Here is a 60,948-nt window from a genome sequence, read left to right as displayed (position 1 = left end):
ACCTGCTTTACTTATTCATATTTTGATTATACTAATATGTTAATTAATAAAAAATTTATACATAAAATTTGATATATATTTTGATCATTTCTAGTATTACTTTTATGATTACTCTTATATGTTTTTTTTTTTTGGGATAATTTTTGATAATGAAGATTGGATATTCAAATTCAGAATTATTGTTTAAAAGAAATAGTAAATTTACCATTAGAATGTCGGCTGGCAAGTCATATACTTTTTGTCAATTGAAATTCTCCCTTATTATTCGAACTAATCAATTAGATTGATGTCTGAAAATGTGTAAACATATATTCAAAAATTAACGAAAAATAAATTAAAGAAAAAAGACAAAACAAAGTAGCTAAGTAAAATATTTTAATTAACAATTTTACTTGTTGGAATATGGGAAATAATATACATTCACACATATGAAAGATGATTCTGTTCATATATATAGATTAAAACCCAATTATTAGCAGCCTGATCTCAAATCAGGTGAGACACATATATAGAGAGGAGATACTATATGCATACTCAGCAGCAGCCGCCGAACAATCAATTTGTTTGAAATCTAAAGAGCAGAGCTCTACTTGAGGGTCCCAAAGGGTAACAGACTTGGATTTGGTGAAGCAAATTCAAGAAGCTGAGGATCACGTTCAAACTATGCCATATCTTCCTCACTCAAACACAACCAAAACTCTACTCCACCATCACCATCCCTTGTGTCCATCATTGTCACTAAGTTCTTATGTGAAGGATTAGGAACTGTAACCCACATAGGTTTTCCCCACCCAAAATCTGTCTCATATAATCCAAAGTTACACAGACTGGTAAATATTAAGCTGTTTGTATCATCTCGTCCCCTTGTCTCTCCTGCCTCTTTGATTAACCCAAACATCACTTCCAATATTCCAAGTCTTTTTGCTTCGTTTTCACTGAATTTCTTCTTTACTTTCCTCAATTCAACAACTAAACCTTTCATGTCTCTTTGACTCTGCAACTTTTCATCTGTTCGTGCCGACCAGAATGCAATCAGGTTTCCCATTGAATTCTCAGGTAACGGCGGCTCCGCCAATTTCCGAATGTTCACATTGTGTGTTAACACAGATTTTTTTGCTATCCCTTTGTTTGATGATCTCCATGCAGCCATTGCTGATCTCCAAATTAGAGCCGACACGGCTTCAACCCGAGTAGGCTTCGGCACGCTTGCGCTGGAAACTTTAGCCTTAAGAGCTGCAATCTTCCATGCATCCAACACGAATCTCTTTGTTACGTTCCTTGTTCTTTCAAACACCACAGAACTATGCGGGATCGAGAATTCTCTTGCAGGGAATTGGGACGCCGAATCCAAGCATGGTATATCAGCATGGTCATGGTGGCCAAGAGCTATGGCAGACCAGTATTTTAGGATTAAGCGCGTTGTGGTTCCGTCACCTAACTTGTGCCACAAGCAAGTACCAATTGCCAATCCACCACAGTCGAAGAAACTTGCTTGAACAAGGAAAAGAGGCCCCATGCCGGCTTTTCTTGATTCCATCTCCATCGGAAGGAATCGATGTAGTAAATTGGAATCGGGTTTTTGGAGAAAGTTTGAGAGAAAACCGTGGACTTGAGCTTCGATGAAATGAACACCGTCGTCGTTGCATTCGACGGTAAAGTTATTGTTGGTTCTTCCAGCAAGAGGGTAGAAAAGAGTCAAGACTTGGGATAGTGATTTCTTGAGCTTCTTGTTGAGGTGAAATTTCATTGTTGGGATAGAAAAGAACAAGAGGGCCATAAATTGGATGACCAAACTGATCTAAAAGAGATAGGTTGTAGCTTTTAAGATGATGAGGAGTCGGAGTTGATGGTTTTATGGTTTCTCTTCTAATGATCTCAATCTCCATATCTCTAGCCATTTTAGTGCCTTATTTGGATGGCAGAGAATACTTACGATATGGTATTTGCAACTCTTTAGCCTAGCTTTTATATGTAATGTTATACACATACGCATCAGTTTTTATATTACTTAATTTCCAAACACGTGGGTATATTATTATTGACTAATAATTAATAAATATTAAAACAAATTCATATATGACAGGAAAAAAATAACTTTATTTATCTAATATTACAGCTCATCCATGGTCATCATCCATAATGGTGACAAGTAGTAATATTTAATTAAAAATATCTATTTAAATAATACCCACTTCTTTAATTGCTTCACCAATAACATCATCCTATCGCTTATTATATTTTGAATAAATTACACAAAAGCATCTAATCCAGCTTAAAAAGTTCTCTCGTAGCTTATTTTTCCTTTTACAATTTAAATTTGGTATTTCCATCAATTAAAATATATACTTTACCAGTCAACAAAAATTACATTATCTTTAGCAATAGAAATATCTTTTTATTTTCACCTTCAAATTTCATAAATTGTTATTGTCCTTTATATATCTTTGGGTACTTGACAGCATATAAAATTATTACTAGTTTCAAAAGAGCAAGCTACTATTTATGTCAGGACCTGTCTAAAATTTCTCTCCGGAACCCTAGACAAGTCCTGATCCTAGGGAAATACCACCAAACCTTCCAACGAAAAATCCGGTAGCACCTCCCCTAAAGGTAGGACTAACCAAAAATTTTCTGCACTGAAAACACACTTTTATAAACATCCCCTTATTCCTCCCACGTTACTACAATCTGATTCCACAATTTTACAGCACTCCAAATGAATAACAATAAATCAGTGCATAATTAACAACTAAATGTCCAATACAGTATACAGAGCATTATACAAATAAATGTGGAATTAATACAATATCAAATAAAGAAGCAATACAAGATGAAGAGGAAAAAGGGAAGAAATGCTTCTTGGACTTTCAGCAATGAACTGAGACGTCGGGCTCACCCCGGACGATCAACGTCTCCCAACCTAGACCTAGGGGAACAGAATTTAAGAATATGAGATGCTAACCATCTCAGTGAGTGACCCTAACTACTGTACAATTATAAAGTAACGATAATTATAGTACATTTGATTAATTAAGAATAAATAAATAAATAAATAATAATTATTTGAAAATGATATTTTCTCTCAAAACGCTCACCATTCATTCGGTTGGAAAAGTTCTCCTTTTAAAACATTTTCACAAAACCCGTTATTTCAATTGTTTGAAAACCAAGGAATCAATTAGTCAACTAAATATCCAATAAAATATAATAAATCAAGCATCTAAAATTTATAACGAATAAATTGAAATAAAATAGCTTATAACAGTTACTAAATAATTAATCCATGTCATAATAATTAATACCGAAATATTAATAAAACTCACATTAAAACAATTCATGAAATAATTGTTTAATTAAAATAAATCAATTTATTGAAGAATTAAGTGAAGGAAAAATTAAATAAAATTAAAACTTCCATTTGAAATAATTAATAAAAAACAACAACATTAAATATATATTCGTAATTTAAATACAATTTCAAAATATTTATTTTGAAATCCAATTTCTGAAAAATCACTTGATGCACCTACTATATATCAGTGGCGCCAACAGTACCCAACGTCCCGAGGTACCGCCAGACAGGAGGTTAAAGAGAGAAACCGGCATACGGTCGCGTGGCATTCCATCGCGCCGCTGCAAACAGGCGTCCCGGCCATGGAGGGGCGGCCTACCCTCATCCGATGGCAAACACAGGACAACCTCATAAATCACCTGCGCGCTACTCACACCTACCTGCGCGTTAATCACATCCATGTGCGCACTAATCACATCCATATACACAGAACACCAGTACGTGTATGGTGCATCTAAAAATCATAAAATTAATACATCTCAAAACCTCAAATTTTCCATAAACATTACCGGTTTATTCCATCCAATTAAATCCGTAAATTTTCCATAATTCCTTTATAATCATCGTCATAAATTCATCGCATAAATAGCATAATTTTCAAATCCACCAGCTCTCAATTCCACCAATTTAAATATTCAAATTTTCCAATGGCATAAATATCTTTGAAATATGATAAATTAAATCACATAATGTTCCATGGGCATAATTATAAAAATTGAAACCACCAACTTAAACAAATATTTTCCTTGAAATATTTAAAAATCAAATCATGCCCAAAAATAATATTAAAATCCAAATATAATTAATTAATTGAAACCACCTTGCTCATGCGTGATAAATACAATTAAATCACAATAATAATCAGAAATTCATTATTAATCCAAATTTTTATTTAGCAGCAATAAACATATGTATACATAAAAAATAATACTTTTCCCACAATTATATTTAAATTCCACTACATGAGCATAATTCTAGATATCAAATTAACACAAAATAAATATAAGTAATCACCCCAAAATAGTTTTAAAGATGGGTCACTCACCTGGAGTAGGTAATTAACCTAAGATCCTCCATGGGATCAGTTCCACGACACACACGTGCTCCTATAACAACAATTCACACACAGTCAAATAAAATAATATTTTATTCAGGTAAATAATACCCAGTATCCGGGGGGTTAAACACAAACATTAACCAGAATTGACGAGTAATGGAATGAGGATCACATTACCGGCCTCCATTGACCCCAATTCCGCCGGTGGTGGTCGGAATTTGCTCAGGAAGTACCGGTCGAATTTCATTTCCTCATAACTCTCGAACCACTTCGAATTTAAACAATTGGAGGCCATATTTGAACTCAGAGGACCCAAAATAGGGGGAAAGGGATGGAAGACCGGACTGGGTTGGCTGGAAATGGCGAGAATCTCCGAAAAAACTTAACCCGCCGTCGCCGACTTCACCGGCCTAATCTGGGCGCGTCCGGCGGCGTCTGGCAGGGAAATTTGGAGGTCGGCATCACCGGCGAACGGGCTTCTTCCCTAGCCAGCGCGTGTGACTGTCCGGTGGCCGGAATTAAAAAAAAGGACAAGAACCCGAGAGGGAGAAAGGAAGGGAAAGGAAGAAGGAGGAAGAAGAAGAAGAAAGAAGAAGGGGCTCGCGGCCCTTTTTTCCCACGTGGGGGAAAAGTGAAAAAAAGAAAAGAAAAAAAGAAAAGAAAAAGAAAGAAAAATAAAATAAAAAGAAAATAAAATAAAATAATTAAATAATATTATAATATTAAATAATATTATTATATAAAATAACAATAATAAAATAATATGGTATTAAGCATGGTGGACATGTGACATCTCACCATGGTGACACATGGCCACATTTATTAAGTCACACGTGGCACATTGTTACACGTTTAAAAATAATATTAAAATAATATAGTATTTGAAAAACTCTACAGGTCCATAACTTTCAAACCACATGTCCAAATCGGACGTGCCGCTAGTTTACGGATTCGTATCGACGAGTACTTCACAACCATGCATGAGTGAAAGCTCATTTCCCCATAAATAAAAAGTCAACTCGGACACCCTTGGAGAGTTTGGACCCCAATCTTGTTTTGCTCGTAACTTTCAAACCGTAGCTCCGTTTTCAACATGCTACTAGTCTACGAACTCGTGCCAATATGTACTTCGTAACAGTACTTCAGTCAACCTAGAATTCCATCCAAGTCAAAAAGTAAACTTTTGATCCCTTCAGTCAACAGTCAACGGTCAAATTCAACGGTTAACGGTCAACCTCGGTCAAAGTTAGAAAATTTCCGTTATATTTTGGGACGGAGTGTTACAATTTAAGCAAATTAATTTATTTATTATCTATTATCCAAACAAAATGGAGCTGCCACTAAAATCTATATATCAATTTAAGCAAATAGCCACACCCACATTGCACAAATATATATATATATATATATATAGTGACAATTTTTATCACATAAACATTGTTTGATTATAATAATAACAATTTTTGTCAACTAAAAGATTGCTTCTAAGCAGCCAACCCAATTGAATAATGAGGTAATGCATGCATATACACGAAACACGATGCTGCGCCGATACATCGGCTTTCATTTTCATCTCATATATCCATCCTCTCGTTGGTCGGTCAAGTCTGTCTTGTTTCTTTTTGGTTACCCACGTTTTTTATTTTTTTATTTTTTTTTATTTATTTTTATTTTTTATAACCGGTTTGCTCACTTGTTTAATTGACTTAATAAATAGTTGTCGAAGGGAAACTCACTTTTATTTTTTATTCTCTATACGAGGGATAACTCAATAATAATAGTAGTAATAACTTTTAAAAGGTTTTTTGATCCCTTTTAAAGCTTAAAATTTTAAAAATAATAAATGATCATAAATGAATTTTTTGATACCATCTATTGAAGCGATCCACGAGCGCGAAAAGAAAGCTTTGTTTGTAAAATTATCAAGCTGATCGAGCATCTCATTTTGTAAATATATATATATATATATATATATATATAACTATTAAAACCATTGGTTTTTTTTTTTATTTCTTAACTGAATCAAACCATGGAAGAAAGCAAACCAAATCAACGAAACCAACATTGGTTTGGTATATTTGGAGTTTTGGTTTTCATTGTTATTATTATTTTTTAATTTTTTAAAATATATTATTATTTTTTAATTTTTTGAAAATATATTATGATTTTTTAATAATTTGGATTAAGTATTACTAATATCTTAAACTATATATTTTAAAAACATAATAATACATTGAAAATATAATTAATTATAATTAACATATTAAATGATTATACATGTGTATAGTTGGTTTAGTTTAGTTTGATTTGGATTAAAAATTATCTAAATCAAACCAAACCTATTATGGACCAATAACCAAATCAAAACAAATCTAACAAGTTCCATTAAGTTGATATGGATTGGTTTATGTCCACACCTATGTCAAGAATACAATCCTCTTAATAATTGTCTTTAATAAATTAATATTTTTATTTTTTTGTTTTTAATTATATGATGAAAGCATAATTAATTATAATTAACAGATTAAAAGGTTATACATATGTATAGTTGATTCCGTTTAGTTTGTTCTAAATTAAAAATATCCTAATCGAATCAAACGGATTATAGAAAAAAAAAAGAAAAAAGAAAAAAAAACCCAAATCGAACTGAATATAACTAGTTTTGTTAATTTGATCTGAATCAGTTTATGTCCATCATTGTGTCAATGGAACATATCCACTTAAATAATTGTCTGTAATGGATTAATATAACTTTTTTATTTAATTATATTGAAAAAAAAACTTTTGCATTTAACTAGTTATTTAATAACATTATGAGGAAAAAAAAAGTCAATATATATAAACAATGTTACAAATAAATAATTAAATAATCAAAGTGGAATTTAACAAATTGCAAGTAGTTTTTGGAGACTAGAAAAATAATATGTTAAAGATTCGTATAAAAAGAAAATAACTTTATAGAGATATGTAGATTAAAGCCCAGAATCAAGTGAGATATAGTACGCACTATTAACAGCATTTAGCACCATAAAATTGTGTTTGGAAAAGAAAAATATCTATATATATTTGTACATATTATTAATGATATGATCCGTTGGAAACATCCTTCTAATTTATAATGAAAATATATTAATATGTCAAATATTAAAAGTGTCATCTTAATTTATAATTATATATTAAAATTTTAGTTTAGCAAGTAATAACTTTTAGTATTTGCCACATTATTAAATATTAATACAAAATGGAAACTATATTCTGCACGAATCATAATTGTATTTATATACATATATATACACACATATTATGCATGGATATATATATATGAGCGATTTGAAGAGAAAAGAAACCAGTAATAAAACTTATTAAAGCAAAAAAGAAAACAAATACTATATATCTACTAAACGAGGGGAAAAAAAAAATATATTTTAAGTTTTATTATGTTTATGTAATTTTGTAATGTGCCTATGAAACTAAAATATTTTAAGTTTTATTATGTTTATGTAATTTTGTAATGTGCCTATGAAACTAGTCTGAGTACAAATGCTATTTTAGTGCATGCATAATACAAATTAGATATTAGAGTCCAACTAATTACTACTTTAAGATTAGTATTTGTGCAGTTCCTCATCAAATTCGATGGCGGTATTGGCAATCTCATCTACACTTTTATTTCTATCAAAATCACCATATTGGTGTTCAAAAACCTTGGCATACTCATCCATATTAGATTTCCCACCATCAACTACTTCTCCTATAATCCCATGAATAAATTGTCTAACGTTTCTGCTCTAGATTCTCAAGAAGTGTCGAGAATGTGCATTTCAGTTTGACTTACGTTCAACTGATTAAGTAAATTACTTTTACCTAATTTCTCTTGTTTAGTCCTATTGAAGCACACAAAAAACAATGATCTGTATTGCTATCAACTAGCAAATCCCTTAATTTTGTCTACACTGAAAAACAGTTCTGTTTTTAGATTCCTAAATGAAAATTTATGTTGCTGTTTTGGACATGCATATTTTGGTTTTAACACGTTTGTATCTGGTGGCATCATATTCCAAAAACTGAAAATCTATATTCAAGTGTTTTTTTTTTTTTTGGGTATATCTCATGTAATTCCTTGACAATTTGGCATTGGCAAGCATATAATGTGATTATTATTTTTTTTTTTTGGAAGCAATTACCTAAATTACAAACTACATAAATTTCATGTCTTCTGTATAACTCGAATTTTTGTTCTCATAGATACAAATAGGAGTACTCAACCACTGAAACAAACCCACTTTGTCTGCGTATAACGTGACTTAAGTATCAATGATTTTGCATTGCTGATTATTATTTATTTATTTTTTAATGGGGATACAGTGAAAATGTGAGGTCCATCAAAAGAGAGAGTTCCGATACGAAAAGATAAATCCACAAAAAAGGGATTTTAGAGATAAAAGTGCCTTAGAGAGAAAAAATATGGATAACGGTTGACTAGAAATAACTTAGGATGAAAATCATCAAATTCCTCATAGTCATCATCCTCCACATAACATGAGTAGACGTAGGATCTTGTCCACGCGCAAAAATAAAAAATAAAAATAAAATATTACAGTTTTAAATGAATTTCTATACAGTTTCATTTTTTACGAGTAAAATATATAAAACTAAAAAATAAAAAATAAATAACCGTCGAGATGACCACCATGATGAAGTTGGTGACATCCTCCATGAAGGCAACATGACCATCTTCTTCCACGACACTGGCATCTATTTTGCGAGAACAAGTCCACAAATTGCTCTCACGTCTGCAAAATAAGCCAAGCCCGGAGGTACATCCCTTTAGTTCCAACAATATCCATAGTTTATTTTCTTATATTTTTCATTTATAATTAGTTTAGGTTCTATGGTTATGTTGACATGTTTGAGATGATATGCTTGTATCGTTTAAATAAGGGATTGATCAATTCGTTGATTGTCGGGAGCATATATTAATTTAAAGTGATTAAGTTGGTGCATATGTAGTAGTACTTTTGAACTTTCAACAAGTGATAAAAGGAGGGGAAAAAAAAAAGAAAAAAAAGAAACTGGTTATGTATTTTGGCAAGAAAATAAGAAGTACTATTTTATATATATATATAAAATAAAAAAAAATAAAAAAAAATAAAAAAAAGCACTCCAGGTGCTTCTCATGAGCGCTGAGGTTAATGCTTTTCCAAATAGATGCTGCAAAATGAAATAATAATAATAATAATAATAATATCCGACCCATTAATTAAAATTAAAATATCAAAATATCGTTGATAATTTAAAAATATTTTATTTATTATGCATAATCAAACATTTACCATTTTTTTTATAAAATATTTTTTAACCAAAATGCTATGAAATATAAGCATTACAAAAAAATAAGAGCTAATAAAAAACCAAATCCCGAACATGCTCTTAGTATTATGTAAATTTATGAAAATCAGAGCAAAATTGTACAAAAGTACTACCCAATTAAATATCATCATAGATGCTTATAAGTATATATACTAATAAACATATTTTGGGTTGTATACTTTGAATTATTGGATTGCAAAACCAAACATCTTTTAAAGAGAAAAATGCTATAATACCTAGGAATATAGTTATAGGATCCCTTTTAAAAATATGCAATTTTAGATTACTAAACATATAATTTATATATTTACAGGAATACTATAAGCACCAAAATGGTCATAAATTTTTTTTTTTTCAAATGATACGTATTAATATTATTATATTATTTATTAACATATTTATATAATTTAAATATAAATAAATAAAAATAATTAGTGAATATTATTATATTATTTGATAAATAAATTTAGTGAATACTTTAATATCTCTAATATTATTGTATAATTTATATAAAATTAATGGTATTCCTTATTTTGTTAAAGGAAAGGGGATTAAAAAAAGTAAATTTGAATAAGAAATAATAATATTAATTTTTTAGATATGAAAATATAATAAAAAGTTGTGAGCTATTTTCGGAAAATAAATAAATAAATAACATAGCGACTTGTTTTTTTTTATTTTTTATTTTTAAAATAAAACAGATTTAAAAAATTTTTTTTAAAAAAAAAAAAAAAGGGGAAACCAAGCACAATTACAATTTTCAACCTGTCCATCAAAGGTTGAAGCCACTTAGGCTCCTCTTTCATCCAAAATTCACTAAAATAAGCAGACCGATAAAATTATTCACTAAAATCAAAATTCACTAAAATCTAGCTAGCTTGTCAGCTGATTTTTAGATTCTCTACCAGAAAACAGTCCAACCCCAGATAATCTTCAGAAGAAAATAACAGATCCACAATTGCTTTAGAATCAAATCAATTATTCCACCATTAATAACAGCTTCAACAAATAATTCAAAACCAAATTTTGTTGCCATCAACTTCGTAGTAAAAGGAGATAGCCATGGATTCACTGGTTTAGCCATGGACACCATGACTTCACCTTTATCATTCCTGACAATGACGCCGACCTCAGCCGAGTAGGAAACCGTGGATATTGCACCATCAACATTGGCTTTATATTTTCCTTCTGCCAGCGGGTCCATCTCTCTAAGTTTTTGTTCATGTGTATTTTATATTTTTCCACGAAAGCAATTAAGCATTCCTTCCATTTTAAATTGCCCAACTAATATACACAAACCTTTCAAATTAATAACATCTAAAAACACATCAAACCGATCCTTCTTAGACCAAATAAGATTTTGCGTCAACACAATAGTACCACGAAGCATGAATCACATCTTCTTTACCTGACTTACACGTAGAGCACCTATAATCCATGAATAAATTCTTTGACTTCAACTGCTTGGCACATGGAATAGTACCTGCGCATGCCTTTCAAATAAAAAATTTAATTTTGTTTGGAATATTAAGCTTCCAAATGATCTTCCACCACTTCTTCAACTCTTATTTACTACAATCACCATACCACTTCTTCACAGTATAAAGACCATTTTAAACACTTCATTTAGTAGTCCGACCAAAACTTCTCTTACAAAATTTTAGTCCCGTATTAGAAAATTACTGCATCTAGCATTCAACAAATTTGAATTGTCATATCTCCATCTGGAAACACAATTTTGTTTGATATATTTGTTTTCCTCCATTATTATTAAAACACATATATGTATTATATATATAATTGTTAATTGATCTAGAAGAGGTTTTTCCCATAATATAATACCACTTCTACTAGCAGGTTTAGCGCCCTATTTTCATATAAAAATTTGGAGATATAGTACTTTATTCTAAAATACTAATAAATAGTAAGAACTACAAAATTATAATGAGTATGAAATGTGTAAACTGATAAGGTAACCTGTTTAGAAAAGGAAAGCAAGGATAGAGGCATGCGTGATCCAATTGATGAGGATGGAAATCCATCAAATAATATCTCTACCCCACATGTCATGGGTCAACACAAATTCAAAAGGAAATAGTAATCAAGAGAAATACAAACCAAAATTGGAGGAACTATTTTAAGAATAAAATTGGTATATATTCAACTCTCTTTATTATAGCTATATTGTAGTATTCAGCTATTTTGCAGGCTATATTGCAGGAGTGATATTATTTCTTTCTTTGTAAAGCAAACTCCTGCTATCTATTTATACACAGGCCATATAGCTTGTACGTACAGCTTGATTCATTTTAATAACCACATAGAAATATATAGAATATTATTTTTCCTTTATTATTATTTTTATTCTTTATGGTATCAAAGCCTCAACGGTCTGCAAGTTCTTTCACTCATCCAATGGCTTCTCAAATCGATGCTATTCCACCAACAAAATTTAATCAAGCCATCAAATCTGAGACCATGCTAACGATCCAATCATTTCATCAGTTGTCTAGTCTTGTTTCGATAAAATTAAGTCCTACTAATTTTCTTTTATGGAGATCACAGGTACTGCCACTTGTGCAAAGCCTTGGAATTGCTCACCATCTTACTAATGTAGATTCCGTCATTGCAACAGTAGAAGATGATGAAGAACAGATTCAAGCAAGAAACAAGATTTGGATCAACAATGATGGATTGCTCACTTCATGGCTCCTTAGTTTAATGACAGATGATGTACTCAGCTTGAATGTTGGCATAGACAATGCCCATCAACTCTGGAAATCAGTTGAAAATCAACTACTTCCCATGACTAAAGAGGAAGAACACATTCTTAAAGATAGATTGGCTGTAACAGCCCAGTCCACCCGCATGCAATATTGTGTTCTTTGGACCTGGACTGTTACACTTAAGATGAATTTCACCCCACTAGTGCAGATGATTTTGTGACATTCATCTTCTAGAATACAACGGATGATTAAGGATTATGGATACGACACCACCAAAATCTCTCTCTGTAAACTTTCAGTACCTAAGCTTTACCGCACTATGTTCACAACACCAAAACTCAAAGTTTCATTTTTATTCAGAAGAGAGCTCAAGAAGGGGAGACTTATTTCCTTTTTCTCTTGTTGTTTTTTATTCAAAATTCATCAAAAACCCATGTACCTCAAACAAAACAGTAGCAAAGCTCAAAAAACAAGCCATCAAATCCCATTAAAACCCCATAAAATTCATTTATGTCGAAACATTCAATTCTATTTATTAAAAATGTTACAATCCCCCCACATGAATGATTTGATGATTAGGGAAGATGCAGGACTCTAATGGTAAAGCTCTACAGTTCGAACTTACATAGGATAGATATATCTAACTCTTTCAACCTTTCCTTATGAAATTATATTTACTTTAATGACTAATGGTAGATACGATATCTTTGAACTATTTCATCGTTTGTGTAAATGATAATATAGTTCACACATAATCCTTCCTAATACACTTTAGTTCTCACTATTGTGTTCATTTTGGCCTTGAACACGTTCCTAGTTTTGTGACAATTTCTAAAGAATTGTGCCCTTAACAATTCTTTTTTGAAGCGGATACTCTTCTCTCTTAAAGGTGATTCTTATTTCCAATGTGACCAGTATAATTATGTATAGATTATCAAACACACATATACCAGAATCATTAAAAGCATACTCTTATGTTGAACCTTCATATATCGTTGTTTCATCATAGGAATGAGCAGAGAATTAACCCTCATAATAATCTATACCAGTTTTTACAATTGCATTCTCCTATTGAACCTAGATCTTGTAATCTCAAGTCAACTAGGTTGGGTTTCCATCCTATCAACTTTCCTTACGGGCTTCAATCAAATTCCCATCAATGACTTCTCAACTAAATCTCTATTTAACTCTTTAGTTAGTGGATCTATAATATTATCTTTTGACTTTATATAGTCTATCGAAATAACCCCAATTAAGATTAACTGTCTAATAAAATTATTATATGACGAATATATCTATTATGTGCCCTGTCAATCACAGATTGATTATCACAATATATACTTATTGCTGGTATAGGTTTAGACAACGTTGAAATATCCTCTAAAAATTAACATAATCATTCAACCTCTTCACCATATTTATCTAATGTAATGAACTCAGATTCCATCATGGATCGAGCTATAATAGTTTGTTTTGAGAACTTCCATGTTATTACTGCACCTGTTAATGTGAACATATAACCACTCGTGGATTTTGAATTCTTGATATCTGATATCCAGTTTACATCACTATATCCTTATAATATAGTGGGATATCTTATATAGTGCAGTTCGTAATTATGAGTATATCGTAAGTATCTTAGTACTCTAACAATTCCTTTCCCATGATCTTTATTTGGATTATTCGTGTATCTACTTAGTCTACTTATAGTCTAGGCTATATTTGATCTTATACAACTCATCAAGTACATCAGACTTCCAATCACTATTGCATATTCTACTTGAGATATACTCTCCCTTTTATTTTTGGATAAATGTAAATTCATATATATGGGTGTTCTGGCTATATCAATCTTGTTTTTACTAAACTTAGCCAGTAATTTATCCACATAATGTGTTTGATTAAGAATAATTGCATTTAAAGTTCTAGTGATTTCCACTTCCAATATCACATCAGCAAACTTCATATCTATCATGTTAAATTTGTATTTTAATATGACTTTTGTAGTTTAGACCATATTGTCGTTACTATCTATAATTAATAGATCATTTGCATACAAATAAAGAATGAATGGTAATAGCTTCATTTGTTTTGATAATCCGTTGGACTTTTCTTTTTCTTCAGTCTAGCCTTTATTTAATAATATTTGTTGCTTGCAAATATTATTATTTAAAAATCTACAATTAGAAGGTGTTGGTGAATGGTAATAGCTTCATTTGTTTTGATAATACGTTGGGACTTTTCTTGTTCTTCAGTCTAGCTTTTGTTTAATACAATAATTCTTGAAAAAAAAAAAAAAAAGAATGAACTCCAATTCATTATTAGGAACAAACAACAAACGCCAGCTTGCATTTACTTCCTTTTAATAACTGGGCTAATTACTCTAGGCTCAAGATTGTCATAATTGGATCGGTAAACAATATGGGATTTGGGCTTACAGCACATAACAAACTGTATCCGAAACTTATTAGACGCACTTGAAAGGAGATGGGATTTGCATACATAGTAGTTCTTCATCACGTCCAAACACAGTCATCTGCTCCTTATCCAAACTAAGATATGCTTCAATCCCTTCACTCTTATTATCTATCAGAATGATCACATTGTTGTCCAAGAAACTTGGCACGCTCACCCAAACTGTATTTCCTCATCCAGAATCCACTTCGTATGTTGGAAAGTTGCACTTGCTACTACTACTATATTCAAATAGTGAAGAAGAGTAGGTCCCATGCAACTCATGCAATGCTTGATCATCATCATCCTCAATCACATTGAACCAGTTTATTCTGGTCAACTCGTTGGCAATATTTTTGCAAAAATTTTTCAATGAATCCTTCATTTGAAGCACCAAATCAGACAACCCCTATTTTCGCTTCATTCCTTTGAATATCCTTTGTTGGTATCTTAAAATGCCATATAAGACTCCCTATAATATGGTCTGGCAATGGCCGTTCTATTCTTCGCATGAGATTCACGGTTTGGAGCAAAATGGTGGACTTCCTTTAGTTGAAGTAGAGATGGCACATTCATACAGAAAAGCCGTATGAGACTCAAAAATCACATGAAAAATTTTATTAAAAAAAAAAAACACAAAAATGAATCAAAATCATGGGAAATTAATATAATCACGAAGAAATTCAACAAACTATAACAGAAAATAGCGGCAATTACAACAACTACGACTCCTTGCTAAATTACATACTAAAATAGCAAAAACTTGAAAACTCTAATAAGCGAAGGCTGATTACCCAAGAGAGTGGTGCTTGATGATTTTGCTTCCATCGGTTTCTCAAACGTAACCTGAAGAAAACAAATGACGATCAACAATTTGTACGTGCAGAGAAACCAATGATTAAGCGAGTTTCCAATTCTCACCATAGTTTCGGCCTGTGCAAAGGAAATCGAGAAATATACTAGAGAATGTTTGTCTTTCGAAAATTTGAAAAATTCTCTGCTATGATTGTAGAAATTTAAGAGTTACAAACTGATGGCAAAGAACTCAAAATAGTCAAAATAGATCTCACTCAAAATTTTGAAAATTCACTGCGATGATCGGAGAAATCAAGAGTTATGAACCGACTAGAAACAACTCAAAACGGATAAAGATTGCATGAAACACGATTCGCTAGAAAATTCAGCCGCAATAACAACAATAGCTAAAAAAAGACCAAAAAAAAAAAAAAAATTCAGATGACAAGTGGAACAAGAATAAGAGTCCTACTCGTGATTTCTGCTTATTTCTGGACAATAACCTGAGAAAACAAATGAACGATCGGTAAATGCAAAGAAATTAATGACAATCACGAACTAATAACAGATAATTAGCAAGCTAGTTGCCTATTCTCTCCTTGCTTACAGCGTAATCACCAGCGAACATCGAAAGACGTATCGGCCAGAGAGAGCGATGTAAACGTTTGATTTTCGAAAAGAATTGTGAAACTACAAATTGAAAAATGACATCAGAATAATAAACAAAGAAAACTATTAGAAATCTAAAATGGCGGTGATAAGATAATCTAATTCCTCTTTGAATATGAAATAGAAGGACAAAATTTCAATTCGAACTCTTATACATCATTAACGATATCAGCTATAACAACATCAAGCTAATTAAAACAAATCGCATATAGAGGGAAAAAAATTAGCATGCACTTCCTGAAAAGTTACGGCAAGAAATTGAAAAATCGAACGCAGATTATACCAGAGAATAAGGTCCTGCAGCTCGAAGATTTCTGCTTCCTTCACTTCCAAAACAACAACTCCAAGAAAACAAACAGATAATCGGTATGCGGAAAGAAATGAAAATCACGAGCTATAGTTCAGCGATTTTACAATTCTCAACCGGAGAGAGAGAGCTCTAGCTATTTGTGTTTGGAAAATTTTGAAAATGCAGAAAATGAGAATTGCGATATTAGCCATTTTTACTAACATATATATATATATATATATATATTTTTTTTTTTTGGCTGAAGAAGGAACGCTTTACTTGTGCATGCGAATTGCATTGAGGATGGGATGATGGTTCTGGAAGACCGTCCATTTGTCGTTATTTGACACCAGAACTGTCATTTGAGATATACTTAGGGATATTATAGTCTTATAGTACCTTTGAGGTGGCGCACGCTGGAGAGTAACAATATCCTCTGCGGTGCGCACCGGACAGTACAAGGCATGCTAACCGTCGTGCGTAAAAAGTAATTTTTTCAAAAGTTTCACATCTATTTAAATTTAGAGATTGAACTTCTTTGCTATTAACAGTCGAAGTGCTTTCATTGTCCACTCGAAACCGAATGCCCGATGGAAAGCCAAAATATAAGGTGAGAATTTGTTCATAGGTACTTTTTGAAGTATCGAGAAAATAATAATAATAATAATAATTTTATTATTATTATACATTCAGCATGGAAATTGCTATCTAACGCAACTTCGTAATAAATTTAAAAAATATATATTATATATATGTTTTTGGAAAATTAGTTATTTATTTATTTATTATTATTATTATGAGTTAGTTGCAAAAAGAATGGATATGGACCTTAGCCTAGCCCAAACCTAATATTTTTTTTATCTTGAACTTGAAAAAATAAATTGGACCAACCTATATTAAAAAACAAAAATTTATTATTATTATTATTATTTTTATTTTTTTTCGGTGACTCCAAGTGAATCATGTACAATTTCATTTTTTATTTGCGGCCAATAAAACATATAAATTTCATTCTTTATCAACTACCAATAGACCAATAAAAGACATATTTTTTTTTTTATTCATTTTTTTTTATATAAAGATAGGGATAAATTGCTCACACTTCATATTAGGACAAACTTTTTTTTCACTTTCTCATTAATGAATCTAACATAAATCACCAGCATGAATTTGGAGGTAAATCTACTCACGTAATCTAGTCTAATCCTCGAATTGACATGTTTTCCAGCCATCATGTGGTCATGAATTTCAGAACAACTAATGCCGTCTTATCTTCATTTGTTCTCCTATGTTCTCAGGACTAATGGCTGTCAGAATGCAGTTTGACTCTGGGGTATAAGAATGCTCGAAAATTGAAAGCAAAGGGAAGTGCGGAAAAGTGGTAATTTGCATAAGTTCAAAGGAAATACAAAGAACATGTAAGTACTAGACGCAACCAGATAATTCAGTAATTTCAAATAATATATAGATAATTTTAATATAATAAAAATGGAATTTTATAGCAAAGACAAGCCTAATAATTTTATAGCAAGGTGGTCAGTCGCATGTTGGGTAAAAATGACTGGAAAGGGTTGAAATGGTGATGGCTAGTTTTTGGCTCTCTCCTCCCTCTCTCGTCTCTCCCCACTGCCCACATGGGTTTTGGCTAAATAAAGGCCATCCGTGGGTGACACGGTTCACTCACGGTATTGGCTGAAAGAGTGACCCACGGCACACACTATGTATACAAGTTTAAAATATTATTAAAATAATACGGTATTTGAAAAATTTTGCAGATCCATAACTTTTCAATGAAATATCCAAATTAGCTGTACCGCTAGTCTATGGACTCGTATCGAATAGTACTTTACAACCATACAAGAATAAAATCAAAATTCTACATAAATAAAAAAGTCAAACTTAGCACCCTTGGACCATTTGGCCAGCACGTTGTCTTGCTCATAACTTTCAAATGGTAGTTTTAATTTTGACGTGCTACTAGTCTACGAACTCGCGATGACACCTAATTTGCAACGGTGCCTCGGTCAATATAAAATTCCATCTGAAACAAAAATTCAAGATTTTATCCCTCCTTGGTCAAAGGCGAACAAACCAGATCAATCTCGGTCAACGTGAAGAAAATGCCGATACACTTTGGAACGGGATGTCACAAATCTAGCGGAGTTAGACCATGAAATTTGATCAATTTGGTTGTTGTTCTATGTTCTATCACGGTGGCCAACGCGTGTAAGTAACAGTGGTGGGAAAATGGCGAAAATCCAACCGACCCTATATCAGCATGGGTAGGAAATCTTTCGTCCCTATGTTTAACCATAAATAGGATTCCACCTTAATTTGAAAACAATTATTTCTTCCTTCAAATTTATTTTATTAATTGTTGCTCAAAATCACAACTACCTGAATCTGAACAAGTAATATAATGATAAATAGGATATTGTTCCCTTAAGGACTGTGATTATTAACTACCATAATTAATCTAACACTAATTTTATTTGAATAATCTAAAATAAGGAGTTGCTTAAACTAAAACCAATCAAACTACGAAATTAAAATTTAAAAGTAGTCCAGTGTTTAAAAATTTTAGGGTTTCTAATTAACCAAGATTAATTCAACTTGAATCCTTTAGATTAATGAACTAATTTTTTTTCCCTATGTTGACAACAAATTTCTCTAAGTTGGTTATTGATCTCTGTCAAGCATTAACAACATATTCTAATAAGTTAGTAAGACACTCTATGTTACTATGAATTTATTAGAACACATTAAGCACAAGAAATCAATTATGTTGCATAGCATCTTAAAAATATACCTATCTTATGACAATCCTTTTTAGTAGAATCAAATTTAATTTTCACCTTTCAGTCTTAAATCAAATAATAAATCTTCTAATTGACGGTCAAACAATTACAAACACTAAGAACATAATAAAATACTTAACACAGATATGGAACAAACATCAATTTCATTAAAACTAGAATCCAAATATTCATGATTCTACATTGTAGTGCTACATAAGAAATTGAGAACATCAGAAGTAAATTAAAACCCTGAAGATATTGTTAAGCATAGAGAAAGAGAAAAAGATCTAGAAAATTATGAAGAATAATGAATGAATTCCATCTCTGGGCTTCATCTCCTCTTCTTTCCTTGCTTCCTTGCATTGTCTTCTTCAGTCTCTAGCCATCCAAAAGTTCTCCATAATGACATCTCTATTTATAATATTCTCAAGTTAGGCTTATGTTTTCATAGAAAGTACGCTAAAATTCCCATCGTAGCGCCACAACCCTGCCTTTTGTGGTGCTGTAACGCCAAAGAAGAGTCTTAAGAAGCACAGCCAGTGCACAGGACCAGGTATGCAATGTGCAATGCCGCAGCTCCAGAAACATAAGGCTTCTTTACGACAATCTTATGCTAACTTCCACTATCTTTGCAAACCAAAAACTCATCCTTACAAGCTTAAATTCTACTCCTAACTTTGTGCTTTTAACATTTCTTTCAAAACAAACAATTAATCATAAAATACTCCAAAAAATTCATAAAATGTAAAGTAAAAGATATTTAATTAATGTACATAAAATTACACTTATCATATATGTTTTGATATTTTTAAACGAGATGATATTATATAAATGGTTTATAAGGATAAGATCAATTAAAAAGTTATAAAAAATTCAGGTCTATTGGCATCCCTAAAAATGGCAATTTGCCCCGCTTAAATCGATACCCAAGTGCCCCAACCCTAATAGAACGGTTTTTCCTGGTAAATCAAAGATATTGAGGCAGATTCGAAGAAAATTATATCGAAACGGGGCGGAACTGGGGAATTTGGTCCCTGCCCGTGTATGCAGATATATTATTTTTCAAAAAAATATTACATTTTATTTTAATATACTGCTACAGTTGTCCCCCAAAAAAAAAAAAAAAAAAATCAGATTTCTAGAAGGTCCATACACAGACCAGCAAAAACCAATCGTCGCCGCCTCCACCCAGTCGACCTACATAGATCGCCGGGCGTAACAATTGATGGATTCACACCGGCCACTGCTCTCTATTTTCTCTTGTTCAAGCCAGATCGATTGACTCTTTTCTCAGCTCCATTCAAGCTAGATTCTCATCTCCATTCAAAGCCAGATATGCATTCTGGCCATTCACCCTTATCCCTCTCTTTATTTTTATTTATTTATTTTTTTTTAGGGGGCTTATTGGGTAAATATCACTCACTCTCTCGATTCAAGCAGCTGAGAATTTGTCATTAAGCCACATGGGAATTCAAAAACCGGCCCGGTCCGGCCCATTGTCATTACTAGGCATCCCACATATAAGAAGCTAACCTTACTGAAATAGAATTTGGAGTTTAGATATATTAATTGGGACTTTAAAAAGGGATGGATGATTCAGGTCCATTGGCATCCCACAATTTGGAGTTTAGACATATTGAATTAGGAGTTTTTAGATTCTCAATTAATTTGGACTTTTGGAAGCTTCCACATAAAAGGCACGTATATGAAAAGAGGGGGGTCTAGAATGGATTGGGCTATTGAATAATTCCTCAACACAAATCCCTTATACATCAACAAATTGAATCTGAACTACACATGAACAAATTACCCAAAATAAATAAATAAATAAATTTACACATGAACAAGTTGTTTCCTTGGTACAGATTAGACGAAATTACCATATTGTGCATATGAAATTACCATATTTGTACATAATTTGATCTGCAACTTGCCGCTAAAATCTTTATTATCCAACCAAAAAAAAAAAGCAACAACAGAACTTTAACCTTAAGGAGAAACATCACAAATTGACAACACTACTAATAAAAATTTAAAGGGCAGATCTCCACTTGACAGGGTCTAAAACACTTGGATTTGGTGTGGCAAATCCAAGTAGCTCAGGATCACGTTCAAACACTGCCATGTCTTCCTCAATCAAACAAACCCAAGCCTCTATTCCACCACCACCACCACCACTTGTATCTATCAACGCCACTATGTTCTTCGACGAACCGGTAGGAATAGTAACCCACAAAGGCTTTCCCAACCCAAAATCTGTCTCATATAATCCCAAGTTGCATAAACTGGTGGTGATCAAGAAATTTATATCATCTCTTCTGATCATATCCCCTGCTTCTTTAAAATACTCGCATAACATTTCAAATGCATTTTTGTCTCTAAATCTCTTTACTTGGTTTTCGGCAAATTCTTTTTTGCTTTTCCTAATTTGAGCAACCAAATTTCTCACCTCTGTCTCGCTCTCCTTTTCTGTTTTCGCAGCCAAGTAACCTACAAGATTTCCAGTACAATTCTCTTCCAATGGCGGGTCAATCAGTTTGCGAATGTTCACAGATTGTGCCAAAACAGAGTGCTTTGAAACCCCTGAGTTTGATTTCCATGCAGCAATTATAGATCTCCATATCACGGCAAATACAGCTTCAACCCGAGTAGGTTGTGGCACGCTTAAACTTGCAGCTTTGGACTTAAGCATCGCCATCTTTGATCCATCAAACACGAACCTCTTCACAACAGGTTTAGCCTTTTCCAACACCACCGCAGGCCGTTGGGTTGAGAATTCTCTCGGTGGGAATTCCGACGAGGCGTTGAAAACCGGAACTACTTTATCACCATGGCCAAGAGCAGTGGCAGACCAGCCTTTGAGGAATATGCCTACGGTGGATGCGTCTGCTAACTTGTGTGAGAAGAAAATAGCAATTGCGAATCCACCGCAGTCGAAGAAATTAGCTTGAATAAGTAAAATAGGACCTGTGGCTGCTTTAGGAGATTCAATCTCCATTGGAAGGAGTCTGTGAAGTAGCTCGGAATTGGGTTTTTGGAGATATGTTGAGAGCAAACCATGAACTCGAGCTTGAATAAAATGAGCTCCATCATCGTTGCATTCGACGATACTGTTGTCTTTGATTGTTCCGGCAAGAGGGTAGAATCGAGTTAAGGTGTCGGACAATGATTTCTTCAGATGTTGGGATGTCTGTTGAACTGTGATGTTGTTCTTGGCTTGGTAGAAAAAAACCAGAGGACCATAAGCTACTGGTGCAAGTTGATCCAAAAGGCAGAGCTTAAAGGTTTTGAGGTGGGGAGGAGTTGGTGAAGATGGTTTTATGATCTCTGTTTTGATGATCTCAACCTTCATCTTCGCTGCTGTGTTTGGAATCCTAAAGGTAATAATTTAGAGATCAAATCAATGGCTTTTAATGCTATTTATTGGGAGGGGAAGACTAACTACTGAATGTGAATATATGGAGTTCTTGAATATCAATTTTATTTGTCAAAGTTGAAGTTGGGGTTTCAATGAATTAATTATGGGTCACTAAAAATCGGCTCTGGGTCCCTCGGGAGTCGGGATCACATCAAATAGGAACTTTATTTATATTTTGTTGATGATAGTTTATTTAATATTTGTTCTTTCAAAGTTGGACTTTCAATTTTGAAATAAAATAATAATAATAATAATAAAAGGAATTGTCACCAAATAGACGGAACTTTCTTCCTCTGGTGGTAGTAGGAAAATGTCTCTATTTATCTCCCACATATAATTTATATATATGCTCTTCCAACTTAGAATTAAAAAAAAAAAAAAAAAAAAAAAAAAAAAAAAAAAAAAACCTTAAGACTTTTATGCAGATTGGTTTTTCTTTTTCATTTTTTGGGAATAATTTATGCATATTCGTTATTATTCCTTAATTCAGCCAGCTAAATCGTCAAATACATTGGTTGTAGTCGATCATGAACTGCAGGAGGTCAACTTTATATATATTGTTATGCCCCTTGGACTATTCTCATTTAATCCTCCCCAACCATTTTTTATCCTGATTGTGAGCTGCTTACCAATAATATATATATATATATATATATATATAAAAGGAAAATCTCTACGTTGTTGACTTTTGACTTTAATTTAGTATCTGATGATATATGTTCAATTTTTAATTTTCTGCGTGGGCTGTCAAATGAAACATTGTTTTTATGTTTTTATTTATTTTTTGTTTTGTATGAAAGTTTCAAACATCTAGATGGAGAAAATTCAGCTCATCTCAACTTTGGTTGAGCTTTGATTAAGAAAAGTTCAATATCCTATCCTATGTATTACTTTGGTTAATATGCTATTCCGAATTTTCAATGGTATAATATAATTTATACAAGCAATAATATAGTGTATATCAGATCAGAGATATTCTCCTTCTGAGCTCCAACTTCAAATAGACCAGGATTTCAGCTGGAAATACAAAATAAAATATACACTTTTTTTAAAAAATAATAATAATTATTATTATTATTTACTATTTCAATTTTTTTGCTATTAGGTATAAATTGACAACGGCGAGCCAGCTTGTTTTCTACTCTTCTAAATGATCGGGCTAACTACTTTGGGCTCAAGATAAACAAAATTGGGCTGTTTAAAGCACATTATGCGGCCGGCAAGTGCATTTGGGCTTAGTGTACACATGTACACAGTATGGGCAACCAGCACGTTTTAGGGAGATATTACCCCCCAAAATAAATAAATAATTAAATAAAAACACATTTTTGGGAGAGATTAATTACTTATTAATTGTTTTTTTGGGACAATTACTTATTCATTGTTTGTTTTGAAAGATTAAGGCGAAGTCAATCGAATATTTGGAGTTCAAGAAAATAAATAAAGAAAAAACTATAAATGTAAAATAGTGTAAGTTTACCCAAAAAAGAATAATAATAATAATAATAAAACACTTCATTAAGATAAAATAAATACAAATATATATATATATATATATATATATATATATATATATATATATTTTCAATATTTATATTCAGTTAGCTGATTTACTTATTTGTCTTTTGATTAAATTAATAAAAAATTGATACATAAAATTTGATATATATTTTGATCATCTCTAGTATTACTTTTATGATTACTTGCAGGGGGATTAGCTGTTTTTATTTTTATTTTTTAATTTTTGATAATGAATATTGGATATTTAAATTCAAAATTATTGTCTAAAAGAAATAGTAAATCTATCATCAGAATGTCAACTGGCAAGTCATATACTTTTTGTCAATTGAAATTCTCATTTATTATTCGAACTAATCAATTAAATTGATGTTTGAAAAGATTAATGTATAAACAGATATTCAAAAAATTAATAAAAAATAAATAAATAAAAACGAGAAAACAAAGTAGCTAAAGTAAAATATCTTAATTAACATTTTACTCGTTGGAATATGGGAAATAATATACATTCACCACATATGAAAAATAATTCTGTTCATATATAGATTAGCCCAAATTTATATATATATATATATATATAACACAAACCCAATTATAAGCAGCCTGATCTGTTCATATATAGATTAGCCAAATTTATATATATATATATATATAACACAAACCCAATTATAAGCAGCCTGATCTCAAATGAGGTGAGACACATATATAGAGAGGATACACTTTATGTATCCTAAGCAGCAGCAGCAGAACAATCAATTTGTTTGAAATTTAAAGAGCAGAGCTCCATTTGAGGGGCCCAAAGGGTAACAGACTTGGATTTGGTAAAGCAAATTCAAGAAGCTGAGGATCACGTTCAAACAATGCCATATCTTCCTCACTCAAACATAACCAAAACTCTACTCCACCATCACCATCCCTTGTGTCCATCATTGTCACTAAGTTCTTATGTGAAGGATTAGGAACAGTAACCCACATAGGTTTTCCCCACCCAAAATCTGTCTCATATAATCCAAAGTTGCACAGACTGGTAAATATTAAGCTGTTTGTATCATCTCGTCCCCTTGTCTCTCCTGCCTCTTTGATTAACCCAGATATCACTTCCAATATTCCAAGTCTTCTTGCTTCATTTTCACTGAATTTCTTCTTTCCTTTCCTCAATTCAACAACTAAACCTTTCATGTCTCTTTGACTCTCCAACTTTTCATCTGTTCGTGCCGACCAGAACGCAATCAGGTTTCCCATTGAATTCTCAGGTAACGGCGGCTCCGCCAATTTCCTAATGTTCACTGTGTGTGTTAGCACAGATTTTTTCGCTATCCCTTTGTTTGATGATCTCCATGCAGCCATTGCTGATCTCCAAATTAGAGCGGACACGGCTTCAACCCGAGTAGGCTTCGGCACGCTTGCGCTGGAAACTTTAGCCTTAAGAGCTGCAATCTTCCATGCATCCAACACGAATCTCCTTGTTACGGTCCTTGTCCTTTCCAACACCGCAGAACTATACGGGATCGAGAAATCTCTTGGAGGGAATTGGGACGTCGAATCCAAGCATGGTATATCGGCATGGTCATGGTGGCCAAGAGCTATGGCAGACCAGTATTTTAGGATTAAGCGCACTGTGGTTGCGTCACCTAACTTGTGCGACAAGCAAGTACCAATTGCCAATCCACCACAGTCGAAGAAACTTGCTTGAACAAGAAAAAAAGGCCCCGTGCCGGCTTTTCTTGACTCCATCTCCATCGGAAGGAATCGATGTAGTAAATGTGAAGTCCAGCCGCACCAACCACAGCCACCATTTTTGACAAATGGACATTGCTGCACCGAATTCCAAATTGATCAACAATTGTGGGCTAAGCTGTTGAAGATTGTGGCCTTGTAAGCCTATAAATAGGCTCCTTCCCGTTGCATGCAAATTAAGCCAAGTGAGCAAAGCTCAATATTATCCCAAGTGAGGAATATTGAGAGAAAACTCCGAGAGAGAGAGTGTTTAAGTTCCAGAGAGAGCTTGAGAGAAGAGTGAGCAATTCCAGAGAGAATTGGAGGATGTAGGGAGAGATTCCACGTGAGAATCCAAGAGAGAGAAGTTTTTGTATTTTTGTATTCTATTTCAAGAGAGTAATAGAATTCTTTTTATTTTCTTCTCATATTTCTTCTCTAACGTGGTCAGAGAACCACAACAAGTGGTATCAGAGCCCCAGGTCGAGAGCTTGGGTTCAAAATTTGAAGAAACAGAGCCACTGTTTTCAGGTTGGTGTTTCGAAAAATTGCTCAAATAATTAATTTGACAATACCAGGTGAAAGTAGTCGACGAGACGAGAACACACAAGTTTTCCGGAGAGAAAGACACCGTCTCACGCGCCCGCACGCGCCGCTTGAAGATTTCTGCAACAAGTCACGCGCCTCACGCGCCGCACGCGCCGTCTGGAGGTTGAAGACGACCACGTCAGCAGACACGTCAGCGCACTCTGCCACATCATCTGCCACGCCAACCGACACGTCGTCAGCCACGCAAGCCGACACGTCATCTGCCACGTGTTGCCACGTCAGCCCAAGCTGCCACATCATCTGCCACGCCAGCCGACACGTCGTCAGCCACGTCAGCCGACACGTCATCTACCACGTGTTGACACGTCAGCACAATCTGCCACGTCATCAATATTTTTTGAAATTACGGAACAGCCCCTGAATTATTAGAAATTACAGATTGAACCCTGTAGTTTCTGAAATTACGGACCAGCCCCTGCATTATTGGAAATTACAGATTGACCCCTGAAGTTTCTGTATTTGCAGGTTGACCCAGAAGTTTGTGAAATTACAGTTTTGCCCCAAAATTTCTGGTAATTATATTTTGACCCCAGAAGAGTCAAGTCCACCATTTTCGGCTGTTCCGGATGCAACGGTTAACTCCGTTTTGCCAAATTTAGCTCCATTTTTGGTCAAGCCATAATGTCAATGGAAGAATCATCTTTGGGAGCTATGGTTAAGCTCACTGCCACAAATTATACACTTTGGAGACCTCGAATGGAAGATCTCCTCAATTGTAAGGATCTGTTTGATCCTATAGAAGCTAAAGGAGAAAACCCCGATCCCAGCAAAGTAGCAGAGTGGAAGAAATTAAACAAGAAAACGATCGGTCAGATCAGGCAATGGATCGACCACAGTGTCTTCCATCATGTAGCGAAGGAAACGGATGCATATGTCCTCTGGATAAAATTGGAGGACAGGCCAAGACTGCTCGGAACAAAGCCCTGTTACTTAAGCGATTGGTAAATTTAAAATTACAGAGTGGAACTTCTGTAGCCGAGCATACCAGTGAGTTCCAGAGCTTGGTAAATCAACTATCTGCTGTGGATTATCAACTAGGGGATGAGGATCAAGCCCTCCTACTTCTAAGCTCTCTTCCAGACAGTTGGGAGACATTGGTAGTCTCTCTAGGCAATTCGGCCCCGAATGGCAAACTTACTATGTCTATGGTTAAGGATGCCCTATTTAATGAAGAGGCCAGGAGAAAGGACATTGGCATGGATCAGTCACATGCCCTCGTCACAGAGAGAGGAAGACAGCAAAGAGGTGGTCGTGATAGGGGGAGAGGCAGGAGCAAGAGCAGAGGCAGATCTACAGACGGTAGAAAATCATCATATAAGTGCTATCATTGTGGCCTGGAGGGTCACATGAAGAAGAACTGCAGAAAATTGTTGAGAGAGCAGAGACTCCAAGGTAATCAGCCGAAGAAGGATGGAGAGACACTAGTCACTGTTACAGGAGAAGTGGCGCTCTGCTCCACCGAAGAAGAGACATGCTTTCATATATCAACCCAAGATGTTGAGTGGGTAGTCGATACTGCAGCATCCTACCATGTCACTCCACACAGAGATTTCTTCAAAACGTACAAAGCAGGAGACTTTGGTACGGTAAAGATGGGAAATTCCAGTTTTACAAAGATTATAGGAACTGGTGATATTCAGGTAAAAATGAATGTTGGTTGTACAATCACTTTGAAGGATGTCCGTCATGTTCCAGATCTTCGGCTTAATATACTTTCGGGAGCAGCCTTAGACAAGCAAGACTATGACAACTACTTCAGCAATGGCACATGGAAAATGACGAAAGGTGCCATAGTTGTCGCTCGAGGACATATTTGTAGAACGCTGTACAAAACTCATGTGAAGATATGTGCAGATAGCCTCAATATTGCAGAAGGAGAGGCGTCTCAAAATCTGTGGCACCAGAGACTCGGTCACATGAGTGAAAAAGGATTGTCCACTTTGGCAAGGAAGAAGCTTATCACTGTTTGCAAGGATGCTGCACTAGATCCTTGTAGTCACTGCTTATTTGGTAAGCAACATAGAGTCTCCTTCAGTTCCTCTGCATCGAGAAAATCAGAGTTGCTTAGTCTGGTGCACTCTGATATTTGTGGTCCCATGGAGGTGGAATCATTAGGTGGCAACAAGTATTTCCTGACCTTCATTGATGATGCTTCTCGGAAGGTGTGGGTATATTTCTTGAAAACAAAGGACCAGGTATTGGATTACTTCAAACTGTTTCATACCATGGTAGAGCGTGAAACAGGAAAGAAGCTGAAATGCCTCCACTCAGATAATGGAGGCGAGTATACTTCCAAGGAGTTCGATGCCTACTGCAGAAGACACGGCATTTAACATGAGAAGACGGTCCTTCGCACCCCACAACATAATGGAATAGCCGAAAGAATGAACCGAACCATTATGGAAAAGGTCAGAAGTATGATCAGTATGGCTAAGCTGCCAAAGCCATTCTGGGGAGAAGCTGTTCGTGCTGCCTGCTATTTAATCAACAGATCACCGTCAGTACCGTTGAATTTTAAAATTCCGGAGAAAGTGTAGTCGGGTAAGATTCCCTCCTACTCTCATTTAAGAGTGTTTGGTTGTTTAGCTTATGTACATGTATCCAAGGAGCTCAGACAAAAGCTCGATGCAAGATCTACTCCATGCATCTTTATAGGATATGGAGATGAAGAATTCGGATACAGGTTATGGGACCCAAAAACAAAGAAGGTTATTAGAAGCAGGGATGTAGTATTCCATGAAAACCAGAAAATGAAAGACATTGAAAAGCCCAGAATGTCTCCTAATTGTAGTTCTAGTGCATAGAATTTTTGTCCTAATCCAGCACCAGCACAAATAGCCACAGAAGATAATGAGGTGCATGAAGATATACCAGAAGCAGACCAGGAGGAAGAAGGGGATATTGAGCAGGGGGAGACTCAATCCTCTCAAGCAGCTGCAGGGCCATCACAGCGGTCAGATGATGGTACACCTCTTGAAACCAGTGGTTTACAAGTTCGGAGATCTGAGCGAGGCCGAATTCCATCAAAGAGATTTCCAGAATCTGAGTATATTCTGCTTACTGAAGAGGGGGAGCCAGAGAGTTTCCAGGAAGCTGTTTCTCATCAAGAGAAGGAAAAGTGGCTGCAAGCAATGCAAGATGAGATGGAATCCTTGCAGAAAAATCATACTTATGAGTTGGTTGAGCTTCCAACAGGAAAGAAGGCACTAAAGAATAAATGGGTGTTCAAGCTCAAGAAAGATGGCAGTGGAAAGGTGGTGAAACACAAAGCTCGATTGGTGGTCAAAGGATTTCTTCAGAAGAAAGGAATTGACTTTGATGAGATTTTTTCACCAGTGGTAAAATTGACTTCAATTCGAGTCATTTTTGGTTTAGTAGCAAGTCTAAACCTAGAACTTGAACAGATGGATGTGAAGACAGCATTTCTTCACGGTGATTTACATGAAGAAATCTACATGGAGCAGCCAAAAGGATTTGAGGTTTCAGGGAAAGAAAACCTCGTATGCAAGCTGAAGAAGAGCTTGTATGGCCTCAAGCAAGCACCAAGACAATGGTATAAGAAGTTTGACTCGTTTATGGTGAGTCTAGGTTATAAAAGGACTGCAGCAGACCATTGTGTTTATATTCAAAAATTTTCAGGTGGAAACTTCATTGCACTTTTGCTATATGTGGGCGACATGTTGATCGTTGGACAAGATGCAATGAAGATTAGTCAGCTGAAGAAAGAATTGTCTAAGTCTTTTGATATGAAAGACTTAGGACTAGCTCAACAAATTTTGGGAATGCAAATAATCCGAGACAGGAAGAATAGAAGGTTATGGCTATCTCAAGAGAAGTATGTTGAACGGGTGATAAAGAGATTCAACATGGATAAAGCCAAACTGGTCAGCATTCCACTTGCAAATCATTTTAAGTTGAGTAAGAGAATGTGCCCCTCATCCAAAGAAGAGATAGAGGAGATGGCTTCAGTACCATATTCTTCAGCGGTAGGAAGTCTGATGTATGCAATGGTGTGTACCAGACCAGACATTGCTCATGCAGTAGGTGTTGTGAGCAGATTTCTTTCAAATCCTGGAAAGAAATACTGGGAAGCAGTCAAATGGATTCTCAGGTATCTTAAAGGTACATCGAAGCTGTGCTTGTGCTACGGGGGAGGTGATCCAATCTTAGAAGGCTATACAGATGCAGATATGGCCGGAGACCCTGATAATAGAAAGTCTACATCAGGTTATCTTTACACTTTTGCAGGGGGAGCTGTGTCATGGCAGTCAAGATTGCAGAAGTGTGTTGCTTTATCCACTACTGAAGCAGAGTACATTGCCGCAACGGAAGCAGGTAAGGAAATGTTATGGTTAAAGCGTTTTCTCACAGAATTGGGCATCAAGCAAGAAGACTACAAGATACATTGTGATAACCAAAGTGCCATGGATTTGAGCAAAAACTCAATGTATCATTCCCGTACAAAGCACATTGACATCCGCTATCATTGGATACGCGAAGTAATAGATCAACAGTTGCTGAAACTGATGAAGATCCACACAAAAGAGAATCCAGCAGATATGCTAACAAAAGTTGTTGCTCAAGAGAAGCTGAAACTATGCAGAGACATAGCTGGAATAGATGGCAGATGACCATCAGTTTAAATGCGGCTGGGGGGGGAGAATTGTGAAGTCCAGCCGCACCAACCACAGCCACCATTTTTGACAAATGGACATTGCTGCACCGAATTCCAAATTGATCAACAATTGTGGGCTAAGCTGTTGAAGATTGTGGCCTTGTAAGCCTATAAATAGGCTCCTTCCCGTTGCATGCAAATTAAGCCAAGTGAGCAAAGCTCAATATTATCCCAAGTGAGGAATATTGAGAGAAAACTCCGAGAGAGAGAGTGTTTAAGTTCCAGAGATATCTTGAGAGAAGAGTGAGCAATTCCAGAGAGAATTGGAGGGTGTAGGGAGAGATTCCACATGAGAATCCAAGAGAGAGAAGTTTTTGTATTTTTGTATTCTATTTCAAGAGAGTAATATAATTCTTTTTATTTTCTTCTCATATTTCTTCTCTAACGTGGTCAGAGAACCACAACAGTAAATCGGAATCGGGTTTTTGGAGAAAGTTTGAGAGAAGACCGTGGACTCGAGCTTCGATGTAATGAACACCGTCGTCGTCGCATTCGACGGTGAAGTTATTGTTGGTTCTTCCAGCAAGAGGGTAGAAAAGAGTCAAGACTTGGGATAGTGATTTCTTGAGCTTCTGGGATCTTTGTTGAAGTGAAATTTCATTGTTGGGATAGAAAACAACAAGAGGGCCATAAATTGGATGACCAAACTGATCTAAAAGAGATAGGTTGTAGCTTTTAAGGTGATGAGGAGTTGGAGTTGATGGTTTTATGGTTTCTCTTCTAATGATCTCAATCTCCATAGCTCTAGCCATTTTAGTGCCTTATTTGGATGGCAGAGAAGACTTACGATATGGTATTTGCAACTATTTAGCCTAGCTTTTATATACAATATTATACACAAATACAGTTTTGACATTACCTAATTTCCAAATATGTGGGTATATTATTGACTAATAATTAATAAATATTAAAATAAATTCATATATGACAGGAAAAAAAATTATTTATCTAATATTAAATGAATATTTCCGTAGATCAAATCTGTGTATTTTTTATAGGACTTGTGTACTTTAAATTTCGTTTTTCATATGTTAATTGTTTATAATTCAAAGCCATAGAAAGCTTCAACTCTAGCTTACTTGTAACGTAAAATATGGTGGCCGACTGACCGTTGACTTTAACTTTTTGTTGTTTTATTTTACAGCTCATCCATGGTCATCATCCATAATGGTGACAAGTAGTAATATTTAATTAAAAATATCTATTTAAATAATACCCACTTCTTTAATTGCTTCACCAATAACATCATCCTTTGTTTATTATATTTTGAATAAATTACACAAAAACATCTAGTCCAGCTTAAAAAGTTCTCTCGTAGCTTATTTTTCCTTTGATATTTTCAATTGGGTATTTCCATCAATTAAAATATATATTTTACCAGTCAAAAAAAATTACACTATCTTTAGCAATAGAAATATCTTTTTATTTTCACCTTCAAATTTCATAAATTTTTATTATCCTTTATGTATCTTTGGGCACTTTAATAGCATATTGAATTAGCATATTGAATTATCACTATTTTCAAAAGAGTAAGCTATTATTAAAACAAATTAATTTTATTTATTATCTATTATCCAAATAAAATGGAGCTGCCACTGAAATCCATATATCGATTAGGCAAATAGCTACACCCATATCGCACAAATTTATATACATATATATATATATATATAAATAGTTTTTCTATAATACAAATGTTCACACTATAAAATTTATATATATATATATATATACACACACACGTATATAAATACTACTCTTTAAATTTAAATGAGATAGTGACAATTTTTAACTCTTATCAGATAAACATTATTTGATTATAATAATAATAATAATTTTTGTCAACTAGAAGATTGCTTCTACTCAACCAACCCAATTAAATAATGAGGTAATGCATACATATACACGAAACCGGATGCTGCTCGATATATCCATCCTCTCATTGGTCAGTCAAGTCTGTCTTGTTTATTTTTGGTTACCCATTTGTTTAATTGACTTAATAAATAGTTGTCCATAAGCAGGGAAAACTCACATTTTTTGTTATTTTTTTATACCAGGGATAACTCACTTAATAATAATAGTAGTAATAACTTTTAAAATTCTTTTGATCCCCTTTAAAGATTAAAATTTTAAAAATAGTAAATGATCATAAACAAATTTTTTAATATCATCCATTGAACTGATTCAATAGCTGTGAAAAAGAAGCTTTGTTTGTAAAATTATCAGGTTGATCTTATCGAAAATCTCATTTTATATATGTATATATATATAACCATTAAAATCATTGGCTTTGTTTTTATTTTTTAACCGAATCAAACCATAGGAAGAAACCAAACCAAATGACCGAAACCAGCATTGATTCGGTAGATTTGGCTGTTTCGGTTTTTATTGTTATTATTATTTTTCAATAATTTGGATTTAGTATTACTAATATTTTAAACTATATATTTTAAAAACATAAAAATACATTGAAAGTATAATTAATTATAATTAACATATTAAAATATTATACATGTATATGGTTGGTTTAGTTTAGTTTGATTTGGATTAAAAATTATCTAAATGGAATCAAACCCATTATGGATCCAAAACCAAATCAAAACAAATCTAACAAGTTCTATTAAGTTAATTTGAATTGGTTTATGTCCACACCTATAACAAGAACACAATCCTCTTAATAATTGTCTCTGATAGATTAATATTGTTATTTTTTTTTTGTTTTTAATTATATAATGAAGGTATACTTAATTATAAGTAACATATTAAAAGATTATACATATTTATAATTGAGTTAGTTTAATTTGGTCTGGATTAAAAATTATCCAAATCGAATCAAACCGATTATAGATAATAAAAAATAATAATAATAAAACCAAACTGAATATATCTAGTTTTGTTTAGTTGATTTGAATCAGTTTATATCCGTCCTTATGTCAAAGGAACACATCCCCTTAAATAATTGTCCCTAATAAATTAATATAATATTTTTTGCTTAATTATATTGAAAAAAAAAAGAACTTTTTTGTATTTAACTAGTTAATTAATAACAACATGAGAAAAAAAAGTCAATATATATAAACAATGTTAAAAATAAATAATTAAATTGGATTTAACAAATTTCAAATTAGTTTTTGGAGACTAGAAAAATAATATGTTAAAGATTATGTAGAGTCATCATATAAAAAGAAAATAGCTTTATAAAGATACGTAGATTAAGGCCTAGAATCAAGTGAGAAATAGTACGCACTATTAGTAGCATTTAGCATCATCAAACGTGTTTGAAAAAGAAAAATATCTATATATATTAGTACATATTATTAATGATCTAATCAATTGCAAACATCCTTCCAATTATAAGGGAAATATGTTAACGTGTCAAATATTAAAGGTGTCATCTCAATTTATAATTATATATTAAAATTTTAGTTTAATAAGTAATAACCTTTAGCATTTGCCACATTATTAAGTACTAATATAAAATGGGAACTATATTCTGACTGGATCATAATTGTATTTATATATATACACACACAAATTATGCATGGATATAAACGATTTGAAAAGAAAAGGAACCAGTAATAAAACTTAGTTTAAGCAAAAAAGAATAGAAATGATATATATCTACTAGAAGAGGAAAAAAACAAAAAGTAGTTTAAATTTTTATTATGTGTACGTAATTTTGTAATGTGCCTATGAAACTAATATGAGTCCAACTTGTAACACCTCGTCCCAAAGTACACCGGAAAATTTTCAAATTTGACCAAGGTTGACCGGGTTTGACCATCGTTGACCGAGAAAGGATCAAATATTGACTTTTTGTTCCTGTTGGAATTTCACATTGACTGAGGTACCTTACAAAGAACACATTGTCACGAGTTCATAGACTAGTAGCACTTTGAAAACGGAGCTACGGTTTGAAAGTTATGAGCAAAACAAGTTGAGGTCCAAACTGTCCAAGGGGTGCCCGAGTTTACTTTTTATTCATGCAAAATTGAGCTTGCATGGTTGTGAAGTACTCGTCGATACGAGTTCGTAGACTAGCGGCACGCTTAAATTGGACATCTGGTTAAAAAGTTATGCACATACGAAGTTTTCCGAATACTGTAATATTTTAATATATTTGGCTTGAGTGAACAATATGTGCCACGTGTTGCAATTTCATCCAATCCCGTGAGTGAATAGTGTCACCCATGGGTGGTTTTTATTTTGGCAAAACACGGGCGCCGGGGAGAGGAGAGAGAAAGAAGGGAGGGGAGAGATAGAGAGAGAGAGAGAGAGAGAGAGAGCTAGAGAGAGAAACCAACCAGCCACCACCGTTCACCCATATCCAGCCACTGGAATAGTACACGTGCCACCCCTCCTTGAAGCCCACCTGAAAACCGACCGGCCAGCCAAAAATCACGGCCAACCGACCGCCGATGCGCCCGGATTGAGGCTTTTTCGGACGGCGATGTCGATTCTTCAAACCCAGATTTCTCCCTATTCCGGCTACCGTTTGCCTCACCACCAGTCCCATTGAGTTACCCATCATCAGATCTACCTTACCACCAAAAATCACGTCCAGTGGCCACCGGATGCGCTGCCGGCGGTGGCGGATTCCGATGACCACTACCGCTCGCCGGAAAATTGACTTTCCGGTGAGTTTCCGGCTGCATCGCCCCTCCTTTCCCACTAATTCCAACCCTCTGAACCCAAATCCAGTGTCCCCTTTCCTTAAATCTCAACGGATTGAGAGAATCGAGGAGTTGAATCCCGAAATCTTTCCTGCGAGATTCCGGCCACCTCGGGTCCGATCTCCGGGAAGTAAGACCTGATTCGTAATCCTCGTCACTCAAGCTTCGATTCGGTATATTACTCGTCAATTTTGATTTTCGTTTGTGTTCGCTTCCCGGGTACCCATTTGGGAGTTACCCGATTAAAATATTAAAATAATTAGTTTTGTGTATTGTGGATATTTTAGGTGCACGTGTGGGTAGTGGAGTTGTCCTGCAGAGAATCTTGATTGATACACGTGCTTGAGGTGAGTGACTCACCTTTAAAACTATTTTAGGGTGACTAATTATATTTATTTTGTGTTAATTTGATATCTAGAATATGCTCATGTGGTGGAATTTAAATATAATTGTGGAAAAAAATATTATTTTATATATATATATATATATATATATATACCCATTGATGCTAAATGAAAGTTTGGGTTATTAAGAAATTCTCGATTATTATTATTGTGATTTAATTGTATTTATTACTCATGAGCAAGGTGTTTTCATTAATTAATTGTATTTGGATTTTAATGTCATTTTTGGGCATGATTTGATTTTTAAATATTTCAAGGAAAATATTGGTTTAAATTGGTGGTTTCAAATTTGATAATTATGCCCATGGAACATTAATTAATTGATTTTATGATTTGGGAAAAAAAATTATTTGTATATTGTTATTGGTGGATTTATGCTGGAAATATTAAAGAAAAATGTGGGAGGTTGAGTTCGAAAAATGGTATAATTCCCACGGTGAATTTTGGAAAAGATTGCGTATCTTTTTATAATAAAATTTAGTTATTTATTTTAGACGCACTCATACAGTACTGGTGTTCTGTACTGTATATGTGGATAAGCGCGCAAGTTATAATGTCTCCCGTGAGTTGCCACTGGACCGAGGGTAGGCAAGTTTTATATAGTGCACATAAGCCGCCCCCCTCCATGGCCGGGATGACGGTTTAAGCAGTGGCGCTGTCGGGACGCCGAAGCGACCGTATGCAAGTTTCTCTCTTTAACCTCCCGCCGGATGGTGCTCGGGACGCTGGGTATCGCAGGGCATCACTGGTATATAGTGTGGTGCGTCAAGTATAAATTTTCAGATAAAAATTTCAAACCCTAAAGGTTTTAAAATCGTATTTAAATTAAATGTAATTTTTTTGCGTTACCATCTAATTAATTATTTAAATTACATTTTTGACATTGTTTATTTTGATTGATTAAATCAAATTTTATGAATTAGATATATTGAAAGTTTTTTCCTTATGTTATATTTCTTTAATGCAAGTGTTCTAAATTTATTTATTATATTTTATTACATTTTATTTATATTTGGATTATTTAATTATTATTTATTAAATTAGTGATTCCTTGATTTATTTTTTTGGGGAATACAAATAACGGGTTTTGCGAAAATGTTTTAAAAGGGGAACCTTTCCAACGGAGTGAATAGTGAGGATTTTGAGAGAAAATATTATTTTCAATGAATTATTATTTATTTATTTATTTAATTGTTTGGTATTGATTAATTAAATTCCTTTTATTGTTATATTATTAATATTAAAATTGTACAGTAGATAGGGTCACTCACTAACATGATTAGCATCTTATATTTTAAAATTCCGTTCCCTTAGGTGTAAGGAGTGGTAGACGTTTTTCCGGAGCAAACCTAATCTCCGTCGCTGTTGTAATTCGAGAAGTTATCTTTGTCTTCATTTATTTCAATTGTAATATTTCTTTCATCCTTGTAGTATAATTTCTATACTTAATAGTACTTCATGAAGCTCTGTATACTGTCTTGGACATTTATGTATTAATTATGCACTGATTTTTATTATTCTTTTGGAGTGCTACAAACATGTGGAATTAAATTGTAATAATGCAGGAGGAATAAGGGGATGTATATAGAAGTGTATTTTCAATGCAGAAAATTTGTGGTAAGTCCAACCCTTAGGGGAGGTTCTGCCGGATTTTCCATTGGAGGATCCAGTAGGGTTTCCCTAGGATCAGAACTTGTCTAGGGTTCCGGTGAGAAATTTTGGACGGGTCCTGACAGTTGGTATCAGAGCTCTAGGTTCTAGTATTCCTAAGGGACTGTGCATTGTTGTGCGTCCCATCCGCGTCTAATCTCTCATTTTACCTATCTTGAAGCATTATTTCTCTTGTCTCAAGACAAATTCGTTGCCCGAGTTTAAATAACTCTAATCTTCGAGGGTGTCAATTAGAATCACCTATCCTAACGGGGAATTCCTATGGCCTAGTCAATGGTCAAGGATTGCCTTTTCCTTATCGAAGGTCAAGGGGCAGATCCAATTCTGTGAATCTTTTTGGGATCCGAAGTGGTCCTAGATATGGATTGAGTAGTTATGAATCTTATGTTTATGGACCGCTACCATAAAGGAGTAAAATTAAGGTGTTTCAGCTTACCTGAAGTGGTGCTTCATGGAGGAGTTAGGGGGTCTTTACCGTGGTTAATTTCTATTCTCGTCTCCAAGGAGCTATCGGAGAATGGTTGTCAAGGGTATTTAACCCATGTGGTTGATGCGCGAGTGGATCGTGAGCGTTGGAAGTGCTCATGTGGGAAGAAATTCGAAAGCATTTTCCCAACAAGTTACCTGGATTACAACCGTAAAAAGGATATCGAATCACCATTGAATTGGCTTTGGACATCGATCTATTTCAGTACCGCCATACCGTGCGACTCCATCAAAGTTAAGGAAGCTTAAAGGCTTAGCTGCAAGATTTGGTGAATAACGGTTTCACTAGATCAAGCTTATCATCGTGAATGGCATATGTTTCGTTCATGGAAAAGAAGGATGATTGTCTGAGGGTGTGTATCAGCTACTAACGACTTAACAAGGTGACCATCCATAATCGATACCCGTTGCCGAGTATTGAATGTGTGTCGATCAACCTCAAGGTGTCAAGATATTTTTTCCGATCGATTATCAAAAGTTAAATGCTTTTCAAAGTGATATTTGAAATTTAAGGTATTTTATTCATGTTTTTATTATTTATTTAAATCGATGTTTTTGTATGAATTTCATTTACATTGATTTTATTATTATTTAAAATTATGATTTAAAATATATTTTGACATGTTTTTATAATTTACCTTGATTATGAGAGTTTACATAAAATGTGTTTTTATCATTTATTCAATTAATGTTTTAAATGTGCATTTTACTATGACCTTGTTATTTAAATTGATTGGATGATTTAAAATAAATTTTATTATATTGTTACTCTTATTTTAAATGCATGTTTTAAATATTTCTTTTATTATTTAATCGATTCATTTTACTTATTTTAAAATGATTATTAAAATGCGTTTATTCATGTCTTTATTATTGTTCCAATGTGCAATTTTAACAATTGCCTATGCAAGTTAAGGTATTTTAAACTAATTAAAATAATTTTCGTATTATTATTATTTCATTGATTTAATTAGTAAATTTCATAAATTATATTTTGAGTTTTGAGCAAATTTGAAAAATTTAAATTGGGTTGATAAATTGTATATATTTTATGTTGATGGTATATTTGAAAAATATATTTTATTATTTGTTTTATGTTATGGTTTTCCAAGAGCGACTTAAGGTTTAAATATCGCCAATTGAGAATCCAAGAGTAGGATATCGTTGAGTTCAAAAAGGAGATCCTAAAGAGAGCACATGGTTCGATGTATGTGATACACCCCAAAGGTATAAAGATATATCGAACATTCACTAAGTATTATTAGGGGGATTGGCACGATAAGGGGAACTGTCGAATTGGAATCAAGGTACGTAAGTTGCCGACAAGTGGAAGCAGGAAGTAGAAATGTTAGCGCACTTTTTACTAGTACGAGAGTGGTTCTCACTGAGACAAGTCGACCAAGTTGTTCGTAAAAGCATAGTAGGAGTCTACATAAAGTATCAATCACCATCACGACTATTTGAGATTTGAGCTTTACTTCAAGACTATGAGGAAGGTTAACAGATACACTTGGAGCGAGAGTTAACTACTGCATCGTCTTCCACCACAGGCCAATGGACAAGCGAAGTGTAGAATTGATACTTCGGAAGTTATGCTAAGACCGTGCAATTTGTAATGTCGAATGAAGTGGGAATAAGCAATTGTCGTTGATAAGGCCCGTTGTAATATTAGCTACAAAGTAAGCATCGAAATGTCTTCGTACGAAGCTCTATATAAGAGACAACGTCGAACTCCACCATGTTGAAGTGAAGTGGGTGAGGAGAAGCACCATACGACGACCAACGTGAATTAGGTGCGAGCACCTACGGATGACTATGAATAAGGTGAAGGTCATCCAAGAGAGTTTGAAGACCGCTCAGGATCGACAAATGAGTTAAGGCGATGTGCATGGAAAAGATCTTGAATTCGAAGTCCGAGATTGAGTTTTTTTTTTTTTAAATTATCTTCGTAAAAGAGAGTCGTACGCTTTAGTTGATAGAGAGAGCTAAGTTCTCGTTATCTTAGTTTCTACGAGGTTATTAGAAGAATTGGTTTTGTGGTATGCAAGTTAGTATTTTCGGGAAAGCAGACATGGGTATGCAGCGTAATTCACGTATTGTTGCTACGAAAAGACGTCGAAGACCTGTCATGTAAGGAGCGACCAGTGCAAATTTTAAGTCATGAAGAATGCATATGGGTCAATAAGACTTATTTCTCAAGTCAAAAATCTCGTGGTGAATTAATCTAGTCGAGAAAGCGACGTGGAAGCTCGAAGCATAAATCCGCAACCAATATTCTTATGCGTTTTAGTGACGTATGAAATTTCGAGGACGAAATTTTTGTAACTGCTATTTTAGAGCATGCATAATACAAATTAAATACAGGCAACCTATTTTCTCCTCATTCCTTTGAATATCCTTTGTTGGTATCTTAAAATGCTGTATAAAACTCCCTACAATATTGTCTAGCGGTTTTATTCTTCATCTAAGATTCATCGTTTGGAGCAGAATGATGGGACTTCCTTTAGTTGAAACAGAGATGGCACATTTATACAAAAGAGCCATGACAACTTCTACACGAGAAGGGCTTTTAACTTCACAAGCTATGGAGTTCTTCAACACAGAGATCTTTGAAGCCTCAAATACAAACCTCCTTGTTACACATTTTTTATCACCAAGTCCAACATCAACAAGCATCAAGTAATACATAGGAAAAAGAAATTCTACCTTGAACAAATTAAGAGGAGTCAGTTGGTGATCAATACCAGACTTGGAGTTTGTCACCCAATATTGTAAGAAATTTACTGTGGTTGCTAAATAAGCAACTTTGTGAGATAAGCACAGACTCAGTGAAAACCCACCATAATCAAAACAGGTAATCTGAACAGCCAGTAAAGCATCCCCATTTATAGCATTTCATTGTGTTGAATTATACTGATCTCAAAAACTTAAGCTAGTAGAATATAGGTTTATTATTTATATCAAGCTTTTTGTATCTAACATTCTCTTCACTTATAGGCCATTTTTTGTCCTTATAAGTACCAACTTCTTTAATGTAACTTGTACGCCATTTTTTATGTTTACAAGTGTAAACTTCTTAAAACTTTTTGTGTCTAATACTTTCCCTCACTTATAGATCATTTTTTGTCTTTACAAATGTCAACTTCTTAAATGGGACTTGTAGGTCATTTTTTATACTTACAATTGTCAACTGGCCATTTTTTATCTTTACAAGTGTCAAATTCTTAAATGGGTGGTAAGTAAGCTAATTAAGCTAGTAAGATGTCTTTGAACTTTTTGTGTCTAACATTCCCCCTCACTTATAGGCCATTTTTGTCCCTACAAATATCAACTTTTTAAATGGGACTTGTAGGCCATTTTTTATCCTTACAAGTGTCAACTGGCAATTTTTAGTCCTTACAAGTGTCAATTTCTTAATTGGGTGGTACTTAAGCTAACTAGGCCAATAGGATGTGGGTTTTAAATGGGTGATACTTACAAGTGTCAACTTCTTAAATAGAGTGGTAAACTAATTAAGCTAGTAGGATGTGGGTTTAAATGGGTCAACTGGCCATTTTTAGTCCTTACAAATGTCAACTTCTTAAATGGGTTTTAAATGGTGGTACTTGCAAGTATCAAATTCTTAAATGAGTGGTAAGCTAATTAAGCTAGGTTTAAATTGGTCAACTGACCATTTTTAATCCTTAGAAGTGTCAACATCTTAAATGGGTGATAATTAAGCTAATTAAGCTAGTAGGATGTCTTAAATGGGCGGTAATTAAGCTAATTAAGCTAGTAGGATGTTGGTTTTAAATTGGTGATACATATAAGTGTCAACTTCTTAAATGGATTATAATTAACCTAATTAAGCTAGTAGGATGTCATAAATGGGTGGTATATTAAGCTAATTAAGCTAGTAGGATGTGGATTTTAAATGGTTGGTACTTACAAGTGTCAACTTCTTAAATGGGTGGTACTCTAATTAAGTAGTAGGACGTGGGTTTTAAATGGGTGGTACTTATGAGTGTCAACTTCTTAACTAGGTTTCTAGGATTTTGCACTATGATATCATGTTGAATTACCATTGATCCTAAAAACTTAAACTAGGAGGATGTGAGTTTATTATGTATATCAAGCTTTTTATATTTAACACACCATTGATATAAAAAACGTAAGCTAGTAGGATGTGGGTTTATTATGTATATCAAGCTTTTTATATCTAACACACTGCAAATTATCGTCTAAGGTTGCTCTAGGGTTCTTAAGAAGTTTTGACATTGTCCATTTCAGTTTGGCTTCAATGACAATGACATCAGCAGCATTACATTCTATATATCGGTTGAAACCATCACCATAAGGTCCTTCTGATTTTGATTCTATCATTGCACCAACAAACAAATAGAACTTGTTTCAAATAGAACTTGTTTAAGGTTTCAGCCAGAGATTTTTTTAGGCAAAAGGAGTATTGTTGAATATCAGTGACAGTGGGGCTTTTCTGGTTGTTTTGTGCCTACCTCTTCTTGAACCTGTAACATAGTGGACACAACTCATCTACTTGACCATAAGACTAGAAGATTGGATAGTGGACAGCGGGGCTTTTATGGTAGAATAGGATAATTGGAATATATATTCTTGAGGAGGATTGGTTGAACCAAGAAATATTGTAGATTTTCAGGTCTGATGGGATTGGAGGAGACGGTTTTATAGTGTCTCTGTCAACTATTTCAACAATATCATTCCTGAAACCTTGCATGGTTGGGTCAGCAATGTTTCCTCATCTGAGATCATTGAAAAGGATCTAATATCAAGCTATATATGATGGTAATAATAAGATAATCTACTTTGTATTTTTGAAGGATGAGATTTTCAAACCAAGGAGAAAATACTCACATAAAATATGATAGATTAGCTAGAAAATTCAGCAAGTTAGATAAGAAAAGGCATGGCAATAACAAAAACTAGGACTCACTTCCAGCTAACATGGTAAAAATTCAAAATTCAGAAGAAAAAAATAAAAAAAATTTAAAAAAAAACCTCAAAATGGATCAAATTCACATTCACATTTAATATGATCACGAAAAAAATTCTGCAAACCAGAAAAGAAAACTGAGGCAATAACGACAACTAGAACAAGAAAGCGGTGCTTGGTGATTCTGTTTCCATCACTTTCTCAACAGTAACCTGAAAAAGACAAGAGATGACCAACAAATGGTACATTCGAAGAAACAAATGATTCAGTGAGTTCCAATTCTCACCATGGTTTCGGCAATGGTATTAGAGACAGAGAGACAAGAGAAGAGAGTTCTTTTTGTCTTCTAAAAATTTGTTTTTCACTGTGATGATCATAAAATTCAAGAGTTACAAACCGATGAGAAAGAACACAAAACACTAAAAAACGATCACACTCAAAATTTTGAAAATTCACTTTGATAATCGGAGAAATCAAAGAGTTACTAACGGATTAGAAACATTAACTTAAAACAGATCAAGTTTGCATGAAATACAATCCGCTAGAAAATTCAGCCGCAATAACAACAATAGCACAAAAAAAAAAAATTCAGATGATCAATGGAAAGCTGATTACCAAAAGAAAAAGAGTACTACTTGTGATTTCTGCCTATTTCTGCACAATAACCTAAAAAAACATATGAACGATCTATAATTATAGAGAAATTAACGACAATCACGAGCTAATAAGGGATAATCCGCGAGCTACTTTCCTATTCTCACCTTGCTTACAGCATAATCACCAAAGAACGTCAAAAAATATACCGGCCAGAGCATTCTAAGAGTTTGATTTTTGAACAAAAATTTAAACCACAGATTAAAAAACGGCACCAGAATAAGAAATAAATATAACTATTAGAAATCTAAAATGGTAGCGATAAGATGATCTAATTCCTCTTTTGAATATGAAATAGAAGGATGAGATTTCAATTCGAACTTTTACATATACATCATTAAATGATCTGCCACAACAACATCAAGAAAATTGAACGCAGATTATACCAGAAGAAGAAGGGCCTGCTCGGTGATTTCTGCTTCCTTCACTTCCAGAACAACAACTCGAAGAAATCAAACGGATAATCAGTATGACAATAATGTAGATAAGGAAACAAAGCTAGATCTACAGCTCACACCGGCACCAGATAAAAAGCTGTCTTATACGCAGCCTACATCAAATCAGCTTACACCAGATAAGCTAACACTCACACCATCAATACCAAATCTACGTCCAGAGAGGAAGGAAAAACTCAAATCAACAAACAAGGGAAGAAGTGCTATTGCAAAATACATTAAGGAAGTTTCTATCTAAAAAGAAACTTTCTCCAAGAATCTGCTGGTTGACTTCCTGTGCAAGGCAACTTATACCCGTTAGGAAGTTTCTATCAAAGAGTTATTTTTTATCTTTCTTTTTGTATATAGAAATTTCTTAAAGACACTTCTCAAATTGCCTTATGAAGTAGTCTTCTCTTTTGTACAAATACCATAGTTTTCTCAATGAAGGATACAGATAAGAAATTACAAGATTTATTAAATATTCTTTATTTCTTCACAGTATGCCGAAAGAAAAGAAGATTATGACCTAGTAATGGATATTTCACCCATTTTACAATTCTCAACCAGAGAGAGATTAGAAAGATGAGAGAGAGGGAGAGCTATAACTATTTATGTTTGGAAAAATTTGAAAATTTTGAAAATGAGATAATGTATCGGGAGAGAAAAAGATTTCCGATATTTATAGAACCGCCTTCAAGTAACGGTTTAGTTGTTCATGCGAATTGCATCGAGAATGGGATGGAGTCCTGGAAAAAAGTCTGTTTGTTGTTATTTGACACCAAAACTGCCATTTCATATATACATAGGGCGGCATTATAGTCTTATAAACCTTTGAAATATGGTGCCCAACGGAATCTGACAATATCCTCTGCTATTACAAGCCTTGGCCACCAAGGTATGCTAACCATCGACGGTAAAAAGCATTTTTAAAAGTTTCACATCTTTTTAAATTTAGAGGTTGAACTTCTTTGCTACCATCAGAGTGCTTGCTCTCCAAAATAAAGCTAACGAATGCAATTCTTTATCCAAAAACAATCATCAAACTCTTTTTGAATTGCTATTCCATTGTCCATAGGAAACCGAATGCCCGATGGAAAGCCAACATATAAAGTGACAATTTGTTCATAGGCAATTTTTGAAATGTCAAGAGAGAAAAATTAATAATAAATTGTTATCACTATACATGCAGCATGGAAATTACTATCTAAGCATTCTATTAATGAATAAAAAAACCATATATTATTATACATAGTTTTGAAATTTCAGTTATTTATTACTACTATTTATCTCCCATATATAATTCATTTATATGGTCTTCCAACTCTCAATCAAAAAACTAGACTTTTATGGCATGTTTGGATAGAGGTAAAGTTAGTGGGAATCTAATTTCCTTAGTAAAGTGATAACCTTCTTTTGTTTGGATGTTTATTGTAAGATGGATAAGTATGAGTCCAGACAATTAGATTCCCACCAATATAGGAAAATATGTGAGAAAGTTGTTCCCACATATATAGGTGTCATTTTAAAAATTAATTTTGAAATTTTTTTAAAATACATCTTTATCTTTAATTTATCATATAATCTTAAATTTAATTACTTATAAATCTCAACTTTTTTATTACTTACCAAACAAACCAAGAGAAAAATTAATTTTCAGAAAACTGAATCCCGAGAGACTAAATCCTGAGAATCATTTTCCCTCTCAACTTTGACACTCTCCAAATGGACCATTACGCATATTGGTCTTTCTTTTTCTTTTTTATTTTTTATTTTTTTGTGGGAATAATTTATGCATATTCGTTATTGATCCTTAATTCAGCCAGCTAAATCGTCAAATACATTAGTTGTAGTCGATCTGAACCGCCTATAGGTTCAAAAGCAGGAGGTCAACTTTATATATATTGTTACGCCCCTTGGACTATTCTCATTTAATCCTCCCCAACCAGTTTTTATCCTGATTGTGAGCTGCTTATCAACTTTATATATATTGTTACGCCCCTTGGACCATTCTCATTTAATCCTCCCCAACCAGTTTTTATCCTGATTGTGAGCTGCTTACCAATAATATATATATATATATATATATAAAAGGAAAATCTATATATTTTTAACTTTTGACTTTAATTTAGTATCCGATGATACATGTTCAATTTTTAATTTTCTGCGTAGGCTGTCAAATGAAACATTATTTTTATGTTTTTATTTATTTTTTGTTTTGTATTAAAGTTTCAAACATCTACATGGAGAAAATTCACCTTACTCAACTTTGGTTGAGCGTTGACTAAGAAAAGTTCAATATCCTATCCTATGTATTACTTTAGTTTAATATGCTATGTCGAATTTTCAATGGTATAATATAATTTATACAAGAAATAATATAGTGTATATCAGATAAGAGATATTCTCCTTCTGAGCTCCAACCTCAAATAGACCAGGTTTTCAGCTGGAAATACAAAATAAAATAAGCACTTTTTTTAAAAAATAATAATAATTATTATTATTATTTACTATTTTAATTATTTTGTTATTAGGTATAAATTGACAACAAGAAGCCAGCTTGTTTTCTCCTCTTGTAAATGATCGGGCTAACTCCTTTGGGTTCAAGATTAAGTAAATTGGGCAGTTTAAAGCACAGTATGGCTTGCAAGGGCATTGGGCTAAGTGTACAGATACACACTATATTGGCAACCAGCACGTTTTAGGGAGATATTACAACCGCGCACCGCCCCCCCAAACCCCCCACACCAAAAAAAAAAAAAAAAAAGACACATTTTTGGGAGAGATTAATTACTTATTAATTGTTTGTTTTGAAAGATTAAGGCGAAGCCAAGCGAACATATGGAGTTCAAGAAAATAAATAAAGAACTATAAATGTAAAATATAGTGTAAGTTTAACCCAAAAAAAGAATAATAATAATAAACACTTCATTAAGATAAAACAAATACAATATATATATATATATATATATATTGGTTCAATATATTATATTCAGTTACCTGCTTTACTTATTCATATTTTGATTATATTAATATGTTAATTAATAAAAAATTTATACATAAATTTTGATATATATTTTGATCATTTCTAGTATTACTTTTATGATTACTCTTATATGTTTTCTTTTTCTTTTTTTAAATAATTTTTGATAATGAAGATTGGATATTCAAATTCAGAATTATTGTTTAAAAGAAATAGTAAATTTACCATTAGAATGTCGGCTGGCAAGTCATATACTTTTTGTCAATTGAAATTCTCCCTTATTATTGGAACTAATCAATTAGATTGATGTCTGAAAATATGTAAACATATCTTCAAAAATTAATAAAAAAATAAATTAAAGAAAAAAGACAAAACAAAGTAGCTAAAGTAAAATATTTTAATTAACAATTTTACTTGTTGGAATATGGGAAATAATATACATTCACACATATGAAAGATGATTCTGTTCATATATATAGATTAAAACCCATTTATTAGCAGCCTGATCTCAAATCAGGTGAGACGCATATATAGAGAGGATATACTATATGCATACTTAGCAGCAGCTGCCGAACAATCAATTTATTTGAAACTCAAAGAGCAGATCTCTACTTGAGGGTCCCAAAGGGTAACAGACTTGGATTTGGTGAAGCAAATTCAAGAAGCTGAGGATCACGTTCAAACAATGCCATATCTTCCTCACTCAAACACAACCAAAACTCTACTCCACCATCACCATCCCTTGTGTTCATCATTGTCACTAAGTTCTTATGTGAAGGATTAGGAACTGTAACCCACATAGGTTTTCCCCACCCAAAATCTACCCCATATAATCCAAAGTTACACAGAGTGGTAAATATTAAGCTGTTTGTATCATCTCGTCCCCTTGTCTCTCCTGCCTCTTTGATTAATCCAAACATCACTTCCAATATTCCAAGTCTTTTCGCTTCGTTTTCACTGAATTTCTTCTTTCCTTTCCTCAATTCAACAACTAAACCTTTCATGTCTCTTTGACTCTCCAACTTTTCATCTGTTCGTGCCGACCAGAACGCAATCAGGTTTCCCATTGAATTCTCAGGTAACGGCGGCTCCGCCAATTTCCGAATGTTCACATTGTGTGTTAACACAGATTTTTTTGCTATCCCTTTGTTTGATGATCTCCATGCAGCCATTGCTGATCTCCAAATTAGAGCCGACACAGCTTCAACCCGAGTAGGCTTCGGCACGCTTGCGCTGGAAACTTTAGCCTTAAGAGCTGCAATCTTCCATGCATCCAACACGATTCTCTTGTTGAATTAAATTAATAGTTGTGGACTTGGCATAATCAATTACTCACTTACAGGGCCTATTTATGCCAATGGGACTGGCTTATTTTATTATTTTGTAGTAGGGCCCTTGGTCACACACTCTCTATAAGACTCCAGTTGGCCCATTGGACTGGAGGACCAACTCTCTTTATAAGCCCATTGACTTATCCATATTTTTTCTAGTATAATTATATTATCAAATTATTATTATTTTATGTGTGTCAAAATTAATGGATAAGTCTGACTTGCAGAGACTATTTAAAGGGTCTAGGGCAAGCAGACATCAACAATACCATACAGTATTTAGAGTTAGGGTTTTCAGAAATCTGAGAGTGGTTTGAGAGTAGTATGTCCATAGGCACTACTTTACGTTGTTTCTATTTTGCAGGATTAAAGATCTAATTTATCAATGGCTGCGTTTGGAGGTCAGTAATTTATGATTTATGAAATTTATTATGTATATTTAGATCCATAAAATTTCTAACAATTGGTATCAGAGCAGTGGTTAATATGCATAGTAAATTTCTTTGTAGTTTATCACAGTTAGCATGTGAATATTGATATTTGTTTTGGCCATTATTATCAGCGTTCTAGATATATATATATATATATATATATTTTTACGTTGCTTTACATTAATTTTTCTTTTCTTTTCTTTTCTTAAATTGTGTACATATGTAAATTTTGAGATTCAAGATTATGTATTCTATTAAACATATTTACGTATATATATATATATATATACTCATGGTCGATTTTGGTTTGTTCTAAAAAAAAATATAAAAAATATATATATATATAAAAAAAAAAACTGGGTTTTCGGCGATTGAATTTCACATGCTTGGGTGTTATAATTTTCTACATTTTTTGAACCAAATTGATATGGGGCAAAACTTTCTCAAGAGGAGAGGAATCAAAAGGCATCTATTTTGCTCAAAATTTTCTGGAATTTCTTGTGATTACACGGTTGTTTATTTTTTGAGTTTTGGCCGATTATAATCTTAAGGTTGGGTGTTTGTTTTAAGCTCTCCTTTAGGCCAAATTGATCTATGAATAATATTTTCCACACTGAAAGGAATCTATAGACACTGAAATTGAAGAAAACGGTGGCCGTTTTTGTGGTTTTTCAGCCTGGTTGGGGAAGCGGGTCGGGCAACCCGTTAACCAGGAATTGCGACCCGGCTCATTGAAGAAGATGCTGACGTCAGCGTCTCTTTTGCTAACGTCATCAACCTAAATTCAAAAAAAAAAATTCTTTATTTTATTTTATTTGATATATCTTTATATCATTTTATCACTTATTTATTGTTGATTATTTATTCATCTATTGTTTTATTATTATTTAAAAAAAATGTTATTTCTTTACTTATTTATTTGTTTATTGGTAATTAGTTCATTTGTTTATTTGTTTAATTATTTTATTCCAAATTTTATTAAATTAAATTAAATATTTGTGATTGGAAAATTGGATTGTGTGAGCTTATCCAAAGAGGCTTTGTGCCTAGTTGGTATAGTAGTGTGGGATTTTAGGTACTCACCTGTCGTGAGACTTATTTTATCTGCATTATTTGTACCAATGTAATATGTGTTGGCATAGTGAATGGGTTATCTTTTATTTACCTATATCATGAAATTGCCAATTTGTTAATTATCTCCCACTTATTAACCAGGATCTATACGGGTAACTACGCTACCCTGTCGGTAGTTTTAGTTGCTTTGTATGACGCTTGGAATGGCAGTGGAAGTTAATTAAATGCCATGTATTGCAGGTTCTGAGTTGCCCTGTCGGTGATTCAGTTCAATGCATTTGATTGTAGTTATTTGGTTGACTGTCCCTGGCCCGCGTAAGAGTATCTTTAGTGCTACAAAGACCCTAGCGATATTGATATTTTATGGTTTGTGTTAAGGGGCTGGAAAATAGTTGTTGTTTTATATATATTAAATGCTTTGTTGTGTTTACTAATGATAGTAGTGCAGTAATTAGGAAACTTTATGAGGATTGGAAGCACTCTAATAAGTGCTGTATGATGATGATGGAGAATTACATGGATGAAGCTATATATGCTAGTATTCCTAAGGTTGATATAGCAAAAGAACTTCTCGAGGAGACATGAAAGAAATTTATCAAGTTTGATATGAATGAGAAACATCATTATTTGGACCTTTTGAATAATACTGATGATGCTTATTAGATAGGAGAAAAGAAAGAGTACTTCAATGAAAGGTGTGGCTACTGCAATAAAATTCGACACAAGAAGATAGATTGTTGGCATTTGAAGGGAAAGTAAGAAAAGAAAGGGGATGATAAGGCAAATGGTGCCAACCAATCTTAAGCAGCATGTTTATATGGGAGATAACTCGAGAGTGAAGGTGAATATCATGGGAACAATCAAGTTAAAGCTTGTCACTGGATATATTTTAGAATTACAAGAAGTTTCATATGTACCTTCAATTAGGAGGAATTTGTTATCTATTTCACTTTTGGATAATCAAGGTTTTAGTTTTTGTTTGGGAATAATAAAGTTGAGATGTATAAAGATGATAAAGTTCTTGGTTTTGGAACTTTATGTGGCAATTTATATAGACTTGGTTTATTTAGTAATGGTCTCAATTCTTCTATTAATTCTGTTGTTAACCCTGTTATTGCTTCTAAACGTTCAAAAGTTAATGATAATTCCTCAATGTAGTGGCATAACTGTTTGGGATATATATTTCTAGGCACAAAATGAAAAGGTTAGTGAAGGATGGAATACTTTCTAATCTTGATTTTTTTGACTTGTCAACTTGTGTTGAATGTGTGAAAGGAAAATTAACTTCTAAGGTTAGAAAAGATAAGATAGCTAGATGTGGAGATGTTTTGGAGTTAATTTATACTGATATATGTGGACCTTTCACTCCAATTGCTTTGAGTGGTTATAGGTATTTTATTACCTTCATTGATGTTTTTCCTTGTTATGGACATGTTGAGCTTATCCGTGAGAAGTCGGATTCTTTAGTTGCTTTTAAGGAGTTTAAATTAAAGATGGAGCTTCAGAAGAATAAGAAAATAAAAGCTGTGAGGTCTGATAGAGGTGGTGAATTTTTATGGAAGATATGATGAGACTGGCCGGAACCCAGGGCCATTCGCAATTTATTTACGTGAGTGTGGCATTGATGCGCAATATACGATGCCTGGTACACCTCAGCAAAATGGCATAGCTGAGAGAAGGAATAGAACTTTGTTGGATATGGTGCGGTCCATGTTAGCAAATTCTAGGTTGCCAGTTTTTTTGTGGGGAGAGGCTTTAAGGACGGCGGCTTATATTTTGAATCAAGTTCCAAGTAAGTCCATTCCTAAGACACCTTTTGAATTATGGTCAGGAAGAAAGCCTAATTTGCACCATTTTCGAATATGGGGTTGCAAAGCTGAAGTAAGGATTTATAATCCCCAAATTAAGAAGTTGGATCCTAAAACCATTAGTGGGAGCAGTTTTATATTTCTGGTGTTGTATGTTGATGACATACTTTTGGCTACTAATGACACGGACCTGTTAGCTGAGACAAAGCAGATGTTGTGCAACCATTTTGATATGAAAGATTTTGGTGAGGCTTCTTTTGTTTTGGGCATCAAGATTGTTTGAGATAGGACTAATTATGTGTTGCAATTGTCATAGAGAGCTTATATTGATAAAATCCTTAAGAGATTTGATATGCATAATTGTTCTCCTGGAAGAGTGCTGGTCACAAAGGATGAAAAATTTTCTAAGGATCAATGTCCCAAGAATGATAAAGAGAGGATGGCGATGAGGAATGTTCGTTATTGTTCAGCAGTAGGCAGTTTGATGTATGCTCAAGTATGTACACGGCCTGATATAGCTTTTGCTGTGGATGTGCTTGGTAGATTTATGAGCAATCCTGGTCCTATTCATTACCAAGCAGTTAAAAAAAGGTCTTTAGGTATCTTCAGGGTACTAAAGATTATATGTTGATATATCGTTGCACCAACTCTCTTGAAGTAGTGGGTTATAGTGACGCAGATTATAAAGGTTGTGTGGATGATAAGAAATCTACCACTGGTTATATATTTATCATGCCAGAAGGTGTTGTATCTTGGCGCAATGCCAAACAGTCATTGACAGTATCCTCGACTATGAAGGCAGAGTATGTGGCGTGTTATGAGGGTACCCGTCATGCAGTTTGGCTACGGAATTTTGTCCGTGATTTAGGAGTAGTTGACTCCATTGAGAGGCCTATTATGATGTATTGTGATAATACTGCAGCGGTGTCTTTCTCCAATAATTTAAAAGGTACTCCTGGTGCGAAGTACATTGATGTGAAATATTTTGTGGTAAAGGAAAAAGTTGAAGAGGGCCACTTTACTGTTGTTTACATGCCGACTTATAGCATGGTGGCAGATCCATTGACCAAGGCTTTACCGGTAGGCATATTTAAGGAGCGTGTGTCCCGTATGGGATTGTTAGGTAGTTGAGACTGCTGTGAGTCAGTGGGAGTTTGTTATGTTTTCTGTAGTAATCTCCATGTTGAGTATTATTTATTTCTTTGAATATTTTAATACATTGATGTATGTGGATCATTATTTATTTATGAGATGATTTATTACTCATATTATTGCTCCTTGTATTTACAAGCCTGTTGAGACTATTAGTCTATGTATATGTGTATGTTGATCCACAGGTGCCATGGTGAGTCTCTACTATCTAGTTTGGGTATATTGTTGTATCCTGTCGATACACAATGTGCTTGAATGAAATGGTTCTGTGTGTTGGGGGATTGCACATGGTTAAGTAAATCTCTAGTACCTAGACTGAGTTTACGGCATGCAAAGTGCTCAGTTGAAATTGTATCTTGTTTTGGGAGATTTACTGAGAGAATCTCTACTGCCTAGTCTAGTATATTGTTATGCCCTGTCGGTATAATATATATTTGGATGAAATGACATTATGGTTCGGGAGATTCTATAGTAAGTGAGTTTGGATTTTATATGATGATGATTATGCAATCCAAGTGGGAGAATGTTGAATTAAATTAATATTTGTGGACTTGGCATAATCAATTACTCACTTACAGGGCCTATTTATGTCATTAATGGGACTGGCTTATTTTATTATTTTGTAGTAGGGCCCTTGGTCACACACTCTCTATAAGACTCCAGTTGGCCCATTGGACTGAAGGACCAACTCTCTTAATAAGCCCATTGACTTATCCATATTTTTCCTAGTATAATTATATTATCAAATTATTATTATTTTATGTGTATCAAAATTAATGGATGAGTCTGACTTGCAGAGACTATTTAAAGGGTCTAGGGCAAGCAGACATCAACAATACCATACAGTATTTGGAGTTAGGGTTTTCAGAAATCTGAGAGTGGTTTGAGAGTAGTGTGTCCATAGGCACTACTTTACGTTATTTCTATTTTGCAGGATTAAAGATCTAATTTATCAATGGCTGCGTTTGGAGGTCAGTAATTTATGATTTATGAAATTTATTATGTATATTTAGATCCATAAAATTTCTAACATTTCTTTGTTACGTTCCTTGTCCTTTCAAACACCACAGAACTATGCGGGATCGAGAATTCTCTTGCAGGGAATTGGGACGCCGAATCCAAGCATGGTATATCAGCATGGTCATGGTGGCCAAGAGCTATGGCAGACCAGTATTTTAGGATTAAGCGCGTTGTGGTTTCGTCACCTAACTTGTGCCACAAGCAAGTACCAATTGCCAATCCACCACAGTCGAAGAAACTTGCTTGAACAAGGAAAAGAGGCCCCATGCCAGCCTTTCTTGATTCCATCTCCATCAGAAGGAATCGATGTAGTAAATTGGAATTGGATTTTTGGAGAAAGTTTGAGAGAAAACCGTGGACTCGAGCTTCGATGAAATGAACACCGTCATCGTTGCATTCGATGGTGAAGTTATTGTTGGTTCTTCCAGCAAGAGGGTAGAAAAGAGTCAAGACTTGGGATAGTGATTTCTTGAGCTTCTGGGATCTTTGTTGAGGTGAAATTCCATTTTTGGGATAGAAAAGAACAAGAGGGCCATAAATTGGATGACCAAACTGATCTAAAAGGGATAGGTTGTAGCTTTTAAGGTGATGAGGAGTTGGAGTTGATGGTTTTATGGTTTCTCTTCTAGTATCTCAATCTCCATATCTCTAGCCATTTTAGTGCCTTATTTGGATGGCAGAGAATACTTATGATATGGTATTTGCAACTCTTTAGCCTAGCTTTTATATATAATGTTATACACATATGCATCAGTTTTTATATTACTTAATTTCCAAACACGTGAGTATATTATTATTGACTAATAATTAATAAATATTAAAACAAATTCATATATGACAGAAAAAAAAAAACTTTATTTATCTAATATTACAGCTCATCCATGGTCATCGTCCATAATGGTGACAAGTAGTAATATTTAATTCAAAATATCTATTTAAATAATACCCACTTCTTTAATTGCTTCACCAATAACATCATCCTATCGTTTATTATATTTTGAATAAATTACACAAAAGCATCTAGTCCAGCTTAAAAAGTTCTCTCGTAGCTTATTTTTCCTTTGACAATTTAAATTTGGTATTTCCATCAATTAAAATATATACTTTACCAGTCAACAAAAATTACATTATTTTTAGCAATAGAAATATCTTTTTATTTTCACCTTCAAATTTCATAAATTGTTATTGTCCTTTATATATCTTTGGGTACTTAACAGCATATAAAATTATTACTAGTTTCAAAAGAGTAATCTACTATTTAAGCAAATTAATTTATTTATTATCTATTATTATCCAAACAAAATGGAGCTGCCACTAAAATCTATACATCAATTTAAGCAAATAGCCACACCCACATTGCACAAATATATATATATATATATATATAGTGACAATTTTTATCACATAAACATTATTTGATTATAATAATAATAATTTTTGTCAACTAGAAGATTGCTTCTAAGCAGCCAACCCAATTGAATAATGAGGCAATGCATGCATATACACGAAACCGGATGCTGCGCCGATATATCGGCTTTCATTTTCATCTCATATATCCACCTTTTTTTTTTTTTTTTTTTTTAAACCGGTTTGCCCACTTGTTTAATTGACTTAATAAATAGTCAATAAATAGTCTGTCTTGTTTCTTTTTGGTTACCCACGTTTTTGTTTTTTTTGTTTTTTTTGTTTTTTTTTTTTTTTTTTTGGTGAACCGGTTTGCCCACTTGTTTAATTGACTTAATAAATAGTTGTCCATGAGGAAGGGAAACTCACTTTTATTTTTTATTTTCTATACGAGGGATAACTCAATAATAATAGTAGTAATAACTTTTAAAAGTTTTTTGATCCCTTTTAAAGCTTAAAATTTTGAAAATAATAAATGATCATAAATGAATTTGTTAATATCATCTATTGAAGCGATCCAAGAGTGCGAAAAGAAAGCTTTGTTTGTAAAATTATCATGCTGATCGAGCATCTCATTTTGTAAATGTATATATATATATATATATATAACTGTTAAAACCATTGGTTTTGTTTTTATTTTTTAACTGAATCAAACCATGGAAGAAAGCAAACCAAATCAACGAAACCAGCATTGGTTTGGTATATTTGGCAGTTTTGGTTTTCATTGTTATTATTATTTTTAAAGTTTTTAAAATATATTATTATTTTTTAATTTTTTAAAAATATATTATGATTTTTTAATAATTTGGATTAAGTATCACTAATATCTTAAACTATATATTTTAAAAACATAATAATACATTGAAAATATAATTAATTATAATTAACATATTAAATGATTATACATGTGTATAGTTGGTTTAGTTTAGTTTGATTTGGATTCAAAATTATCTAAATCAAACCAAACCCATTATGGACCAATAACCAAATCAAAACAAATCTAACAAGTTCTATTAAGTTGATATGGATTGGTTTATGTCCACACCTATGTCAAGAATACAATCCTCTTAATAATTGTCTCTAATAGATTAATATTTTTATTTTTTTGTTTTTAATTATATGATGAAAGCATAAATAATTATAATTAACATATTAAAAGGTTATACATATGTATAGTTGATTCCGTTTAGTTTGTTCTGAATTAAAAATATCCAAATCGAATCAAAGCGGATTATAGAAGGAAAAAAAAAAAAAAAAAAAAAACCAAATCGAACTGAATATAACTAGTTTTGTTAATTTGATCTGAATCAGTTTATGTCCATCATTGTGCCAATGGAACATATCCACTTAAATAATTGTCTGTAATGGATTAACATAATTTTTTTGTTTAATTATATTGAAAAAAAACTTTTGCATTTAACTAGTTATTTAATAACATTATGATGAAAAAAAAAGTCAATATATATAAACAATGTTAAAAATAAATAATTAAATAATCAAAGTGGAATTTAACAAATTGCTAGTTTTTGGAGACTAGAAAAATAATATGTTAAAGATTCGTATAAAAAGAAAATAACTTTATAGAGTTATGTAGATTAAAGCCCAGAATCAAGTGAGATATAGTACGCACTATCAACAGCATTTTAGCACCATAAAATTGTGTTTGGAAAAGAAAAATATCTATATATATTTGTACATATTATTAATGATATGATCCGTTGGAAACATCTTTCTAATTTATAATGAAAATATATTAACATGTCAAATATTAAAAGTGTCATCTCAATTTATAATTATATATTAAAATTTTAGCTTGGCAAGTAATAACTTTTAGTATTTGCCACATTATTAAGTACTAATACAAAATGGTTACTATGTTCTGAACGAATCATAATTGTATTTATATACATATATATACACACATATTATGCATGGATATAATATATGAGCGATTTGAAGAGAAAAGAAACCAGTAATAAAACTTATTAAAGCAAAAAAGAATACAAATAATATATATCTACTAAACGAGGGGGAAAAAAAGTATTTTGAGTTTTATTATATTTATGTAATTTTGTAATGTGCCTATGAAACAAGTCTGAGTACAAATGCTATTTTAGTGCATGCATAATACAAATTAGATATTAGAGTCCAACTAATTACTACTTTAAGATTAGGATTTGTGCAGTTCCTCATCAAATTCGATGGCGGTATTGTCAATCTCATCTACACTTTTGTTTCTATCAAAATCACAATATTGGTGTTCAAAAACCTTAGCATACTCATCCATATTAGATTTCCCACCATCAACTACTTCTCCTATAATCCCATAAATAAATTGTCTAACGTTTCTGCTCTAGATTCTCAAGAAGTGTCGAGAATGTGCATTTCAGTTTGACTTACATTCAACTGATTAAGTAAATTACTTTTACCTAATTTTTCTTGTTTAGTCCTATTGAAGCACACAAAAAACAAGGATCTGTATTGCTATCAACTAGCAAATCCCTTAATTTTGTCTACACTGAAAAAGAGTTCTGTTTTTAGATTCCTAAATGGAAATTTATGTTGCTGTTTTGGACATGCATATTTTGGTTTTAACACGTTTGTATCTGGTGGCATCATATTCCAAAAACTGAAAATCTTACAGTGTTTTTTTTTTTGGTATATCTCATGTAATTCCTTGACAATTTGGCATTGGCAAGCATATAACGTGACTTTTTTTTTTTTTGGAAGAAATTACCTAAATTACTGTAATAAAAAAATATTAGAATATGCATAATACATGAATATATGTGTGGAATAAAACACAAATAAAGTATGAAAAATTAACAAAATAAATACAAATACAACCTGAAAGTCCTTTAGCTTTGATCTATGTGTGAAAAATAAATTGATCTGAGGCCTGTGTGGTACTACAGTGTCCTTAAGACAATTTCCGTCCCACCGGTGCAGATGTTTTCCCGATGGTTGTCTCACAGGATACAACGGAATCAAAAAACTTTCGGATTTAGCACCTCCAAAGCTTTCTCTTCGAACCTTTTAGTGTACTAGATATTTTCCACTCTTCCTATGTAAAATATGCCAGAAAAAAACAATATGCAAGAAAAACAGCTTTTTCTTATTTTTTTTCTCAAAAAACATGAAGGAGAGTGATAGGTTTTCAAAAATTAATTAAAAAATGAAAACCCTTTGTTTTCTTTTTCTTTTTCTTTTTCACTTTTTCCAAAACGTAAAAACCACTTAAAGCCCATTAACTCCCCACTAAGCCCACTAACCCAAATCATTCAATAAAGAAAACGTTTAAAAACGTTACAATCCCCCACATGAATGATTTGACTGGTAAACAAGACTCTTATGGTAAAGTTCTGCAGTTGGAACCTGCATAGGATAGGTAGATGTTATTCTTTGAACCTTCCCTTGTGAGACTACATTTTCTTTACTGACTAATGGTAGATGCGATATCTTTGAACCATTTTATCATTTGTGTAAATGACAATATAGTTCACACAGATTCCTTCCTGGTACACTTCAGTCCTCACTGTTGTGTTCATTTTGGCCTTGAACACCTGCTGGGTTCTGCGAGAGTTTCTAAAGAATTGTGCCTTTAACAATTCTCCTTTGAAGCGGCCACTCTTCTCTCTCACATAGGTGATTCCTCTTCCAATGTAATTAGCATAACTATGCTTAGATTACTATAAACATATAATGGAATCATTAAAAGCATACTTTTATGTTTATCCTCTTTTTATCACTGTTTCATAATAGGAATGAGCAGAGACTTAACCCCCACAGTGATCCACACCAGTCTTTACAATTGCGTTGTCCCATTGAACCTAGATCTTGGGATCTCCAATCAACTAGGTTGGGTTCCATCTTATCGACTTTATTCACGGGCTTTAATCCTATTCCCTTCGATGATTTCTCAACTAATTTTCTATTTAACCCTTTGGTTAGCGGATCCGCAATGTTATCCTTCGACTTCACATAGTCTATTGAGATAACCCCAGTCGAGATTAGTTGTCTAATGGAATTATATCTACGACGAATATGTCTAAACTTTCCATTATATATCACATTTTGTGCCCTGCCAATCACAGATTGACTATCACAATGTATACTTATTGATGGCACAGGTTTCGGCCACCTTGGAATGTCCTCCAAAAATTGGCATATCCATTCTGTCTCCTCACCACATTTATCTAATGCGATGAACTCAGATTCCATCGTGGACTTAGCTATTACTGTTTGTTTTGAGGATTTCCAAGTCACGACTGCACCTGCTAATGTAAATACATAGCCACTAGTGGATTTAGAATCCTTGACATCTGATATCCAGTTAGCATCACTGTATCCTTCTAATACTACTGGATATCTTGTGTAGTGCAGTCCGTAATCACAAGTATATCGTAAGTATCTTAATACTCTAACGATTCTTTTCCAATTATCATTATTTGGATTACTTGTGTATCTACTTAGTCTACTTATACCGTAGGCTAAGTCTGGTCTTGTACAATTCATTAAGTACATTAGACTTCCAATCACCCTTGCATATTCTACTTGAGATACACTCTCTCCTTTATTCTTAGATAAGTGTAAACTTACATCTATGGGTGTTCTGGCTACATTAGTATCATCTTTACTAAAATTAGCCAGTATTTTATCTACATAATGCATTTGACTAAGAATGATTCCATTCAAAGCCCTAGTAATTTTTATTCCTAAAATCACATCAGCAAGCCCCATATCTTTCATGTCAAATTTGGATTTCAACATTACTTTTGTAGTTCTGACCATATTGTCATCACTACGTACTATGAGTATGTCATCTACATACAAACAAAGAATAACATATCCATTCTCTGTATTTTTAACATAAATACACTTGTCACACTTATTTATTTTAAATCCATCACTAAGCATGGCACAATCAAATTTTTGATGCCATTGCTTCGGAGCTTGTTTAAGCCCGTATAAGGACTTTACTAATCTATAGACTTGCTTTTCCTGTCTTGGAGCGGAGAAACCCTCGGGT

General features: G+C 33.4%; 4 protein-coding genes and 1 long non-coding RNA gene across 5 annotated transcripts in view; all 5 read right to left on the bottom strand.

Moving 5' to 3' along the window:
* Positions 1-661: 661 nt before the first annotated feature.
* On the bottom strand, positions 662-1,747 carry LOC107428418 ((13S,14R)-1,13-dihydroxy-N-methylcanadine 13-O-acetyltransferase AT1). Its single transcript, XM_025077916.3, has one exon. The coding sequence runs from the start codon at positions 1,745-1,747 to the stop codon at positions 662-664; it is 1,086 nt and encodes a 361-aa protein (XP_024933684.3).
* Positions 1,748-14,731: 12,984 nt separating this feature from the next.
* On the bottom strand, positions 14,732-16,980 carry LOC112493138 (uncharacterized). Its single transcript, XR_007237710.2, has 6 exons — positions 16,707-16,980; positions 16,362-16,444; positions 16,227-16,257; positions 15,881-15,956; positions 15,754-15,805; positions 14,732-15,505 (listed from the first exon to the last, which is right to left on the bottom strand). It is a non-coding gene; the product is annotated as an uncharacterized LOC112493138 (long non-coding RNA).
* A 4,336-nt stretch (positions 16,981-21,316) lies between these two features.
* On the bottom strand, positions 21,317-23,055 carry LOC125418558 (vinorine synthase-like). Its single transcript, XM_048462188.2, has one exon. The coding sequence runs from the start codon at positions 22,860-22,862 to the stop codon at positions 21,543-21,545; it is 1,320 nt and encodes a 439-aa protein (XP_048318145.2). The 5' UTR covers positions 22,863-23,055; the 3' UTR covers positions 21,317-21,542.
* Positions 23,056-25,214: 2,159 nt separating this feature from the next.
* On the bottom strand, positions 25,215-26,186 carry LOC107428420 (BAHD acyltransferase At5g47980). Its single transcript, XM_016038952.4, has one exon. It carries the CDS (start codon positions 26,184-26,186, stop codon positions 25,215-25,217), a length of 972 nt encoding a protein of 323 aa, XP_015894438.4.
* A 22,121-nt stretch (positions 26,187-48,307) lies between these two features.
* The window catches only part of LOC112493070 (stemmadenine O-acetyltransferase), a 14,589-nt gene continuing 1,948 nt past the window's right edge, over positions 48,308-60,948 (bottom strand). Inside the window, exons 2-3 of the mRNA XM_060813117.1 lie at positions 54,540-55,140; positions 48,308-48,985 (exon numbers count right to left, since the gene is read on the bottom strand). Coding sequence (XP_060669100.1) covers positions 48,308-48,985; positions 54,540-55,140 — 1,279 coding nt within the window. The remainder of the gene's footprint in view (positions 48,986-54,539; positions 55,141-60,948) is intronic.

The sequence above is a fragment of the Ziziphus jujuba genome, chromosome 12, assembly GCF_031755915.1.
Source record: "Ziziphus jujuba cultivar Dongzao chromosome 12, ASM3175591v1".
NCBI classification, from domain to species: Eukaryota; Viridiplantae; Streptophyta; class Magnoliopsida; order Rosales; family Rhamnaceae; genus Ziziphus; species Ziziphus jujuba.
Note: the sequence above shows the minus strand (reverse complement) of the source record. Positions and strands in the feature narration are given on the sequence as shown.

Excerpts from the sequence above, each read along its gene's own strand:
- LOC107428418 (XM_025077916.3), bottom strand. The coding sequence starts at position 1,747 with ATGAAATTTCACCTCAACAAGAAGCTCAAGAAATCACTATCCCAAGTC.
- LOC125418558 (XM_048462188.2), bottom strand. The coding sequence starts at position 22,862 with ATGAAGGTTGAGATCATCAAAACAGAGATCATAAAACCATCTTCACCA.
- LOC107428420 (XM_016038952.4), bottom strand. The coding sequence starts at position 26,186 with ATGGAGATGGAGTCAAGAAAAGCCGGCACGGGGCCTTTTTTTCTTGTT.